Here is a 72,089-nt window from a genome sequence, read left to right as displayed (position 1 = left end):
ATCCAATTACAACTCCATGTCTGTCACTTTAATCAATTTATTAATCTACTGAGCAAGCTCCCAATACTGCATCTGTTCACCTTCCTCCTTTGCTAATGTTTGTTCCAGATCTTCAACCTGTATCGACGTTGTTTCCTCAGTCATCGCGCCTTTCCTTTGTTCTTCTTCCTGCTTCTACTTCTCTTCTCATTCTATCCTCCTCAACTCTCATTCTTCATTCAACTTCTTTTTTACATCTTGCAGCTTGAATTCTTCTTCCTTCAACCTCTGCTTTTCTCTCTTCATCTTCTCTGGTCTCTTCATCCTTTTATCCCTCTTTTCTTTCGGTGCCAAAGTTTCCTTCATGATAATAGGATTTAACTTCATTTTGCAGTTTTTATCTCCCTATTGACTATGAGAAATCTTCCTTTTTCCCTTGTCTTGCACTAGATTTCTACCTTCTGTTGTTGTTTCTGTTGCTTTCAGAGCTGCTGATATCTATGGAGAAACCTTCCAAGTTCTTGCTATACTGATCGGCTGATATATTTTGGAGGCATTGTAGCAGTACCTCCAAGGATCCTCCTATGGCCAATGAAATGCCCTGTTGATCCACTAAAAGTAAACACTCATACAATGGTCCTTGCAAATACTATGGGGATCATACAGATTAAATTCCTTGGTGCTGAACTCGAATTTCACTATGTCCTTAGCCTCATCATCTACAGATTTCAAGTTATTTATCTCATATAATACAAGTTTCAAAGGAAGAGTGGGCCATGATGCTTTCTTCTTCCTATGCAGTGCTGCTAACAACCCTGTAGCGAGATGGTACGATACTTATTGCATGATCAGCTTGTTAGTGGCATACCTTGGAAAAACATGTGGAGGCTTCTCTCCACCAAACACTCTGATGAAGGTGCCACCTAGTGAGGCATACCAATCTGCAATGTCTACTATTGCCTCCATTGTGTCTCGGGACATACAAGGTGGATCTTGCTTAAATATAAGCTTGTATATTGGGATGGTAAAGTTAGCCATGCCATTAATCCTCAATAAATGCAATTGGAAAGAAACTTGCAATAGATGTTTATCATAGTCTTTGATGGTTTCCATGTCCATTTCATGTTAGGGAACTGATGTTGTTCATAGATTGCATCTAGTAAGTATGTGGACATATAGAACCTTGCTTAATAATTCTTGGGCGGATTTCGAGCCTTAGCTACATGGGACTTCAATTGTTGAGCCAACAAATCCAACCAGTTGAATGACCTCCCATCATTCACCAACTGGTCTAGTAATATTGTCCACCCTTCAGGAAAGGTTTTTGTGCTCTGTTGACCATATATTTTGCAATCGAAGATGATCAAGAATTGGTAAGCCTTCCTGAGGGACTTTGTCTTGTAAACATGGGTGGGTGTATGCTGAAACTTTGATGGCTCTTTCACCCAGTGCTTGAAAATGTCTCTTACATTCACATAGTTATGGGTGGCATAGAAGAGTGAGTCCATGCGCTTCACTGGCTCAGGAAAATGATAAATCTGTTGAAAGTATTTTGCCCTGAAGGTGGCAAGCTTCTACCCACTCGAACTTATCAACGTCATAGTCTTTTCATCTATATGTGACACAATCTAGCTGATTATGTCCGCACATGGGAAGGCGGAATACCTCCAGGCAACCTTGTATAACCCTCACTACCAGATACTAAGATAGACTTGCTGGTCCTCCAAATATGCCTCAAATTATTTTGCAAAAGTGTCTTTGATTTGTTTCCATGTCAGTGTTATTCCCTTCTCAATAAACAGTTGAGTATCTGCATGCACTGGTAAATAAACTAATGTCTGCTTAACTACTTCCCTAGTACTTCTCTTGACAGTTTCCTTTAATGTAGCTCTCTTAGATTCCATGTTAATTGTGACTGTTGGAGAGATGCTTAACAACTATTGCACCTGTGGGATAGAGAGGACACTCATGGAAAGAAAATGCCAGTTTAAAAGTGAAACAACTTCAAGGAGAGTTCAAGTAGTAAGCTAGGCACTAGATGTGAGGGATTCCACAATTTTTCTTGAAGGGGGTGACTGAATGACTATGGGAACTTTGCAATGCGTAGTCTCAGCAGCTAAGGAAGCTTGATGACTGGAATTGCACATTTCGTAGTTTAGCTTAGGAAAAGGCCTGGGAGAGACTGCACATTGCGCAGTATCAGTGGCCAAGCTGGGAGGCTAGCTCCTTGAGCTACACAATGAATAGTTGGAGCCAAATTAGGCTATGCTCTTCGCAATTCAAAAGGTCAAGCTTGTGGCTTGAGCCTCCAAATTGCACAGTGTAAGCTGTGCAAAGTGATATCTAGCTAAGGCAAGCCTAGATTTGCCTAAGGGAAGTGTGAAAACAAGCAGATCTAAGAGCTAGTGTGAAGCTAAGTGTAGCTCTGAATAAGTGTAGATGCATGCAAGTGAATCAAGTGCAACAAAATATTAAATAGAAGGAAAACGAAGCATGTGAGGAGAGTCATTGCAACAGAAACCATTGGTGCAAAAATAGGAAAAATCATTTGACACTTGGGAAAGATAATATATAACTTGAAAAAACACTTATACAAGTTAAAGCAAGTTAAAATTCCAGAAACCATTGAGAGAAACAAGTGAAACAACACTCACACAAGACAAACAACAAAAAGCGATAGAGAGAGCATCAAAAGACAACAGAAGCAAAACTCACTCGAAAAAGTGACAACGATCACACCGAAGGCTCCTTTATCTCCTTGGGAATGATAGAGCTCTAAGATTAAATGTGGAAATTAGCGCTCGAAATGTCGATTAAATATATTATGACAAATAATGGTTTATGATGCACATGCCTAAAATCAAGGAAAAAGTGACACTTGGCGGAATTTTCTAAAAATAACACAAACACCTCCTTTGGGATACTAAAAATAGATCCCTTTTTTTAGGTTTGATTTTTTCTTTTTCTGGGGAAACTTTTCATGCACACTGCTGAGAAAGGAAACACAATTTTAGGAATTGGGCAACTTTCTGGCTTAGTGCAGTATGTAGTTTCTGAGCTAAGTGTGGGTTATGAAATTTATGGGCTCAGTGTTGGGGTGCCCCCTCATGACTGCGTATTTTCTGATCTCAAAGTTCACTGGCATTCAAGACTGCACAATTCCCAGCAACAAGGTTAGTTGCCCTTAAGAATTACATAGTTTATGGGGGCAAGCCCATAATTTCTATGGGACCAAGCAGGAGATCAAATTTTAAGTCTGAAAATAAACTAAGCAAGCGAACACAAGCCAAAATGAAATGATAATTATTAGTCGAAGCACAAACACCTGGATCAGTGCGCGATGAGCTGTTGTGGTTAAGAAAGAAGGCTCCAAAATTGAAGCATACACAAAATTTTGGAGGGTGGTTGTAGCCGCTACAACATGACCAAATTTATGACTAAATATATTACTAGACGATAAAATTGAGACAACCAATTAATGATTAAGATAAATACGACTAAAATTTGGTATTTTTATAAGATAATGTAAATTAGCCACTATTGGCCACCGACAAAAAAATGGTCATTTATATGCAAATTTTAGTCCTTTTTTTTAGTAATTAATTATCCATTTTGTACTAGTGTATAGTATTGGTTTTCTATATCTATATATAGATCGACCACAGTGTGAATTTTCATTGGTTAAATTGTATTTCTGAATAATTTATTATTAATAATATTTTATATTAAAAATTGAATGAGTTACACATCTTCGTCTTATTAAGAACTAATTAAACTATTTTACCTTTAATTATTTTTCCTTATGAAGATTGAAATATTTTAATAATTAAGTTAGAATGAATATGAATGAACTATCTAAGCAATAGAAAAATAATAGAGTTTAACCTATAATTTTTAACTATTTATTAATAAACTATTATCACTAATTTAAATGATTTATTGTTCTCCTATATAACTTACCTCCTTTTTTATTATTAAAAATGTTTTGATCCCGGTCCATTAGTCAATATTAACGGTTGGTCAAACTAGCCGTTGGAGGCTCTTCTCTGTCTATATAACATGCTAAGCTGGATCTGTTTCTTCATCTTGTCCTGACGATGAACCACACTGGTTGGTTCGAAACGCGTCGAAAAATGAGATTCCATGTGATTTTTGCCGAAATCTTTCTCTAACTCAATAGAAAAATATTTATTGTAAGTTTACAATCATAGTTTCAACCATACTAAACTTTGTAATTTATAAAATTATCTTTGCATTTTTTTTAAAGTAAGTCATTTTTCATGCAATTTCATATATAATTTTTTTATATAAGTTCACCAATACATAATCGATAATAAATATTATTTCATAAAAACAAACATCATGATTATAACCATCTAACAAACATAAACATCATCTAAGATACACATTAAAATTTACTAACATCATCTAATTATATACACATCTAAGACATATAAAGGTCATTAGCTAGCACACAAATCTAATAATCTAACAGGGCATTATCATTGTGATCATATATAACAAAACACAAACATTGTAATCTAACATCATCACAACACACATCCAAAAATTAATATATATCCCATGTCAAATAACTTCTATCACATACACATCTATCTTCACAGACATTAAATGAACATATATAACATGACCTACCAATATACACATCAACACCAACATATCAAATAAGTGCATAAACATGAACAAAAAAACCATTGTTTTTGAAAAAAAAAAAATCTTGCGTGGTGCACTCGATAGCTTTGGCTTGCACCGATAATGGTGCACCCTGTAAACATGTGCATAAGATATCCAAAAGAACCTCTTTTATTTTAAATTAAATAACCTATAGCGGTTATTTTTTTAATATGCCCCTTGGCATTCTAATACATTTATTGCACAATGCTTTGTTTGACTATAGCACTACATTTTTTTCTAGATTAAAAACCACCTAATTGTTCTCTTTAGAAGATGCACTGGGGTGTTTTAATACATGAACCACACCAGTGCTTCGTTGGAATATAACACTACATATTTTTGAAAATTAAAAACTATATTGGTGCTCCTTCTAAGTATGCACCGGGGCATTTTACTACAAGAAGGACATTGATGCTGTAAGTGTATTTAGCACCAATAATTTTTAAAAGTTAACCTTTTTTCTGGTTCTATCGATTATTCAAGCACCAATGTGCTTTGTTATTTAGCACACCATTTTTTTAGTTTATAAAAATAAATTTGAGATGGTGCATCATGTTATATTCAACACTGGTGCTTGTATGGATATCAAAGCACCGATGCATTTGTATATTGTAGATGCACCATCAAAAAAACATATGCTAAAACATTCGCTCGCCCACCTCCACTGCAAATGGATTTTTGGGCTATTTTTATAGGGGCTTCCACATAAACATCGCTAGAAGGTCTTTTCCTTGTAGTGTCAATGATAAAAATGAGAACAAAGATTAGTTTCAAAATGTTGGGTGCTTGCTACGACTTACAAACCTCCAGTTATTGTCTCTTGCTGATACACCACCCATGTAGTGAACAAATTGGGTGTTTGTTGGGAATGATAAACAACTGGTGCTTATTTTCACTAAAAACCACCCGTGATTATCTCTGGTTGACAATAAACCTATATAATGAGTCATTAGTGCTTGTGGTTGGATGAGAAACCATTGGTGCTTGTTGTTCTCAGCTCAAGTGGTGTATTTCCCCACTTAATGGTTGTTGTTGAAGACTTCATGAAGCAATATATGTGCCATTGAGTGCTTGCTTTAACTGAGAAACCACTCAGTGAGTTGAAATTGAAGAAGGAGCTAACTCAAAACTATGCCGAACTATGAAGTATACACATATTCAGTGCTTGCTTTGTTAAAAATAGAAATAAGAAATTCTAATTTACTTTGTCCTTGAATTAAATTGTGAATTAAATCAAAATTCTATTCTCATAGGAACTTGTAATAGTTAACTAAGTTAAATTAACTTAGTTGGCTTAATAAATTCAAGTTGGATATATATCTAGAGTCATGTAGAGTGATCCATAAATTTTAGGGGCCTAGGTTGAGATATTTTGAGTTGTAATTAATTAACTTAGTCTAACTGAGTTATAGTCAGTTAAATTAGTTCTAGTTGTTGGAGGAACTAGTAGGAGGTCTAGTAGTGGGGACAGGAACCAGTGCATCCTCAATGCCGCACCAGTTAACTGAAGATTCACTCATAAATAACTCATGCATGTTAGCTTAGAGGAAGACCCAATTGAGTTCAGAGTTCAAGGATAGTGTACTATCAATTTTATAATTCTGGGTTGTACAGATGGTGCATGCAATTAGTTGAGGGCCTATGGATGGATTACACAGTCATGGGTGGAGAATTTCCTAATTAAATATGGGCTAATTATCTCAGGAATTACGCAAGGAAGTAGGGTCTTGGAAGGCAACAAATTTGGCTAAGTTTTGGATTGAGTTGCCTTGTGAGGTAGAGAGATAGATTGTACTAGTGCAGGATTTGTTTGGGTTGAACAATAATTGTATTTTCTTCTTAGATCTTATGGTTAATGCAATATAGATATTCAGAGTTTTTAGCAGTTTCTTTCCCTAGAGAAATATTGTGTTATGTGTGATTGATATTCTTCCTCTTCTACTTATTGTTTTCATTGATCAATTTTGGTTTCCGCTGAAGATTAGAGTAGATTCTTGTCTTGTGTTTTAGGATATTACATAAGATGTTGAATCTATAGTAAAAATATACATGCTATCGGAGCTGAAGACGGTATAGAAGAGGAGAATTTTAGTTTGTTGTGTGGGTGAAATCGAATTCGCAAGTTCATACTTTAGAGTTAGCGATATGTCATTCTACGGTTTGAGACTTGAGTATGCCCTCGTGAGTAACTCAAATCACATAGCTTGGAAGGGCAGGATGGAGGCAATGTTGGAAGACAATGGCCTCTAGGAATTCAGAGATCATGATATTCTGAAGCCTCCAACATCTGATGTTAAAGATCTAGATGAATGGAGAAAGTTTGTGGCAAAATCGAGAAGGATTATCCTGGAAGGAGTTCAAGATCACATTGTCTCGAATTGACATGGTAAGAACACACCATTTGCAATGTGGAAGGCATTGACGAACCTGTTTCAAGATAGAATTGATCGTAGGAAGTTGGCACTAAAGGAAAAACTCAGAAAGATCAAGACGGAGAAGGGCGACTCAATTCCAAAGTACTTGACCAAGTTCACCCAATGTGAGGATGAGCTTGGAAGTGTCGAGATTATGGTTACTGAAGATGATCTGGTGAGCCTAGCACTTCTAAGACTTCCCAAGAGCTATCACAGTTACTAAGAATCTGTTAATGGGAGGGAGAATCTACTAGAGTGGGAGCAGTTGTGGTCCAACTTGGAATAGGAAGAGATTCTGTGGAACACTAGAGATGGATCCTCATCAAGCATGATGATGAGGAGAATTGTGCCTTAGCGAGTAAGGCAAAGAAAGGGAAGGGGAAGTAATCCCATTCCAAATTAGATTCTTGTCAGGCAAACAAGAAGAAGGACATGTCAAAAGTCAAGTGCTTTCACTATCATGAGATGGGACATTTTCCCACAAAGTGTCTCATGAAGAAGGTTGATAAGAGACCCTCAGGAGGAGTGGTAGGTGAAGCTCTTGCTTCACAATTCGAACTAGACTTTACCGTCATCACTTGTATGGTATCATCGATGATGGGTAGTGTGTAGCACATGCACAGTGGAGCTTCTTTCCACATTACTAGTAACAAAGAGATATTTAGTAACTCAAAGGAGAAGGATATCCAGATGCATATCAATATGAGTGATGACGGGAGGTATAACGCTACTTGGATTGGTACAATTACCTTTCAAAGGGAGTTAGTTTCTCTCCTCACTTTGCGAGATGTTATGTATGTTCCCGGTTTGAAGAAGAACTTGGTATCTATTTCCATATTGGAGGATAGAGGTTATGATGTGATATTTGGTAAGGGAAAGGCATTCCTTCATCACATAGCCACATGACAGGTGAAGAGGATAGGGGTTCAGTGAAGAATCTCTACAAGTTTGAGGTAGAAGATTGTGTTGCCTTGAGCACAAAAGAAGAGAAGCTACAAAGCCAAGGCATCGGTGATTTGTGGAATAAGAGATTGGGTCACTTGCACCATGACACTTTGAAGATCATGTGGCCAATTTATACTGGTCTTCCCAAGGGTACATTAGAGCAGGTAGACACATGCAAAGGGTATAGATTGGGAAAATACACCAAATATTCCTTTCATGACAAAGATAGTTGAGCACAGGTGATCCTCAATTGAGTTCAATCAGATGTGTGTGGACCATTCTCGACAACACCCACAACCAAGAACATGTATTTTGTTATATTTGTTGATGATTTTTCTCGTAAGCGTTGGATCTTATTCATGCAGAAGAAAGATCAAACTTTTGCAAAGTTTTGTGAATTTAAAACATTGGTCGAGAAAGATACTGGCAGGAAAGTTAAATCTCTCAGGAGTGATAATGGTAGAGAGTATGTGTCAAAATATATCCAAAATTTTTGTGCATTAGAAGGAGTTCGATGGGAGTTGATGGCACCTCATAACCCACAATAGAATTGGGTGGTTGAAAGGAAGAACAAGAGTATATTAGAAGCGACACGGGCGATGTTGCATGGTCATGGCCTACCATTACACTTGTGGGTTGAACCATGCAACACAACTGTTTATTTGTAAAACATAGGGCCTCATTGAATTCTTGGGATGAGTACACCGAAAGAGGCCTTTTCAGGGAAGAAACTAGATGTGGGACACTTCAATATTTTTGGTTCATCAGTCTACTACCATGTAACCAAAGATGCATAGAAAAAGTTTCAGCCAATATCTGAGTTGGGGATATTTGTGGGGTACACTAATACACCTCACAAGTATCGGGTGTACCTTCTGACCAACAGGATGACAGTGGTTCGTAGAGATGTAAAATTCAATGAAGAGAAGGACATGAGATGTTCCCTTGAGAGAGAGCTTCAAATACATGAAGTTGAGGAGCTTCTAGCTCTAAAGAAGGAACCTTAGGATGATGTGGAGCAACCACATGTAGAGGATCAGGGAGTGGAGACATCCACTCATGCAGAGTCTTCCAGAGATGGGAGAAAGCACACCAAAGAGGCTGAAAGGTTATTGCATGATTCTAGAGAAAATGTGGGAGCACACACATCACAATGTAGGTAGAGAAGGTCACCAAAGAGGTACACTAGCTACATGTCTCTGATGAGCGGATGTGTAGAGATTGATCCATCCTATTTTGAGGAAGCAATGCAACAACCAGTTTGGGTTGATGCCACAGTTGAGGAGTATGACTCCATTTTCAGGAACAATGTTTGGGATGTGGTCCCAAGACTAGAAGAGAAGTCAGTGTTGAGTTCCAGATGGATTTACAAGGTAAAGCAAGTAGCAGATGGTAGTGTGGAGAAGCACAAAGCCAGGCTTGTAGCTAGAGTTTTTCTCAGGTGGAGGGGATTGATGACGATAAGACTTTTGCTCATGTTGCAAGGTACTCATCAATCAAATCCATTCTAGCACTATCAAAACATTTTGGATGGAAGATACATCAGATGGATTTAAATACAAGATTCCTCAATGAAATTATTGAGGAAGAGGTGTGTATTGAGCATCTTGAAGGATTTGAGACCTTCAACTGGAGTCTCATGTGTGCCGACTCAAGTGAGCATTGTATGGATTGAAACAAGCACCTCATGCTTGGTACACCAGGATCGATAGCTGTTTCACCGGGTTGGGATTCACCAAAAGTGAGGAAGATGCAAAGATTTACCATATTGTGGTTGAAGGTAAATTGTTGATTACTATTTCATATGTTGATGATTTGATTTTGACAGGTGATGATAAGCTGATCAAGTCTTGCAAAGAGGATATTGCAAGAGAGTTAGAAATGAAGGACTTGGGGCTCATGCACTACTTTCTGGGTATGGAAGTATGACAAGGTGATGAGGAACTTTTTGTCTCTCAGGGTAAGTATGCCAAAAAGATACTCAAAAGGTTCCACGTGGAGAGAAATAAACCCATGGAGACTCCTTTAGCAGGTAACTAGGGGAAGGAGGATGCTATTTCCAGTGAAGTAGTGGAGGCTACTATTTACAGGAAGCTTGTGTGTTCACTCATGTATTTGGTGAAAACACGACTGGGCATGTGTTATGCAGTTAACCAGCTTAGTCAAGCAATGGTTAAGCCATCCAAGCTGTATTGGAAGGTAGCCAAACATGTGTTGAGATACCTTAGAGGCAATACTCAATATGGTCTTTGGTACAAACGGACAGAGGGATTGAAGCTTCAAGGCTTCACTGATGCAGATTGGGCAGGGAGTCCATCCAATAGGAAGAGAACATTAGGTGGGATCTTCAGTATCGGGTCATCAACTATTTCTTGGTACAATAGGAAACAAAGATTAGTTGCACTCAATTCAACAGAAGCAGAGTACATTGTTGTTAGTCAAGTAGCTTGTGAGGCTATCTAGATGAGGAAGATTCTCGTTGGTTTGTTTGGTCAGCAGATGGATCAGATTGTGATTTACTATGACAATCAAAGTTGTATCAAACTTTATGAGTATCCAAATTTTCATGATCGATCCAAGCATATTGATATTCGGTATCATCATCTTCGATATTGTGTGCAGAGGAGAATTATGTTGTTGGAGTACATTCCCATAGAGGAGTAGGATGTAGATATTGTGACAAAGGCCTTGTCAAGATGAAAATTCAAGTTTCACAGAGGTAGGATCAAGGTAGAAGATAATCCCTTTATTGTTGAGAGGGAGTGTAAAAAATATCAACAAGAAATTCCAATTATATTTGTCCTCGAATTAAATTGTGAATTGTTGAAATTCTATTCTCATAGCAACTTGTAATAGTTAACTAAGTAAATTGACTTAGTTTGCTTAGGAAATTGAGTTGGAAGTCTACATAGAGTCATGTAGAGTGATCCCTAAATTTTAGGGGCCTAGGTTGAGTTATTTTGAGTTGTAATTAACTAATGCAGTCTAATTGAGTTATAGTCAGTTAAACTAGTCCTAATTATTGGAGGAACCATTTGGAGGTCTAGTAGTGGGGAAGGGCACAAGTGCATCCTCAGTGCCACACCAGTTAACTGAACATTCACTCATAAATAACTCATGCATGTTAGTCCAGAGGAAGACCCCATTGAGATTAGAGTTCAGGGACAATGTACTATTAGTTGTATAATTTTTCGAGTTGTACAGATGGTGCATGCAATCAGTTGAGGGCCTATGGATGGATTGTGTAGTCATGGTTAGATAATTTCCCAATTAAATATGGTCTAATTCTCTCAATAATTTCACAAGGAAGTAGGGGCTTGGCAGGCAGTAGAATTGGCTAAGTGTTGGCTTGAGTTGGTTTGTGAGGAAGAAAGATAGATTGTACTAGTGAAGGATTTGTTCACGTTGAACATGCATTGTATTTTCTTCTCAAATCTTTTGGTTAATTTAATATAGATAGTTGGGGTTTTTAGCAGTTTCTTTCCCCAGAGAAATATTGTGTTATGTGTGATTGATATTCTTCCTTTTTTCCTTATTGTTTTCATTGATCAATTTTGGTTTCCACTAAAAAGTAGAGTAGATTCATGTCTTGTGTTTTAGCATATCACATAAGTTGTTGAAGCTGTAGTAAAAATATACATGATTGAATTGTTAAACCACTTAGTGCTTGTGGAACTAGAGGAAGTAGATAGTAAACATACAAATAAGTATCAATTATCAGTGTAAAGAATTTCTATGTTGGAATTGTAATTAAATTGAATTAATTTTTTTATGATTAATCTCATAAGAATCATGTGCGTATGATGTAGGTGAACCACTAAACTATCCAACACTGACATATAAAGCTGATTACAAGCAATATCAGGGTGCACAATGGAAGCATATTAGAGCTAAATACTTTTGGATCAAAACTATTGCAGTGAAACTAGAGCCTTATGACATGCATTGATCGCCATGAAATGCAACAGAAAATATGTTGTGTCATTAAAGCAAGCCAAAGGGATGCCTTGGTTGTAAGGACTCTTCTTGAGCAAGAAAGCCTTGCCAAGGAATGGATTGCTCGAGGAACTAATAAAGAAAAGAAGGAGATGTATGAACTTGGAGGGCGTGTGACTACAAGAAAAAGGAATCCAAAGTAAAATGGATTTTCAAAAAAATCACGTGCATATTCAGTGAGATTTGGCATACATTTGGTATGTTCTAGGAAGTAGTAAGAAGAACCAATCCTTGTGAATATAGTGAACAACATGGTTCAATTGAGAGATTCAAGACATGGAAGATGTCACTAATGCAAGGTGCCATGACCATATGGATGAGTTATCTATGCTCACTGTTATAGAACATTGAGGATGGTGTTCTTTAAGGGGGTGGGATTTGTAACACCCCCTTAATTTTACCCTTACTATTTTAAAATAGTGGTGACAACCACACCATCATGGAAACAAACATGACTATCCAAAACCTCAAATTAATGATTGATATTAATTAATTAAAAATTTATTAATTAATGCAACTAAAGGTTGGAATGCCTTAAGGATCCTTAGTTTGAGGGAAAATTACAGAGAATTTCTTGTTGACCAGAAAAACTGTAATGTTAGCCTATTGAATTTAATTCTAAAACAACTCACAATTGAGAAAATTTATTTATCCTATCAAAGTTTTAATAAAGTATGGATGATTGATTTTAGAGTCAGTAGTTTGGCTGGCTAACTTTGTGTTGAAAATAGCAACAAGAAATTCTAAATATAGAAATGCTAAAAATAGCATTGCTATAAATAGAATTTTAGGATACATTCCAATTTTAGTTAGTCCCTGAACTAAAATTGAGAATTAAAATTCGAATTTGATCTTAGCAGCTGTTTGAAAAATAATTAATTAATTCATCTTGAGTTAATTAGTTGGAGAAAATCAAACATGAAGTCTATGTGAAGACATGCAACAATTATCCCTTTGATTCAAGAAGTTATCCCTTAATTAAGGAGATCAGGATGAGTTGTACTTTGAGTTGTAATTAATTAGCTCAGTTAACTGAGTTAAGTCCAGTTAGATTAGTTCCAATAGTTTGTGGAACTGATTGTGAGTTCAGTTAGTTAATGCATGCATGCATGTAACTAGTGTACTTCAGATAACTGAATATTCTCTCATAAATAACTCATGCATGTCAGTTCAGTTAGAGACCCAGTTGAGATCAGAGGAAGGGACAATGTACTATCAGTTGTGGGAATATTCCCATGAGGATATCTCTTGCATGCAGAAGGAATTCATTCCTTGAGGATTGCATAGTTTAGTTTGAGGACAGTGTTGTGTGCAAGAGGAGAATTCACACAGGTGGAAGCCAGAGGACCGAGGAGAAACTGTGCAAGGAAATAGGAGGCTTGTAGGACTGAAGGAAGGTAGATGTGTTTTCTATTCTATCTATGAGAAGCATTTAGGGATTGTATTGAGTTCTGGATAGCTTGTGAGCTAAAGCTTTGTGTAATCTTGAGATATTTCCATTTGCATGATAATATAGACAGAGGGGTTTTTAGCTGAGGCTTTCCCCACAATATTCTTCTGTGTTCATGTGTGATTGTTTCTTCTTCATTTGTTATATGTGTTCTGTTTGATCTTGCTCAAAATTGATTAAGCTTCCACAAGTTTTTTTGTTGAAGTAGATCAAGTATTTTGCTTTAGTATATTGCATTATCAGGTGATCTACAGTGATAATTTCTACATGGTATCAGAGCAAAGGTGATCAAAGTGGAGAACAATGTACAAAGAAGGGAGAAGTTTTAAGGTTGAAGTTCTTGATTATAGAAATCGAATTCTTATCACATCTCAAATTTCACCAATGGCGTTCAATGGTTTGAGACTCGAGTATGCCCTGGATGGCAGCTCGAATTATATAGCCTGGAAGGATTGCATGGAAGCGGTATTAGAGGAAAATGATTTGAAGGACTTCATTGATCAAGAAGTCCCCAAGCCAGTAGCTGCTAATGCCCAAGAATTGGCGGAATGGAAGAAATGTGTGGCTAGAGCAAGGAGGATTCTTCTAGAGGGAGTTCGAGACCACATTGTCTCGAGTCTCCATGGGAAGGAGACACCGTTTTCAATGTGGAAAACATTGAAGGATCTATATCAGAACAACAGCGATCAGAGGAAGCTGGCGCTGAAAGACAAGCTTTGGAAAATCAAGTGTGAAAAGGGCAACACGATCTCTACATATCTGAACAAGCTCACCACCTGCAAGAATGAGCTTGGAAGTGTAGGAATCACGATAGCCGATGATGACATGGTGAGTCTTTCTCTCCTCGGTCTTCCTAAGAGTTGGAATAGCTACTAAGACTTAGTAAATGGAGGAGATAAACTACCAGATTGGGAACAACTGTGGTTAGATCTGATGCCGGAGGAGATCAGGAGAAGCACTAGAGATGGTTCTTCATCAAAGCATGATGATGAAGAAAATCTAGCCTTAGCGAGTAAGGTGAGGAAAGGGAAAGGGAAGGCTTCCCATTCCAAATTGAGTTCTTCCCATGGTGGGAAGAAGATTGACAAATCTAAAGTGTGATGCTTTAATTGTCATGAGGTGGGCCATTTTGCAACAAATTGTCCATAGAAGGAATCTGAGAAGGGATCCTTGAAAGGATAAGATGGTGAGGCACTGACCTCACAGTTCGAATTGGATTTCACCCTCATCACCTGCATGGTTTCATTGATGGTGGGTTGTGTTTGGTACTTGGACAGTGTAGCCTCATTCCACATGACTGGCGACAAGAGTTTATTTAGTAACTTGGAGGAGAAGGACCTCTAGATGCGCATAGAGATGGGCGATGATGGAAATTACCGTGTTTAAGGTGAACACACAGTTGTGTTTCAGAGGGAGCATGGAGCTCCTCTCACCCTGACTGATGTAAAGTATGTGCCTGAACTGAAGAAGAACCTACTATCCGTCGCAATGTTGGAAGACAAAGGCTATGATGTAGTCTTTAGTAAAGGAAAGGCATTCCTGAGACACATCGACACTGGACAAACCAAGAGGATTGGGATTCAAGTAAATAATATCTACAAGCTAGAGGTAGATGACTGTGTTGCATTGAGTTCCAAAGCAGAGTTGGTGCAAAGCCAAGATATTAGTGAGCTATGGCATAGAAGATTGGGCCACTTGCACCATGGGGCCTTGAAGATCATGCAACAGATTTCTACCGGACTTCCCAAGGGTAAACTGGAGCAAGTGGATACATGCAAAGGTTGTACCTTGGGTAAGTATGCAAAATCTTCCTTTCAGGATCAAGACAGTTGATCTGGAGCAATCCTAGAGTGAGTTCATCTAGATGTGTGTGGACCATTCTCAAAAGCCTCCACTGCTAAACAAAGGTACTATGTTATTTTCATTGATGATTTTTCTCGTAGATGCTGGATCTATTTCATGCAAAAGAAGGATCAAACCTTCTCAAGGTGTTGTGAGTTCAAAGCCTTGGTTGAGAAAAAATCAGGAAAGAAGATAAGGGCCTTGCGAAGCGACAATGGTGGAGAGTATGTCTCTCGACAGTTTAAGGACTTATGTGCAACAGAAGGAATTAAATGGGAGTTTACGGCACCCCATAATCCATAGCAGAATGGGGTGGCCGAAAGGAAGAACAGGATGATTATGGGAGCAGCTCGGGCGATGCTGCATGACCAAGGCCTTCCACTTCATTTGTGGGCTGAGGCATGCAATACAACGGTATACTTGCAGAATAGAAACTCGCATTGTACACTGGGGATGAAGACACCAAAGGAGGCTTTCTCCAGGAAGAGACCAGATGTGAGTCACTTCAGGATCTTTGGTTCATCGATATTTTGCCATGTGACCAAAGATGCTCAAAAGAAGCTAGAGCCAACAACTGAGCTCGAGATACTTGTGGGGTACAATGATACACCCCACAACTATGGGGTGTTCTTGCCTACCAGTCAGAGGACAATGGTACATAGAGATCTAAAGTTCGATGAGTAGAAGGCCATGTGAGTTTCCCTTGAGAGGGAGCTCAAGTTGCATGCAGAGGAGGAACTTTTGGTTCCTAAGGAGGAGGAGCCTCAGACTGATGCAGAGTATCTGGATGCAGAGGATCCAGGAGTAGAGACATCCACTCATGCAAAGTCTTCCAGAGATGTGCGGAAACGCTTAAGGGAAGCTTACAGATTTTTGATGGATGAGAGAGAATGTGGGACAAACATCTTCTCAGCGCAGACATAGGAGGTCACCTAAGCAGTACACTGGTTACATGGCCCTGGTTGGGGAATGTATAGAGACCAAACATCTTCCTTTGAGGAAGTAGTACAACAGCCAGTCTAGTTTGATGCTATGGTGGAGGAGTATGACTCCATAGTTTGGAACAGTGTTTGGGATGTTGTTCCAAGACTAGAGAACAAGTCAGTGGTGAGTTCCTGATGGATTTACAAGGTAAAGAAAGCTACTGATGGTAGTGTGGAGAAACATAAGGCAAGGTTTGTTGCCCGTGGTTTCTCACAGGTCAAGGGGATCAACTATGATGAGACTTTTTCTCCTGTAGCAAGGTACTCATCTATCGATCGATGTTGGCACTATCAACAAAGATGGGTTGGAAGATCCATTAGATGGATGTGAAGACTGCATTCCTCAATGGAAAGATTGAGTAAGAGGTGTACATAGAGAAGCCTAAAGGATTTGAAACATTTGATCGTGAGTCGCATGTGTGCTGACTCAAGAGAGCTTTATATGGGTTGAAGCAAGCACCTCATGCTTGGTACACCAGGATCGACAGTTATTTCACTGGGTTGGGATTCACAAAGAGTGAAGCAGATGTGAACCTATAGCACATCATGGTAGAAGGTAAGCCATTGATCATTGTTCTTTATGTTGATGATCTGATATTGACAGGTGATGATCAATTGATAAAGTCTTGCAAGGAGGACCTTGCAAGAGAGTTCGAGATGAAAGACATGGGTCTCATGCACTACTTTCTAGGCATGGAAGTGTGGCAGAAGGATGGGGAAGTATTTGTGTCTCAAGGCAAGTATGCCAGTGAGATACTCAGGAGATTCCACATGGAGAAGTGCAAGCCCATGCAGACTCCTCTAACAGGTGACTGGAGGAAGGAGGATGCTAATTTAGGTGAGGTAGTAGCTGCTACTGTGTATCAGCAACTTGTGGGTTCATTGATGTATTTAGTGAACACACAGCGAGATTTGTGCTTGGCGATGAACCAACTGAGTCAAGCTATGGTTAAACCTACCAAGTTGTTTTGGAAGGCAGTGAAACATGTGCTGAGGTACCTCAGAGGCACATCTCAATATGGATTATGGTACAAATGGACAGAGGGAGTGAAGCTTCAGGGCTCCACAGATGCAGATTGGGCAGGGAGTCCATTAGATTGGAAGAGCACTTCAAGAAGAATTTTCAACCTTGGTTCAGCTGCAGTTTCTTGGTACAACAGGAAACAGAGGTCAGTTGCACTTAGCTCAGCAGAGGCTGAATACATGGCTGCCAGTCAAGCAAAATGTGAGGCCATTTGGATGCGTAAAATTCTAGTTGGATTGTTTGATCAGAGGATAGATCCAACTGTGATCTATTGCGATAGACAAAGTTGTATTAAACTCTCTGAGAATCCAGTATTTCATGACAGGTCCAAGCACATCGATATCCGGTATCATCATCTTCGAGACTGTGTGGTGAAGAGGATCATGTTGTTGCAGTATGTTTCGACTGAGGAGCAGGATGTAGATATTTTGACTAAGGCATTGTCAAAATGCAAATTCAAGTTCCATAGAGACAGGATCAGCGTGACAGACAATCCCTTTCTTGTTAAGAGGGAGTGTTGAAAATAGCAACAAGAAATGCTAAATATAGAAATGTTAAAAATAGCATTGCTATAAATAGCATTTTGGGATACATTCCAATTTTAGTTAGTCCCTGAACTAAAATTGAGAATTAAAATTCGAATTTGATCTTAGCAGCTGTTTGAAAAATAATTAATTAATTCATCTTGAGTTAATTAGTTGGAGAAAATCAAACATGAAGTCTATGTGAACCATGCAACAGTTATCCCTTTGACTCAGGAAGGTATCCCTTAATTAAGGAGATCAGGATGAGTTGTACTTTGAGTTGTGATAGGTAGCTCAGTTAATTGAGTTAAGTCCAGTTAGATTAATTCCAACAGTTTGTGGAACTGATTGTGAGTTCAGTTAGTTAATGCATGCATGCATGTAACTAGTGTACTTCAGATAACTGAATATTCTCTCATAAATAACTCATGCATGTCAGTTCAGTCAGAGACCCAGTTGAGATCAGAGGAAGGGACCGTGCATTATCAGTTGCAGGAATATTCCCATGAGGATATCTCTTGCATGAAGAAGGAATTCATTCCTTGAGGATTGCAGTTTAGTTTGAGGACAATGTTGTGTGTGAGAGGAGAATTCACACAGGTGGCAGTGAGAGGACCCAAGAGAAGCTGCGCAAGGAAATAGGAGGCTTGGAGGACTGAAGGAAGGCAGATGTGTTTTCTATTCTGTCTATGAGCAGCATTGAGGGATTGTACTAAGATTTGGATAGCTTTTGAGCTAAAGCTTTGTGTAATCCTGAGATATTTCCACTTGTATGATAATACAGATAGTAGGGTTTTTAGCTGAGGCTTTCCCCAGAGTATTCTTCTGTGTTCATGTGCGATTGTTTCTTCTTCATCTATTATATGTGTTCTATTTGATCTTGCTCAAAATCGATTAAGCTTCCGCAAGTTTGTTTGTAGAAGTAGATCAAGTATTTTGCTTTAGTATATTGCATTATCAGGGGATCTACAGTGAGAATTTCTACACTTTGATGTAAAGAGATAAAATAAAGTTGGTCGGACAGATGATTATTTGTGCCGAGAAGAGGCAAGGTGGCTAGGTGATGTGGTTAGAAGAGGCACACCATGGGTTTAAAGGCACCTAGGGTGGTGCCCTCGTGGTCATTCCAATCATGTAGAGTGTAGACTATAAATACAAAGAATATATATGGATCACATGAGGCACCGTTCCTCCAAAACTATCTTCTGTTCTCTCTAGAAATGTTGGCTCATTTGTATCATGTCGTTCTGAGGAGATTGTGCCACCTTTGGTTAATGTTGAGAAACCATGTCATTCCCTCCTTCACATCAGTGCTAAACGCAACATCCCCTAATAGAAACTCTCATACCATTTCATAATTTTATATTGGATGCCCCATCCCTTTGAGTGATATATATTTATCAATTTGGATCACAAAGAAATATTGAACTGGGCATTTTTCAGTTTGCTGTCAATCTAACCGTGATTTCCTTAGACCTTGGATTTGGCTCAGGGGTAGTCAATATAAGACAGTTAATAGTAAAATTGGCCTATGGTTGGGAGGAGAGTGGAATTCCTTCCTTTAATTTCCCATTGAATAATCCAGATAAGTAACAGGATCTACATCTTCTATTTTGTGAAATTTGTGTTCTACAATGATCAGTTTATCTTCAGTTTACAATGATTAGTTATGTCACTTTGCAAATTAAAATTGAATTCTATTTATATATATAATTATGGACGTTATCATTTTGAGATGTTTATGATCGCTTAGTTGTCTAGTCTTTTTAATCTACTGGTATTTTAAAAGTTACAATTAACTTTATAAGTTGGAAAATGCCAACATTGTACCATGCTCCATGTGTTCCTGTAATATTGAAATTGGTATTGTAAACATGAAATATAGGGCATCTTAGACCTCACTGGTTGTTTACCTAAATTTTCTACAACTTATGATTTACATTTTGTAGTAGCACTAGAAACTAGTAATGAATAATATGAGATCATAGATATTAAATTGTTTACAAATGCTGCATGCTTACAGTTAAAGTTATTACTTAGTTAATTTCCAAGGAATTTCTTGGGGATGCACCCCTCTCATGACCCAATCCTTGCGGTATGGATGGTTGTAGCCACTCCAATGTTTCCATGCTATTGAGTTTGGCATATTATGGACCACTGATATGCATGTATATATGTGTTGTGAGAAAATTAGATTGGGGTTGCGCCCTCTTCAGGTCTTAGTAACATTTCTTGAGTGATTAGCATACCATGCATTCACATACTATCTCATTTGGTGTCTTATGAAATGTGTATACACATATATAATTGTAAAATTCAGTTGGGTTGCATCCTCTCCTGGCATCCACACTGCTATGGGGGCGATTTCACATGCACAATTAAAGTTGATGTCCATGATAATGGGATTATATGTGTGTGTGTGTAACTTCCATGGGATATTAATCTTGGAGGAAATATTATTGAGTACAAATTCTATTTCCCTCCAATGGTAATAAATTTCCAAGTACTTTAGTTGGTCAAGGTATGTGTTGGTATCTAGTTAATTAGTGGGTAGTGGACTACTAGGAGTGATTTTGTGTAGTAAATTGGGATTAGCATTTAGTTGGTTATATATATATATATATATATATATATATATATATATATATATATATATATATATATATATATATATATAGTTGTGAATTGTTGTTGGAATATGCCTTTTTATGGTCTCAATAATTTTATTGAGCAGTTTTTATTTATTTATTTAGTGAGACGCTGCTATGTTGATGTCCTCAAACAATTGAATATACGTATAACTTTGTTGAATGGGTGATGAAGTCACACAGATATTTCTAGTCGAACGAGTTATATATATATATATATATATATATTGTGGTTCACGTATATCAACTCATTAATAGAGCCTAAATCCAAGAGTGCCAAGGAGAATTGACCCAGTGACCTCCCATTAACGAGATGCTTTTAATAATAAGAACTCAACCAATCAAGTTAACCCTCAAAGCTATATATATAATTCGACCCTTCAACCTACATTAAACAAAAATGTTTATGAGCCATTATATGCATAGACATATTGTATGCATATATCACATCATTAGTGCCCACCCTTGTGCAATTTATGCACATTCCAATGCACACATTTAATTGCACTATTGCCATGGTTGTGTCATTCCACTCGTGAAAATCTATGAGGGAGCGATAATATATATAAGTTGAATAATTTTCATAGTTATAAAACACAAGGATGGACCAACCATCGCCCTCTGGGGAGGGGTGTAAGGACCTGCAGTCCTTGCGCGTGCTCTGGCATGAAGTGCGATGACAAATGGACAAAGTGCGAGCTCGGACCATCAACGCAGAGGTGATATGTTATAATGCAATGCGTAGGAAGGGAGAGAGAAGCTTATATATATGCGTGGGAGTGTGGAGGAGCACCCACGAGCCAACCAACAAATGTAGTAGGCCGACCAATGGTTGAGGGCGTGTGCAAGAAGGCTGACGAGATGTTTAAGTGTATTTGCGATGAAGTTTGAGGGCGTGGGTAGCACGACCTTGCCTTGTTGCTCATATATATTGGTGGTGCATGAGCTCATTTGGCACCATTGCTCAACACAAGGAACTCGCTCAACATGTGATGAAGGGGCAAAACTAAGGTGTGGACGTAACAAAGAAGGAAGGCACAGTTTTGGTGATGCGCCTGTTCTTGGGCAAGGCTGCACAAAGGTGAACGCACTTCTTGGTTTGGGTGTAGGGTGTACACGGGTGTGGCACCCTTCTCCAACTAGCGGGCGACCTCTACCCGCGCCATTCACCCAAACCAAGATGTACGAAGGAGTGCCCGACGGTTGGACAATGGCATGGGCGCTTGGTTTGTACGACGACTTGGCACGAGTTCTTGGGTGACTCGGGTGAGCGACCTCCCATTGTGCAAGTGTGCACGGTGTGACTTTTGGTGAAGTGTTGAGATTGTGAATGGAGGTGCGACTCGTGCAGAGGCGCCCGTGTGTGGCGACTTGGTTACGATGAGATGTGCCCAAGTTGGGAAAACAACACGATCGTGCGACGAGGTGAATGAAGGGTTGGTGGGTCATGCGGCGATCGTGCAGAGGCACCGACGAGCTAGGTAATCGAGTTTTCCGAAGATTGTAATTTTGGCTAAGTATGAAACTTGGTGTTTCCCAAGTATACTTGTAAAGCTTGTAACATTGAAGATTGTATAATATATTATTCGAGCAGACTCATTGTTTAGGGAGTTGCCCCTCCCTTTATACTATGCAATTGTGTTCTCGTTTATAATTGCTGATGTTAATGAATGTGTATGGGTGTTCATTGGTATAAATGAAACATTAACAATACTTGGTTGCGAAACACAAACTAAGTAGGATAAGTGGTTAGGCGTAGTCTACGAACATAAGTATTGGTGAAAAGAAAGTGTTGGGTGGTGCCGCACCTCACCTAGAGCGGTTGAAAGACTACCACCGGCTTGGGGGTGTGACAGGTGGTATCAGAGCTCGGTTGGAGCTAGTGAGCAGGGTTTCTCGTGACGAAGTGTAGGTGTGGATACACTTGGAAGTTGGTGACATTGAAGCAGGTACTTGCAGGTGAAGGAAGTTGTTTCACATACAAGTGGAACAAGAGCTGGTTTAGGTTGCAGGCATCTTGGTGAAGTTGTTGGATGGTCGAAACTAGATCACAAAGAAGAAGGAAGCTGTTAGCAATGGCAGCTGAATCTCAGGTTGGGTCTAGTCACGGTGCGAAGGATGCTACTATGGCATTCATTGAAAAAGTGTTGGAGAAGATGGAGGACTTAGAAGCTTTCTAGATTAAGAAGATGGACTTGATCGAGAGAGATCAAGAGGCCAATTCAAAGATGAGGAAGAACTCGATGAACTCCAGACTCAACACGAGTACACTGATCTTATGTGTACACAACTTGAAGTAAGGGTCAAGGAGGTTGAAGAGGCAAGAGATTGAGGTCTTGCAGAGATCGTGGACTTGCAGAAATCCCTTGATGAAGCCAAAGATGAGATTGCGGTGTTGAAGAAGGCCATGAGGCATAACTCAGGTGGAGGAGTGCCTCATGTGAAAGTCAAGGAACCAGAATCTTACGATGGTACAAGGAGTGCAAAGAATCTTGGAAAATTTCTATGGGACATGGAGCAATACTTGGAACGCTTGGATCTATTTGATGATGAGACGAAGGTGAAGGTAGCTTCTCAGTTCTTGACAAAGGATGCTAAGATGTGGTGGCGAAGGAGGATGGATCAGATTGCCAATGGCAGTGCTGGTGACATTACTTCGTGGGATGAGATGAAGAAAGCTTTGCAGACCCATTTCAGTCCTCAGGATGAAATGTGGGAAGAAAGGATGAAGATAAAGTTCATAAAGTAGACCGAGAACCTTCAAACATATCAGCGGGAGTTTGCAAGTGCGGTTCTGGAACTTCCTGACATGGTGGAGAGGGACAAGGTGTTCAACTTCATTATTGGGTTGAAGCCTTGGGCACGCAATGAAGTGAAGAGGCAGAGGATTAGAGCACTTGAAGAAGCTTTTGCTGCTGTTGACAGGTTGGTGGAGCATTATGATGAGACTTCTGATGATAGGAAGAAGAAGTCTGATAAGCCGAAAGAAAAGAAGAAGGATGATGCTTCGAAATCAGATGATATGTCGAAGATGAAGAAAGCCTTGAAGTGTTGGATATGTGTTAAACCACATACGGTGAAGAACTGTCCTTCTAGACCGAAAGTGGCTATGATTGCATAGTCTAGTATGAAGAATGAAGAAGATTTTGTGGGGATGATGCAGGTACTTGGTGCTGCTGCTGCTACAGAGGTGATCTCTCGAAGGGATCTTGAGAAGAACAGTTTGGAGTATGTTCGGATGAAGGTTGGAGGTGCTGATATACTCACAATGGTGGATAGTGGGGCCTCTCACAACTTCATGGGTGAAGATACTACGAGGAGAATTGGGCTGAAATTTGTACCGGTGAAGGTACAGATGAAGACAGTCAATTCTCCTCCGGATAGTATTCTTGGTGTAGCTGAAAAAGTGGACACAACACTAGGTGAATGGACAGGGAAGGTCGACTTCACTATAGTGCGGATAGATGATTACGAAGCTGTGCTTGGAATGGAATTCTTGAAACAATTCGATGCTATGATTATTCCACATTTGAAGAGGCTGTACATTTACGATGGAAGGGAGGATGTACCCATTGGTGTTCCAACCATTGGAGTGACAAGACCTGATTGTAAGTTGGCAGTGATGCAACTGGAGGATGAGAAGCAGATGGAAGAGATGAGTAAGTGGTTGTCTATGGTTGAGACAAAGCTTACCGAGCAGTCATTGGTCATCAGGACACTTTCAGATAGTATCTTGGATTTGTCAAGAAGGCTAGAAGTGGTTGAGGATGATGATGATGATGAGGCTTATGTGAGGTCAAATGTCCGAGGGGAGGATCGGGTCACTTATCTACAGAGGATGGAGATAGAAGATCCTGATAGATGGATTGAGATGATTAGTGAGGGTAAGCCTTCAGGCTCTACTCCCTCCACATCTTCTTAGATGGGAAAGAAGATGGGGCTCATTGTTAGCTGCTCATAGAAGTGAGTCCTTAAAACAGGTTGAGCAGGTATGGAAAATGGTGCAGGGATGGCTTGGCATCAAGCATCATGACATGTTGCAGATGGGATGGAGTTTCCATGGACCTGAGCATGGGAGAGATTCTTGGTGAGTCCAGGATGTGGTAGAATTCGAGATAGACTGGTGAAGGAATAAGGATGGATTTGAGCGTGACAGTTGGACTGATCACCCGACTAGTTTGAGTCATAAGGGCTAGCAGTGTAGTAGAGAGATGTTGACATCAGAAAAGTAGGAAGGATGACAGTTCACAGGATGGGATGACACATGATGGAGATGGAAGTTCTACATATGTTGCAGGGATGTTTGCAGTATGTGGAGGAGTTGACATCATGGACTGAGGACGAGACAGATATTGATGATGAGCTTGGTGGATGGCTACCAGGATGGTATGTTGTCGAGGATGACAACGAATTCAGGTGGAGGAGGATGTAAGGACCTGCAGTCCTTGCGCGCACTCCGGCATGAAGTGCGACAACAAATGGACAAAGTGCGAGCTCGGACCATCAACACAGAGGTGATATGTTATAATGTGATGCATAGGAAGGGAGAGCGAAGGTTATATATATGCGTGGGAGCGTGGAGGAGCACCCATGGGCCGACCAACAAATGTAGCAGGCCAATTGATGGTTGAGGGCGTTTGCAAGAAGGCTGACGAGATGTTTAAGTGTATTGGAGATGAAGTTTGAGTGCGTGGGCAGGTCGGCTGGGTAGCCACGACCTTGCCTTGCCGCTCATATATATTGGTGGTGCGTGAGATCATTTGGCACCATCGCTCAACACAAGGAACTCACTCAACATGTGAAGAAGGCGCAGAACTAAGGTGTCGATGCAGCAAAGAAGGAAGGCACAACTTTGGTGATGTGCCTGTTCTTGGGCAAGGCCGCACGGAGGTGAATGCACTTCTTGGTTTGGGTGTAGGTCATGCACGGGTGTGGCACCCATGTTGTGCGAAGGAGCGCCTGATGGTTGGACAAGGGCGTGGGCGCCCGGTTTGTGCGATGACTTGGCACAGGTTCTTGGGTGACTTGGGTGAGCGAACGCCCGTCGTGCAAATATGCATGGTGTGACTTTTGGTGAAGTGTTGAGATTGTGAATGGAGGTGGGACTTGTGCAGAGGCGCCCGTGTGTGGCAACTTGGTTACGACGAGGTGCGCCCAAGTTGGGCAAACAACACGATCGTGTGACGAGGTGAACGAAGGGTTGGTGAGTCGTGTGGCAACCGTGCGGAGTGTAGGTTTTAACCCTGTACAGAAATTACCTGCATACGAATTCTTAAACAAAGAAAATAAACAATGCGAGAGCATAACCCATAAAACACATATGCACAGAGATTTTTCCCTGGATCCCAAAACCGGGACCACCAGCTTGATTTTTCATTATGTTCCTTTCAATGTTACAATACATATTTATACATGCCGAAGCATCCAATACCATGGACCGAAAACCATCGCGTCCAATACCATGGACCGAAAACCATCGCGTCCAAAAAACATGTGCGAAAATCATGCACAAAACCATAGGTGGGTCCGCCCAACCTAACATATGGTCCAAAACCAAAATTTTCCGGGGCGCTGCCCCGGGCCCCATAAAGTGGGGTTACGGGTGCCCTTCAAACCCCCTATTAACTACGTGGAAAGAATATAACACAACCAAACAATCTCCCACTTGTTGTTTTCTTTCCACAGGGGGGCACAGGAGAGCTTAGTCATTTTTTCAGCCCTGAGATTTCCATTGCTTCTCTACACCAAGAGAACTTCTCAGAGCTCACAGATTTTGTCAATGCATCTGCAGTATTCTTCAAAGTGTCCACCTTTACCAGCAACACCTTTCTGTCTTCTATCATATCCCTCACAAAGTGATACTGAACATCAATGTGCTTTTTCTTTGAATGATAAGCAGGGTTCTTTGCCAAGAAAATTGCACTTTGGCTGTCACAGTCTATTCTTATAGATCCCTGTACTAACCCCATACTTGAACACAATCTTTGCAACCAAACTGTTTCCTTGCTTGCATGAGTGGCTGCCATGTATTCTGCCTCTGTAGTTGATAGTGCCACTACAGATTGTTTCTTACTCATCCAACTGACTGCACCTCCAAATAGGTTAAATACATACCCACTTGTAGATCTTCTCTGATCCAGATCTCCAGCCTAGTCTGCATACACAAAGCCATGAATATCCAACACTCTGTCCAATCTTGGTCTTCCTTGGTAGCACAAACCATAATCACTAGTGCCACGCAAATACCTGAAAACCCTCTTCACTGCTGTCCAGTGCTCCTTCCCAGGTTTTGACATAAACCTGCTCAATACTCCCACTGCATGTGCAATGTCTGGTCTAGTATAGACCATTGCATACATCAGGCTACCCACTGCACTTGCATATGGAACACGGGACACGTCCTATTCCTCTTCTTGTGTCTTGGGACACTGTTCAGCAGATAACCTCACACCTACAGGAATAGGAACCTTCACCGGTTTACTATCCTGCATATTAAACCTCTGGAGTATTGTCTCGACATACTTCCTCTGGTTTAACTAGAGCTTCCTCTTTGACCGATCTCTTTTAATTTCCATGCCCAAAATATAGTTTGCAGCACCAAGATCTTTCATGTCGAATTTGGAGGACAATTGGGTCTTCAAATCCTGGATAATTTCTTTGTCATTTCCAACCAGCAACATATCATCCACATACAAGACCAGATAAATAACACGGTCACCAATTAATTTAAAATACACACAATGATTTGCTTTGCTTCTGGTGAAGCCAAGTCCCGGTATAAATGTATCAAATTTCTGATACCACATCCTTGGTGACTGTTTTAACCCATACAGAGACTTCTTTAACTTGCATACCAGTTCTTTCTTACCCTTCACCGCAAAGCCTTCAGGTTGCTTCATGTAGATTTCCTCTTCCAAATCCCCGTGAAGAAATGCTGTCTTTACATCATCTGTTCTACCTCAAAATCAAAAGCAGCAACAATAGAAAAAAGTAATCTAATAGAAGTTACCTTGGCAACAGGAGAAAAAATATCACCAAAATCAATTCCCGGCACCTAGGAATAACCTTTTGCTACCAACCGAGCTTTTTATTTCTCCACCTTTCCTTCTGCATTTGTCTTCTTCTTGAACACCCATTTGTTGCCAATGGGTTTCCTTCCAGCCGAAAACTCCACCAGATCCCAAGCCTCATTTTTGTGCAAAGATGCCATTTCATCAACCATGGCCTCTTTCCAGAGTTTTCCATCCTCTGAATCCACTGCTTCCTTCACAATTCTGGGATCATTATCAGTAACAGACAAAGCAAAATTTGAACTGAAAGCAGATGGACTATACCTTTCTGGCTGCCTTCTTTCTCGAACTGATCTTCTCATAGCCGGAGTTTGTGGCTCTTCATCTTCTGATTCCTCCTCTGCTGCAGAGTTTGATTCTTCCTCCTTTGGCTCAAACTCTATCTTCTCAGGTTCCTTTGGTTGGACTTCATGTTGAATAACATCTTTTATCTCTCTGAACAACACATTTCGGCTATACACAACCTTCCGTGTGACTGGGTTCCAAATCTTATAACCCTTTAAACCATCCTTATACCCAATAAAGATGCACTTTTCAGATTTACTATCCAACTTGGTTCGTTTCTCCTTTGGAACATGTACATATGCATCACATCCAAATACCCTTAGATGTGAAAGAGAGGGTTTCTTACCAGTCCATACTTCTTGTGGAGTCTTATCCTCCAACGCTGATGAAGGTGATCTGTTGATCAGGTAACATGCAGTATCCACCGCCTCTGCCCAGAATTCCTGTCCTAACCCGACACCACTGAGCATGCTTCTTGCCCTTTCCATCAACGTCTTGTTCATTCTTTCTGCGACTCCATTTTGCTGAGGTGTATATGGAGTAGTCTTCTGTCATGCTATACCACACTTCTTACAAAATTCTTCAAATTCCTTGCTGCAAAATTCTCCACCATTATCTGTCCTCAGCACCTTTATCTTCTTCTCTGTTTGATTTTCCACCAGAGCCTTAAATTCTTTAAACCTGTCAAAGACTTCAGATTTCTTCTTAAGAAAATATATCCATGTATTCCTTGAGAAGTCATCTATGAATGATACATAGTACACAGACTTACCCAGTGATGGAACCTTCACAGGTCCAAACACATCACTGTGCACAAGCTCTAATATCTGTTTCATCCTCTTACCACCAGAGGGGAAACTCACCCGATTCTGCTTCCCATATACACAATTTTCACAGAAATCAAAATCCAGAGAGCTATTATTCATACTTTCTACCATACCTTTACCATGAAGTATTCGAAGGCACTTCTCTCCAATATGTCCAAGCCTTTGATGCCACAACATGGTCTTCTCTCCAGAGACCACTAGATTCTCTACTCCATTTTCAGGAACCATAGAACTATTGCACCCATCAACAACAATGCTACCTTGTAGCTTGTACAGAGTTCCAATCCAAACTCCCCACATTAATATCAGTGCTCCTCGAACCATCTTGTAGGTATCTTTCTCGAACACCGTATTTACACCTGCATCATCCAACTTGCTTACAAAAATCAGATTTCTGGCCGATGCAGGAATATGTAGAACACCCGGAAGTGTTCTAACCCTTCCACCTTGCAACTTCAACTTTACTTTTCCCCGACCAATGATTCTAGCCTTCCTATCATCTCCTAAGAAGACATCACCACCATCGTATTTCTCATACTCGCAGAACCACTCTCTATGGGGAGTGAAGTGAAAGGATGCACCTGAGTCAATCAACCATGCCTCATGATCTGCATGTGTACTTGAAGAAGCCAAGTACACATCCCCACCTTCATCTGAGGTGGTTTTCGCCTTTGCAGAAGGAGCATCATCAGATCCCTTTCCTTTATCAGGAGCTTTAGATTTACAATCCCTTCTGAAGTGCCCTTCCTTTCCACATTTCTAGCACACCACCTTTGTAGGTTTTCCTGGAGATTTAGATCTCCCACTCGATGACTTATTTTTGTTTCTGTTCTGGGACCGTCCTCGTATAGAAAAGGCATCACCATTCTGGTTGTCCATATTTTTCCGTCTCATCTGCTCCGTCAGCAAGGCTGAGACTATTTCATCAAACTGCAAAGCAGTTGCATTGCTACCTATTGCAATAACCAGACTATCCCACGAATCTGGTAGAGAACACAACAGACTGATGCACTTATCTTCATCTGAAATTTTAATATCAATAGATAATAACTGACTTACCACAGTATTAAACGCATTCAGATGCTCTGTCACCGAGTCTCCATATTTCATCCTCAGGTTATACAGCTTTTTCCGCAGGAACAGTTTATTCACCAGAGACTTAGATTGGTACAAAGTCCCTAACTTGACCCACAATGCCTTTGCCGTAGCTTCCCCTGATACATTCAGCACTATTGAATCCGAGACACACAATCGTATTGTGCTCTTTGCCTTCCGATCCAACTTCTTCCATTCTTCATCGGTCACTCCCGATGGTTTAGTACCCAGATCTACCGCGATCCACTGATCTTTATCCACCAACAAATCCTCCATCTTGAGTTTTCACAACTCAAAATTCTGACCATTGAACTTCTCAATCTCTATCTTTCCACTGCTCGCCATCTTCTTTCACCACCAGAATCTATCTCGCAGATCTCCCACTGAACAGGGTCTACCACAGGCCTGAGCGAAACCCCTCAGCAACAAAGGCATCCCATTGAAGCCAAAACAGCTCTGATACCAAATGTAGGTTTTAACCCTGTACAGAAATTACCTGCATACAAATTCTTAAACAAAGAAAATAAACAATGCGAGAGAATAACCCATAAAACACATATGCACATAGATTTTTCCTTGGATCCCAAAACCGGGACTACCAGCTTGATTTTTCATTATGTTCCTTTCAATGTTACAATACATATTTATACATGCCGAAGCATCCAATACCATGGACCGAAAACCATCGCGTCCAAAAAACATGTGCGAAAATCATGCACAAAACCATAGGTGGGTCTGCCCAACCTATTAACTACGTGGAAAGAATATAACACAACCCAACACGGAGGCGCTGACGAGCTAGGCAACCGAGTTTGCCGAAGATTGTAAATTTGGCTAAGTAGGAAACTTGGTGTTTCCCAAGTATACTTGTAAAGCTTGTAACATTGAAGATTGTATAATATATTATTCGGGCAGACTCATTGTTTAGGATGTTGCCCCTCCCTTTATACTGTGCAATTGTGTTTTCATTGATAATTTCTGATGTTAATGAATGTGTATGGGTGTTTATTGGTATAAAAGAAAGATTAATAAAACTTGGTTGCGAAACACAAACTAAGTAGGATAAGTGGTTAGGCGTAGTCTACGAACATAAGTATTGGTGAAAAGAAAGTGTTGGGTGGTGCCGCACCTCACCTAGAACGGTTGTGTTATCACTCAGGTTGTCCTTAAGCTTCGGAAAAGGATACGGCTGAGGTAACCACGGACCAACTTTGGACTGCAGGTTCTAGCCCACCTGCAATCAGAGAGGGCTCTCTCTTTCAGATTTAGCTTTATTGAAAAGGATCTTAGGCTAGTTATTGAGTTTAGGGGTTTTGTTATGATTTTGGTGGGAAAATTGATGTTCTCAGGTAGAGAGGCGGAGCATAGTCTGAAATTTCAAACCATTGGGCGTGGAGTCGAAAAGGAGAACTGCTGGTGCGTTTTCTGGGTCCCAAGAGAGAAAATGGAGCAAGGTAGCTGCAAGTGAAACAATGTTTCAGGTTTAAAGGATGGGATGAATGCTAAGTAATGAGGGGCAGTTAAGAATCCCTCAATCAGCTTAACAGGGGAAGATAATAGAGCTCTACCTAGCGGCAGTAAAGAATCCCTAGATAATTGGCTCACACAGGTGAATTGGGGTAAATATGAGCCAGAAGGAATTCATATTCATTACCAATTCATTCAGAGGAAAACATAAAGAAATAGCAGAAATTGAGCATAGAGTGTATTTAAACGAATTCTAAGCTAATCTTTCTTTCTGCTATTTAGATAATGGTAAACAGTAAACAGAGGTAAGAAGCACTTATTGTATTAGGTTGCAGCGCAAGAATTCCATCTTCAGTCTCCAGAAAAGCATTAACAACACATCAAACAGTCTCTTCTTAGAACTTTCGGCAATATTTGATTACAGAAACAACTATAGGAATACAGTGCGAGTCTCTAGTGAAAAATACCAATTTACCCACCCTTGAAACAATGCTGAGGGCGATATATATAGGGAAAACTCTCTACAATTTGTTTATTACATCTTGACCTAAATAGGTCCTAAAGAATAATTAATTTGACCTAATCCTATCTGAAATAAATGCATGAAAATATCTTTGGCTGCGCTGAGGGCAGCCGTATCAAAATGAAGTGAATGTGCTTGTCCTCGGTGGCTTGGTGCAGTTGCCTCTGCAATAACTGTGCATGGGTCTCTGCTCCATTGTAGTTTGGTGGCCTTAAATGCTTCAACTGTGATTTGAGAGCTGGGATGGGCTTTCACCACCTCATTTGACTTTGTTGGTGGCCATTCAATGTTAACCTGCTTTGGGAACTGAAGGTTTCCATTAAACAATTTAATTGGTACACTTTGCTACTTCTCTTTCCTCTGATACTCTCTGACAAATGAATTGGGTTGCTTTTCTCCTTTGCTGTGGGTCTAATCACAAGTTAATGGTCGTTGTTCGGCCTCTGTTTCCTCTAGAACTATCTTCTGCTCCTTTCTGCATGCTTCGCGAAGAAAAACGGGTCATTCGGCGCCTTTCGGGCTTGCTGGGGGCTGCGCGATGAGAAGATTCCCCATTTTGGCTCATTTTATCCAGCGATGCGTGATTTGCGCTAGGCGCAAATCGCGCATCAAAAACTGCCTCAGAAACTGATTCCGGGGCTCCAGAGTGCGATTTTCGCCCTTCGCGCCAAAATTGCTGATGACGTCAGCATGACGGACCTCGTACGGCAGGTGATGTCAGCGATGATGTCAGCATGATGACATGGCGGGATGACGTCAGCATGATGACGTCAGCACGTATGGGGGTGACGTGGCAGTACGGTAAAGGGACACGGTGGCAGGGTGACTCGGCGGTACAGTGGCAGGAGGCCACGCAGGCAGGTGACGTGGCAAATGACGTGGGGCTTACGTCACAGGGGGAGGGCGGTAAGTGGTTTCTGGGCGCACCGCCTTTGGGCATGAGTGGTTTTGTCAGAGGGGGCTCCGCCATAGCCCAGAAGGCGACGCGTGGCGGGAGTACGGCGGGAATACCGCCCATCTCCCGGATGCTAACCTTCGGGTGGCTTGGGAGAGGGGAAAGCCCGCCCATCGTTGATCTGTGGGGCGGGTGATCGGACGGTCGGCGGCGAAGGTTAGGTGGCGGAGGGATAAGGGGCGGGAATATACACGAAATATTCCAAATTTAATAAAGCGCGGTGGGGGGGGGGGGGTCAAAACTATGGTTTACGTGGGTTATGGGGGTTATAAACGGGCGGGGGTTCATATATTTACACTTGGGACTTAGGGATAGGGGCGCAATATAGGTTTTTTGAAGGTGTTAGGGCTAGGGGAGAGGTTGTTAGCATGATCAGGTGTCATCTAACTCCTGCTATGACACGGATGGGCTAAAAACAGCCCCAGATAGACTGCTTTTTCCCTGACTTATAAGAAATATGGCTATATTGCCAGGGAGGGGATATTTACATAGGGGAGTTTTATATACATAGTTTCAATAGGGGAAGGGGAAAACTGATAGGGATTTATATAGTAGAGTTAGCAGTTAATATGGAGATGATAAGAAGGTGCTAAGGTGGGGGACCTTAGGCTAATTTTTGAGGGAAAAATGACTCATAGATGAGAAATAAAGAATCCTTGAGTGAAGCAGATCTTCACCAGGACAAATGACATGGAAAATGATGTAACTAAGAGGAATCAAGCAGATCTTGACCTCTTTGGGGAAATTAGTAAGTGACTTCAGGAATTAGAAGAAGGGGGAGTTAGTGCTGTCCAACTTGAGCTCCTCCAGATGAAAACTGCCTGATTACTTTGATCTGAAAAGATAAAACACTTCGTAACACAAAATTGATCGTAAATCATCATTCTGCAACCTCACAGCTACCTACCCAGCCTACCTTCCTAACAATTTTTCTTATTTTTGGGTGGGTGCACTTAGACTTGCAGACCCTGATTTACAATTTTTCTTTTGAATGCTTTCCTATCTAAATCTACACTTATTTCTGCCAAGGGCCCAGATTAAGCAGTTGGGTCCCTTTGATTCTCTACCTATCTACAAATCTGCCAAGATTAAACTGTTTCAACAGATACATTCTCTATATTCTAAACAGGAAATTGAAACCTAGGGAGACCAAGATTAGACTGTTTGGACCTCCCTTAAATGAAAACTCTTCAAAACTGGAACAACTCATCAAAATTGGAATACAGCAGTGCCATTTCGACTAGCACAGTTCATGGCATCTTATGGAAATATGGAAAACTGCAGCTTGCAAAGTATGACATATTTGGCATGTAAAATTGTCAATCATGAAAAATGAAACCCTGTTGCAACAGGAGGCTAACAGTGGCTCCACTTGGGGATGACTTTTCCTTGTGAAAAGCCAAGAACAGCAGGTCAGACTGCCTTGATTTTTCTATTTGTTGTTGTAGACTGGAAAGACTTCTTTGTTCTGGTTGCTAAAAATGTGAAACTTTGAAATCTGAAACATTCTCTCCTCAACTGAGTTACTGTGAACTGTATAGCATCGCCTGCTTTCTTCTGCGTGCTTGATATCTATGTACAATGCTGCTGGAACATGCCTTCGACTACAAATAGTTCTTTTCTACCATGAATTGCTTGTAATGTGACAATTTTCCTCTTGCTGTTTTGTTGAAGTTACTGCGGAGATAGAGCCTTGGGAACTAGAATATTTGCATTGGCTGTGTCTTCATAAAATTTACTGCTGTTCCTTAAATAATCGGCCTGCTTACAAAAAATAAAAACAGAATGCTAATATATACAAATATTACTGCACAAAGATATATACAAGGCTTGCATTGTGTCCCTTAAAAGGGATCATGGTAATGTTTCAGCATACGGCCATTAACAGGGCCTTCTTCAATAGTGCTGTCCTCTATAGACTTGAGAAAATAAGTGTTATTTACCTGAACAGCAGAGACAACAAAGGGCCCTTTCCATAAAAAATCAAACTTAGCATGTTTGCCCTTGTCTTCTCTTCTTGAATCCCACCTTAGAACTTTGTCACCAATACTGAAATCCTCAGCCTTAACTCTCTTATCAAACATCTTTTTGAGCTTTTCTTGCAAAATTTTAGCTCTGTCGTAAACTTGTTCTCTGGTTTGCTGAAGATGAATGGTCTGATTGATTCTTCTTTGAATGTCATTTTGTTCAGCCTGAATCTCTTGTAACAGCTTGATTGTAGGAATGCCCAAGGATGAAGGAAATCTGGCCTCCATGCCGTATGCCAGCTCATAAGGGTTCATCCCAATTGATTTTTTGCTTGAAAGTCTGTCTACCCATAGGGCATTTATCAGTTTTTTGTGCCAGTTCTTCTTGTTTTCTTCTAGCACCTTCTTTATGATGTTGATGAGACTTTTGTTAGAAGATTCTGCCAGGCCATTACCTTGAGGGTAATAGGCTGTAGAGTGGCCCAGTGTGATATGAAACTTATGGCAGAAACTGATCATATTTTTGGACTTAAAGGCAGCGGCATTATCAGTGATGATTTTCTCAGGGCAGCCAAATCTAGAAAGGATATTGCATTCAAGGAATTGGATAATGATAGTGTCATTGGCTTGTCTACAGGGAATGGCTTCAACCCACTTAGTGAAATAGTCGGTGGCTGTTATGATCCATTTGTGTTGGCCTGAGGAAGAGGGATGGATTTCTCCAATGAAGTCAAGACCCCATTGTTGAAAAGGTTGTTCAGTTGAGATGGGTTTAAGGGGCAGGGGTAACAGCTTTCTCTTGCCCTCAAAAATTTGGCATTTGTGACATGACATGGCAAACTTCTTTACATCTGCAAAAAGAGTGGGCCAATAGAAACCAGCCCTTAAGATTTTATCAGCAGTGGACTTCCAATATAGATGTCCTCCACAATCACCTGCATGGAATTCTTTCATGACATTATTAGTTTCATTCATGGTTAAACAATTAAGCAATATACCTTCATGATTTCTCCAAAATAATGCACCATCGATAACACAAAACTTTAAAGCCTTCATTTTCAAAAATCTTTTCTTGGTCTTGGACAATCCTGGGGGAGCACACAGGTTTAACAATACAAAGCATATATCAGTGTACCAGGGGCATTGTAGAAATATTTCACTGATCTGTGGAGTCGCCAGCTCCTGTTCATTGTCCAGCTGGTTAATGTCTAAGACTTGAAAGTTTGTTTCGGACATTAGTTTAGCTAAACCTTGTCCCTTTATCAGCTTGGTTGGTTTTATTTCTATGTCATACTCAAGGATGCTTGCAATCCACTTGCCTCTTTTGCCTTCTAATCCTTCTTGTGTCAATATGTCTTTTACAACAGCGTGTGGAACATAGGCAATCACGTGTGAATACAGTATGTACACTCTAAAATCCTTGATGGCCTTAACAAGTGCGTAGGCCTGCTTTTCCATTATTGGGTACTTCAAAGGGGCGTCTCTTAAGGCTCGGCTGAAAAAGGCGATTGGCTTTTCAGCTCCCTATTCATCCTTTTGCAAAAGGACAACGGCTATTGTGTGATCAGATGCAAAGGAAAATATGATAAAATCTCTGTCAAACTGTGGGCTAGTGAGGACAGGGGTTTGGGTTAATGCAGTTTTGATACTTTCAAATGCTTGCTTGGTTTCCAGGGACCATCTTACCTTGGCATCCTTCTTTAACATGTTGCTTAACAGTCGTATTAGTTCAGCTAGATTTGGAATAAATCTTCTTAGGAAGTTGATTTTCCCAAGGAATGCTTGTAGCTCTTTAATGTTTCTTGGAAATGGAATCTGGAGGATGGCTTGGATTCTTTCAGGATCAATTCTAATCCCATCTTTTGATATAATGTGGCCAAGTAACTTGCCTTCTTCAAGGCCAAACAGAGATTTCTTTGGATTCAAGGAAATGCCATATCTCCTACATGTCATGAAAATTTGCCTAAGATGCTTGAGGTGTTCTTCATCAGATTTGGAAAATGGGGTTAAGTCATCAAGGTAGACAACTAGGAAATCATGTATTTCTTTGGCGAATGCAATATCCATTGCTCGTTGAAAGGTAGCACCAGCGTTTTTAAGACCGAATGGCATCTTTACATACTTAAATGTTCCCCACGGTGTGGTAAAGGCCATCTTGTCTTGGTCGTCCGGGTGAACAAGTATTTGGTTGAAACTTGAAAAGCCATCTAGCAAAGAGATTCTAGATGACCCCACTACTCTTTGTAGGATGTGATCCATTTTGGGCAACAGATAGTGGTCTTTTAAGGAGACTTGATTTAAATTTCTGAGATCTACACAAAGTCTGATTTCACTTGTCTTTTTTCTTGTAGGAACAAGATTGGACACCCACTCAGAAAATCTGATGGGTGCTATTATGCTTGCTTCAAACATCCTCTTTACTTCCTTCTCAATGGGGGGAAGAAGCATAGGGTTAATTCTTCTAAGTTTCTTCTTGAAGGGTTTCTGGTTTGGTTTTAAAGGAATGGTGTGTTGGATCACTGAGGTATCATAGGATTTCAAGTCCTCATAGCTCCAAGCGAATACATCTTGGAACTCTTTGAATAAATCAATGTACTTGGGCTTTTGATCAAGAGGCAAATTTTTGGACAGTTTGATCATTTTTGGATTTTCTGCTGTCCCAATGTTGTGTTCTTCTATATCAGTGTTTATTGGCTGCAATTTTGGCTTTCTGGGAACATCATTAGCGTCAAACATGTCTTCTAGTGGGGTCAGGCCAGCAGGTAAAAAGTTATCTTTTAGCTCAATGATTTCTGCCTCTGTTTTGTCTATTTCTTCCAAGTGCATTTGTTTCAGCTGTTCAATGTTTTCTTTGTCAAAAACCGTGGGTTTCAGGATTTGTTTGGCTGTTGCAGAAGTTACAGCCTGCTGGTTTTTAGTTGCTTGTCATTCTGAATCTGTCATAGCATCCATATCTATGTTAATATTTGAAAATTCATGTTCAAGGGTGAGAAAATTATTAATTTGGGCATCGTTTTCGAACACTTGCCAATCTCTGATGTTATTTGGGACAGTGGGCCTATGTTTTATTTCGGCTGTGAAGTGGTGGTTTGGGTCAAAGGGAAGCTTACATGTACTTGCAAAAGTGGCTAGGCTGTGAGCGTGAATGTTGTGATTTCTTGAAATCTTGTCAAGCTTGAATTCAGTGAATGCATTGAGTATATTAGTGGCAACAGTCCTATAGGCTCTCATTCTATTATCATTGGTAACAAAATTACCTTTCATCTGTTGTATGATTAAATCAGAGTCACCTAGGATAGACACTTTTTTAGCTCCTAGAGCTTTGAGCAGTTTAAGGCCTAACAACAGAGCCTCATACTCTGCCATGTTGTTGGTGCATTTGAAATTCAGTCTGTAGGCATGGCCTTGTGCATGGTTGTTATATGTATTGTGAATCCAAACACCTACCCCTACCCCTAACTTGTTGACAGAGCTGTCAAACTCTAAGTACCATGTGATTTCTTGCTTGTGGTTAGTGCTAAGAGTTTCAGCCATTCTTGCAGCAAGCAGATTTGAAATTTCTGTTTGAGGAGGTTCTTCTTGTATGCTGGTTGCATTATCTGTTGTGACAGTCTCATGGGTGTGTGTAATCGATTCTTCATTAATGTGTGTTTGTTGTTCTAGAGCCAAAGGCTCATCCTCAGTTGGAGAATTTGTGTCATCATTAAACAAAATAAAGGAATCCATGTCAAAATGTATTGAGTAAATGGGAAAATTTTCAGGCTTGCTCTCACTACTCACCACATATTTCATTAGCGTTTCTCTGTACAGTCTCTTTGGTTGCCCAAAGACTGAAATGGTGGCATAGGAGAGGTCCAGTTGAAGGGATCCTTGCAGCTTTTCTCCCCATGATCTTGATAGGAGCATACCGTACTTTGGTGGGATGTCAGCCACCACCACATCCATGAGGATGGTCTTGTTGGGATATTGGACTAAGGAGACACACAAGTCTTTGATGAGGCCTAAACATTTCACTTGACTTGAGTCAAATGAGTATAAATCTTTGTAAGGTCTTGTGATATCGAGGTTTAGTTTATCCATGATTGCCTTGGGCATAAGGTTGTGTGAGGCTCCTGAGTCAAACATAGTGTTGTGAAAAACTTTGTCATGTATATGCAAACTGACATAAAAGGGTGGAATAGGTCCATGTGTTGATTTTCCATTGACTTCTGGACCGAATAGCAGTTCAGGAGAATCATCCAAAACATTTACATCGTCTTTGTTTTCTGGAATCTGAAGCGACCTTTGAATTTGTTGCCTATATACATCGTGTTTGGCAAGTTCTGAAAGAGGAACAGGTATTTTCAATTTACCTATTTCTGCCTCTAAATTAAATGGTTTTTCCAATGGAGTCTTGGTGTTGATAATGGCAGTTTTTTCTGTTTCATTTGAATTATCAGTGATTCGCTCTTGTTTATCAGCGTTATGGGGATTGACTACTTGCGGTTTTACAATTTCAAGAGGGCTTTTTGGAACGCTGTTCGAATTTTCTTTTGAGGAAGGAGGTGATAGAGGCTGCTCAACAGAAGGCTACATGTCTGTTATGTCTTCTACAGTCACTTGTTGCGGGTTTGGGACAGTTGTATCAGTTGGTTCTGTCATGACAACTTTGTTTTTAATCTTGTTGGGCTGTTTGCCTTCCTTTGTTTTACCAGGTTCAGAGATGTCAATGGTCCTAGTTCTCAGCTTATATTGTTTGTGTACTTCATACACAGCAGTATCATATCCTTATTTAAAATCAAAAGACTCACCAGACTTAGTCTGAAACTAATTGTAATCAAGTTCATTTTGGTCTTCTTGGCTCAGGAAAGTCTGATGCTCACCCTTTAGATCCATCAAATTCATGTGAGTGTCTTCTGTGGGTTGACTAGAAGTGGATCCTTCAACATAGTTATCTTGAAAAGGAGGTCTTATGTCATGGTCTTGGCTAGACCTACCAGCATTTGTGTTCTGCGTTTTCCTGAAATTTGGGTTCCTCATGGTATTGGACTGCTGTCCTTCCCATGATGCTTTTATTTCAACGTTTTCTACTCTTTCTCCCAATCTTTGCAGGCCATTGATAATAGCATCAAGCTTCTGGTCAAAGGCTGAGGGTTCTTCCTTAAAGGTGGTTCTTCTTTCCATCCTAGCTCTGTTTCTTTTGGCAATTAAGTTGGCCTCAACGCTGACAGCAACATTTTGCATGTCTGCAAGGGTCTGAGGAGCTCTTTCTTTTAACTGGTATGCCATATCCAGGTCAAAACCATCCGAAAATTTGTACAAGGCAAGGTCAGGGGGAGGCCTCAGATTCTGTGGTATTGCATTGTAAACATTATTGAATCTTGCACAGTACTCCAAAACAGTTTCTTGAGGACCTCTTTTAATTGTATCGTATTCAGCTAGTATGTGCAAGGGGTCTTTCTTTTTCTCCCATTTGTTGGTAAAAGATTGGTACAGCTCATCTGGAGTGGTTATGGAATTTGCAGCGAGTGATCTGAACCAAGTTCTTACATCACCTGTTAAACTTTGAACAAAAATTCTCATTCTCACACTATCATCATCTATTTCATAGTTTTCAAAATAATCTTGCATCTTTTTGGTATGTTGAATGGCTGTGAAAGGACTAGTGGAATCAAAATATGTGATTTTCGATTGGTAATCTTGAGGTAAAGCCCCAGCATTAGCAGGTAATTGCAGGGGTGCATATCTATTAGCCATATTGGCAGGGATAAGTGGAACAACGGGGATAAATGGAACAACTGGGGTAACGGGGATCACAGGAGTAACTGGAACGCTGGAAACAACAGTAGTGGTAATGGGAATATGTGCAGCGAATGGAGGTGTGGAAGGAGTGCTATGAGATGTGGATGATGAACTAAGGGAAACAGGGGTTGAATGAAATAAAACTTTGACAGGAGTTGGAACACAGCTTGGGTGAGCTGTTTCAGGACTCAAATCAGCAAAATTTTCCTGTCTTTCTTGCTTCCTAAGAATCTTTGGGATTAGGTTCGGGTTCTCAAAAGCAGCTGGGGGATTCGTATCTGGGTTTGACCTTGTATGTCGAGTTTTTCTTTTGGGAGCCAGCTTCCGAATTTGTTTTTGGTATTTTTCTGGGAATGTTTTTAGAAATAGCAAAGAACTAATCAAAATTTGGGACAGCTATTTGTAACTTAAAACTAGCATGAAGATTGACTGAAGCAGCATTTATTTACCCCTGTTAATGCAAAGAAAAGAACAGTTTCAAAGGCTTCCTGGCTGACATTCAGGCTTCATCTGTAGTTTTAAGAGGTAAACAACAATTGAAAAGATTGATTTATGGTCTCAGCGGAGCTTTCTTACCTTCTTTGTGAAACTTTGTGAATTTATCTGAGGAAAGTCCCCAGTGGAGTCGCCATTATGTTATCACTCAGGTTGTCCTTAAGCTCTGGAAAAGGATATGGCCGAGGTAACCACAGACCAACTTTGGACTGCAGGTTCTAGCCCACCTACAATCAGAGAGGGCTCTCTCTTTCAGATTTAGCTTTGTTGAAAAGGATCTTAGGCTAGTTATTGAGTTCAGGGGTTTTGTTCTGATTTTGGTGGGAAAATTGATGTTCTCAGGTAGAGAGGCAGAGCATAGTCTGAAATTTCAAACCATTGGGCGTGGAGTCGAAAAGGAGAACTGCTGGTGCGTTTTCTTGGTCCCAAGAGAGAAAATGGAGCAAGGTAGCTGCAAGTGAAACAATGTTTCAGGTTTAAAGGATGGGATGAATGCTAAGTAATGAGGGGCAGTTAAGAATCCCTCAATCAGCTTAACAGGGGAAGATAACAGAGCTCTACCTAGGGGCAGTAAAGAATCCCTAGATAATCGGCACACACAGGTGAATCGGGGTAAATATGAGCCAGAAGGAATTCATATTCATTACCAATTCATTCAGAGGAAAACATAAAGAAACAACAGAAATTGAGCATAGAGTGTATTTAAACAAATTCTAAGCTAATCTTTCTTTCTGCTATTTAGATAATGGTAAACAGTAAACAGAGGTAAGAAGCACTTATTGTATCAGGTTGCAGCGCAAGAATTCCATCTTCAGTCTCCAGAAAAACATTAACAACACATCAAACAGTCTCTTCTTAGAACTTTCGGCAATCTTTGATTACAGAAACAACTACAGGAATACAGTGCGAGTCTCTAGTGAAAAATACCAATTTACCAACCCTTGAAACAATGCTGAGGGCGGTATATATAGGGAAAACTCTCTACAATTTGTTTATTACATCTTGACCTAAACAGGTCCTAAAGAATAATTAATTTGACCTAATCCTATCTGAAATAAATGCATGAAAATATCTTTGGCTGCGCTGAGGGCAGCCGTATCAAAATGAAGTGAATGTGCTTGTCCTTGGTGGCTTGGTGCAGTTGCCTCTGCAATAACTGTGCATGGGTCTCTGCTCCATTGTAGTTTGGTGGCCTTAAATGCTTCAACTGTGATTTGAGAGCTGGGATGGGCTTTCACCGCCTGATTTGACTTTGTTGGCGGCCATTCAATGTTAACCTACTTTGGGAACTAAAGGTTTCAATTAAATAATTTAACTGGTACATTTTTCTGCTTCTCTTTCCTCTGATACTCTCTGAAAAATGAATTGGGTTTCTTTTCTCCTTTGTTGTGGGTCTAATCACAAGTTAATGGTCGTTGTTCAGCCTCTGTTTCCTCTAGAACTGTCTTCTGCTCCTTTCTGCATGCTTCGCGAAGAAAAACGGGTCATTTGGTGCCTTTCGGGCTTGCTGGGGGCTGCGCAATGAGAAGATTGCCCATTTTGGCTCATTTTATCCAGCGATGCGCGATTTGCGCTAATCGCGCATCAAAAACTGACTCAGAAACTGATTCCGGGGCTCCAGAGTGCGATTTTCGCCCTTCACGCCAAAATTGTTGATGACATCAGCATGACGTCAGCATGACGGACCTCGTACGGCGGGTGACGTCAGCGATGACGTCAGCATGATGACGTGGCGGGATGATGTCAGCATGATGACGTCAGCATGTACAGGGGTGACGTGGCAGTATGTTAAAGGGACACGGTGGCAGGGTGACTCGGCGGTATAGTGGCAGGAGGCCACGCAGGCAGGTGACGTGGCAAATGACGTGGGGCTTATGTCACAAGGGGAGGGCGATAAGTGGTTTCTGGGCGCACCGCCTTTGGGCATGAGTGGTTTCGTCAGATGGGGCTTCGCCACAGTCCAGAAGGTGACGCGTGGTGGGAGTACGGCGGGAATACTGCCCATCTCCCGGACGCTAACCTTCGGGCGGCTTGGGAGAGGGGAAAGCCTGCCCACCGTTGATCTGTGGGGCAGGTGATCGGATGGTCGGTGACGAAGGTTAGGCGGTGAAGGGATAAGGGGCGGGAATATACACAGAATATTCCAAATTTAATAAAGCGCGGCGGGGGGGGTCAAAACTATGGTTTACGTGGGTTATGGGGGTTATAAACGGGCGGGGGTTCATATATTTACACTTGGGACTTAGGGATAGGGGCGCAATATGGGTTTTTTGAAGGTTTTAGGGCTAGGGGAGAGGTTGTTAGCATGAACAGGTGTCATCTAACTCCTGCTATGACACAGATGGGCTAAAAACAGCCCCAGATAGACTGCTTTTTCCCTGACTTATACGAAATATGGCTATATTTCCAGGCAGGGGATATTTACATAGGGGAGTTTTATATACATAGTTTCAGTAGGGGAAGGGGAAAACTGATAGGGAGTTATATAGTAGAGTTAGTAGTTAATATGGAGATGATAAGCAGGCGCTAAGGTGGGGGACCTTAGGCTAATTTTCGAGGGAAAAGTGACTCATAGATGAGAAATAAAGAATCCTTGAGTGAAGCAGATCTTCACCAGGACAAATGACATGGAAAATGATGAAACTAAGAGGAATCAAGCAGATCTTGACCTCTTTGGGGAAATTAGTAAGTGACTTGGGGAATTAGAAGAAGGGGGAGTTAGTGATGTCCAGCTTGAGCTCCTCCAGATGAAAACTGCCTGATAACTGTGATCTGAAAAGATAAAACACTTTGTAACACAAAAATTGATCATAAATCATCATTCTGCAACCTCACAGCTACCTACCCAGCCTACCTTCCTAACATTTTTTCTTCTTTTTGGGTGGGTGCACTTAGACTTGCAGACCCTGATTTACAATTTTTCTTTTGAATGCTTTCCTATCTAAATCTACACTTATTTCTGCCAAGGGCCCAGATTAAGCAGTTGGGTCCCTTTGATTCTCTACCTATCTACAAATCTGCCAAGATTAAACTGTTTGGACAGATACATTCTCTATATTCTAAATAGGAAATTGAAACCTAGGGAGACCAAGATTAGACTGTTTGGACCTCCCTTAAATGAAAACTCTTCAAAACTGGAACAACTCATCAAAATTGGAATACAGTAGTGCCATTTGGACTAACACAGTTCATGGCATCTTGTGGAAATATGGAACACTGCAACTTGCAAAGTATGACATATTTGGCATGTAAATTTGTCAATCATGAAAGATGAAACCCTGTTGCAATAGGAGGCTAACAGGTTGAAAGACTGCCACTGGCTTGGGGGCGTGACAAGAGGGGTCGAGGGTCTAAGCCCTACTTAACCCTTTACAATCTCAGCTGACACATATATTGCATCACCCTTTTGATACTGTGACTGTAATATCATTCTAATCACTTCTAAAATTGTTTTCTTGTTAATTTAGGTGCTCACACGATTATTAAAGTGTGTTGCGTGATCTTCAGAGATCGCATATACAATCATAGATACAACATTTGCCCAGTCTTTAGCCCACTTCCCCAAAAGTGGAGGCAACAAAAAATTGTCACCTCTTGATTACAAAACGCCAACAAAGTTTGAAAACAATTACTACAAAAATTTCGTAGCAGAGAAAGGAATTTCCTGTCTTTCACGTGTAGCACTCCTGTAAATCATTGGAAATCAATAGAAATTATATCTTGAAGCAACTCCTGGTAAGGTTGGCTTTATTGTCAATACAAATTAAATATTTTATTTAAAACTCAACAAAGTTTTCTTAAACAAAAATGCAATATTTTGTATATGTTGCAGTAGATAATAGAGTGCAGACATAATTATATTCTTTAACAAAAATGCCATATTTTGTATATATTGCAGTAGATAATAGAGTGCAGACATAATTATATTCTTTAAGCTTTCCAAGTTGATCACGAACTCCATCTGTGATGAAACCTTCTCTTATAGCATAAGAGTAATCACTTAGATTGGTAGATTAGATAATTCAACGGTTTCCCTAATGTTTTTCCATTAAGGCAGCTCCACAAAGTCCTCTTTTAAGCAAAAATTATTTATCTTGTGATGTCTCCTTCCAAGATAGGATGAAGAACTTAAGTTGATGATTAAAAGAGTGACTAGAAATTTAGATTTAGATTTAGTTTATATATATATATATATATATTATACTAATGGAGCAACTCAAAAATTTATTTTGAATTGTACTTTTTCATAAATGAAAGCTCAGTAATAAGCGTGATGAATATGGATATAAATACTTCTCGTCAGTTTCTGATATGTCGAGGTGCCCACATTCAGATTTCAAATCCAAGAGTTACATGCCAAATCTAGTGGCTTTGGATCTTGGGAAACCCTATTTTGTTGGAGACTGGAAAACTCAATTCTAAATAGAATGTTAATATTTAATTTTAATTAATTATGATAATTTATTAGGAAAAAAATTCAAACTATAACAAAATAACTTAAAAACATCTTTGTAAATGTCAAAACACTTGGCTCTTCTCAAATTTTGACTATTTTTCAAAATCTTGTATATAATAAAACTAAATAACATTTACAATTATATATTTGTATTAACAATTTCAAATTGAAGATGAATGGTTAAATTTTTCATGATATTATAGGAAGTTATTGTATGTAACTTAAGTATGTAGTTTAATTCCTGATTTTTATGCAGTTTTTTGAAAATATCATATTCTCACATGTTTCAAGAGATTTGAATTATGTTGTTGATGGTCTCTCTAAGAAGGGTCTCTTGGATGCTCTGGGTAGTATACATTTCAGACATGTGTCTGATGGATTTCTGGTGGAGGAGGGCAGTCTGCCCTTAATCTAGTACTGTTATGTTTTTAGATATTTTAATTCTTGTTGGGTTTTTCTATGGAGACTAAGGCTCTGTTAGTTTTGTTTGTTTTTTGGCTTTACTTTCTTGGACATATCTTGATGTATATTGGGGATACCTTTTATTTCTTGGTTTATTTTTTGCTTTTTGGTTTAGATGCAGAAATTTTGTTAAAGGGAGAGAAGTGATACTTACATTTTAGCTTCATGTCAAGGATTATGATATATGCATTGGTTTTTATATAATACAAATACTAAACATTTATTTCTTGGTTTATTTTTTGTTTTTGGTTTAGATGTAGAAATTTTGTTAAAAGGAGAGAAATGATACATACATTTTAGCTTCATGTCAAGGATTATGATATATGCACTGGTTTTTATATAATACAAATACTAAACATTTATTTCTTGGTTTATTTTTTGTTTTTGGTTTAGATGTAGAAATTTTGTGAAAAGGAGAGAAATGACACTTACATTTTAACTTCATGTCAAAGATTATGATATATGCACTAGATTATGATATATGCACTTTGATTATCTGGAAGTGAAATTATGTATAAACGCAAATTTATAGGCATCTATGAACACAAGAAATAAATTAGAAAAATGATCTAGTCATTCTTTAAATTACGCCGATAACCAACCTAAAAATAATAGAGCTTCACATAATTTTTAATAATATTTAATTGTTGGTGCTTTTACAAGACAACCCATACAAATATTTTTCTGTACTAAACATGTTCACAATGAATCGACTAGACAATATATAAGAAAATACGTTTTAGTTTCAAGCCACATACACTCTACTTATCAATAAACCAACATCTATTTCTGGTTGTTCTTTTTCATAGGAAGTTTGTTGTGGATGGTATATGGTGTTGTTAGCTAAGACATTCTCATCATGGTAATGTAATGATAATAAATGCTCTTAATGTTTCATGTGTGAATATTCATGTCAAGATCGTGTGTGACCCAACCATCAACGAATCCAGTCAAATCAAGCTACGGATGAATTTCATATTTTATTGTCATGTTCTTCATTTCGCCCAGGCACCAAACATTGTTGGAGTGCCACTAGGTTGGGTCAGATGGTTTTATATTGTATTTATTGCCCAAAAAAAACCCACGTATTGAAGCTGCTGAGATGGACATAGGCCAGGCATTGGACTCAAACAAAAAGAGCATAAAGGAGAACCTAAACTATATATATTATAAATTTTAATATAATATTTCATTTTATATATAAACCAGAAAATGATGATGAACCAAAAAATGGAGCAGGGCCTTCTCAAACACCACCTATTAGCCGGACGAACAGGGGTTTTTTGAACTGGTTTCCCGCGCGGTTTTCCTTGGCAGCCATGGCTGAGTTTTGGGAGCAGGTTGCTGTGGGTCCGAAGCCGCTGGAGTCTTTAGATGTTTGTTATCATTTAGGTGTGAATGGAGTTCGGTCTTTGTGAAGAGCAGGAATGGCATCAAGGAAGGGAGTCGTTGGATATAGAACCGACGCCTGAAGATCTTCTTGCCTGTTGGGGACACGATGAGTCCGAGGAGAACCTGCAATATTATTTTCCAAAGCAGGTAGGAAAGTCAGGTAGCTTGGAAAAGGTAGTGGGAGCCGAAGTAAGGAAAAAAGACGCCCTTGAACGGATATCTGGGAAAAATCTGATGCTGAAAGGAATGTTCCCCAGTTTAGCAAGGCCCACGTCCATAGAAGAGGCTGGAGGGGAGTTGAATGGATTCGCAGAAGAGGGACAAAAACAAAGCCAGGTCTCAGTATCGGCTGGTGGGGTTACTAGGATGGTCGTGGAGCGAAATGAAGGTAACATTCTTCCATCTGAAAGGCGTTCTGAGCTGTTTGAGGCAGCAGAGGGAGAAGCCAAGACGGAGGTAGTGGGTGGAAAGAGGAAGAAGTGCAAAATCTTTAGGAAAAAGGAGGAGAGACCTAGCTGTGTTTTTGGAGTGGATATCCATATAGACTGGGCACTGGAAGCTTCAGAAACCCTTTTAGTTGGCAGAGTCCGTGGAAGGAAGTTCTCGGTGGCCTTCATCAAGGAATGGGCTCAGGCTGAATGGAAAGAAGCTCCGGGTCAGCCAGAAGAGATCAAGATGCTTGACAGAGGCTGGTTCTGTATTCGGTTTGGACAAAAGGAGCATGTCGAGTGGGTGTTGAAAAAGCACTGGAGCCTAGGGAAGAGGCCTATCTTATTCAGGAAATGGTCGCCTCTTTTCGATGCCCAGAAAGAAAAAACAGAGGAGTTTCCAGTCTGGGTCAGATTAACAGGTCTTCCTATTCATTTTTGGACTGACTCGGCTTTCTCTTCAATCGGGAATACTCTGGGTAAGTTTCTAGATTCAGACAAAACTTATTTACACACTCATGACTGGAGCGTTGCCCGCCTTATGGTAAGTTTAAATCCCAAAGAAGGCTTGGCAGATGCCATGCTCCTGAAGTATCATGGTCTAGAGTTTATCCAGACCCAAGACTACAAAAACCTCCCTTTTAGATGTCATAGATGTCATGTTTATGGACATCTGGCCCAGGAATGCCCTCTTGGTCATCGTCGACGTCGAAGGCAGAGGAAAAATGGGAAGAATCTAGAGGAAAAGGAAAAAAAGAAGGTAATCTCTCAGAAGGAAGAGGATCAATTCAAAGAGGCCGAAGCTCTGGCAAGTGTTCAGGAGTTGGGTCTGGAGCATGTGGGGGAAATTGGAAATGATCAGCCTGAGGTGACAGCTAGTGTTTTCGTAATTGATGGATCGATTCAGGATTGTTCCCTCCTTTCACAATCCCCTCCCCTTCGCTCTTCAAACGCTATGCATGTTTCTTGTTGTGATGGGGTGGGTCTGGTCAGCCAACTCTTAAACGAAATGCCAGATCTGAAGATGGGACTAGCCCCATCAGATAGTGTTATAACGACAATCCCATCTTCTCCCCCTCTCATCTCTACTCTTCCTTCTGGAGTTGGAGGCCTTGAACCTCACTACAACCTAAGACCTTTAGCCATCAGGAAAGGGAAAGGCCTGGTTGTAGGCGGATTGGAGATGGATGAGGGGTCAATAGGTACGAGAAAGCTAAGAGGGAGGAAATCAAATTTGTCGAAGGCAAAGTTGAAGGCTATCATTGATATTGCTGGAGGGAAACAGATGTCTCTGCCAGGGGTGCTTAGAGCAAAGCAGTCACCCCCTGAGAGTTCCAGATGATCATTTTATCCTACAACTGCAGGGGTCTAGCTAGTATGCCCAAAAAACTAGCTCTGAAGGATCTGGTCAGGTCCAATAAACCTGATATTCTTCTTCTTCAAGAAACTCTTGGGAAAGGGGAAGAAATTACAGGTTGTCTTTATAAGCTTCTGCCTGGTTGGAGTTTTCATGCAATCGATGCGAATGGACACTCAGGAGGTGTGGTTCTGGGTTTTAACGTGAAGGTGATGCGTGAGATCTCCTCCTGGGGATCAGAAAATGTTTTGGCTGTGGAACTTTTCTCCAACGAACTTTGCATTCCCTTTCTTTTCCTCAATATCTATGGTCCTATCTCAGAGCGGGAGAAGTTCTGGAACTCTTTCTTCACTAAGGCTTTCTTGGCGCATCCAAATCTTATTATTGGAGGAGACTTCAATTTTTCTCTGGGACTGACTGAATCTTGGGGGGTCAATGCCAGAGCTGATCCCCTTTCTGAGTTCTTCCAACAGAAATTGGCCTCGTCGCCCCTTGTGGATGTTGCCCCTTCAAAGCTGCGACCCACTTGGAGGAACCACAGAATAGGAGATGACTGGATCGGGAAGAAACTAGACCGATTCTTGATAAGTGATTCGCTGGCTGAGAAACTACAGGTGTTCAGGCATTGGGTTGGGGATGGTGGTCTTTCAGATCACTTACCTGTTTTCCTGGAAGTGAAGGGAGATCTTACCAAACCAGGTATTCCTTTTAAATTTAATTCTTCTTGGCTTACGGATGCATCTTACACTAGTCTCTTCCATAACACTTGGAGGAAAGATGTTTTCAATGAAAATGAGAATCGAAGTCAGCTTTTTATGGACAATTTAGTAAGGATGAAGGCCACCTCCAAACTTTGGGCTCTCCAAAAGAAGATGAAGGATGAAGAATCTATGCATGTTGTTAACTCAGAACTCGGCCTCCTTGAAGATCCAGAAAGAAATGGTTATGGTACAGGGGAGTCTCGGAAGAGAATTCATGAGTTGGAGATGGAAAGAAGGCGAATTCTTCAGATCAGGGAGCAAAGCTGGCATTTAAAAAGCAGAGCGATCTGGTTGCAGGCAGGGGATGAAAATTCCAAGTTTTTTCAGAATTATGCCAAAGGGAGAAAAAACTCAAATACAATATGGGAAATGAAGAAAGCCAACGGTGAATTAGCACTCTCTTTCGAAGAGTTGGCCTCTGAGGGGGTCAATTATTTCAAGAATCTTTTTAAAGCTCCAGATGAAGCTTCTATTGCAGAAGTTATTAGGGTTGCCCAGATTTTCCCAAGATTCATAGAGGAGGAAGATAATGATTCCCTCATGGCACCTATTTCTAAAGAGGAGGTTGAAAGCGTCCTTAAATCGATGCAAAGGGACAAAAGCCCCGGTCCGGATGGCTGGACGGTCGAATTCTTTCAGCATTTCTTTGAATTCATTGGAGATGAGTTAGTGGCTATCGTGGAAGATTCCAGGCATTCAGGTTCTATTTATCAACCATTTAACACCACATTTCTTGCACTCATTCCCAAATCTGATCTTCCAGTTTCTTTTGGCGATTTTAGGCCTATTTCTTTGTGTACCTGTGTTTACAAAATTATTGCTAAAATCATTGCTGTCAGGCTAAAACCTTTCCTTTCTAAAAACATTTCTCCGGAGCAGTTTGGCTTTTTAGATGGCAGGCAAATACATGAAGTTGTGGGAGTTACACAAGAAATGCTCCACAGTCTTAAAGCTGGGAAGAAAAAAGGAGTCGTTGTGAAAATAGATTTATCGAAGGCTTATGACAGAATTAGCTGGCTGTATCTTAGACTTTTGTTAACTCATCTGGGGTTCAGATACGAATTTGTAAGATGGATTATGAGCTGTGTTTCGTCTTCGTCCATAGCTGTCCTGATAAACGGTGCAGCCTCTAGTTTTTTTAGCCCTGAGCGTGGCCTGCGCCAAGGCTGCCCGCTCTCTCCCCTCTTGTTTTTGCTGGCAGCAGACGGCATCAGTCGCTTGATCCATGAAGCAAAAAGACTAGGAACTCTCAAAGGAATCGAAGTTGCTCAAAATTTCTGGGTCACTCACCTCCTCTTCGTGGATGATATAATCCTCTTCAGCAATGGTAGCCTCGAAGACTGTAGGACGCTCAAGAGGATCTTGGACCTCTTTCTGAAGTCTACTGGCTTATGCATAAATGAGAGGAAATCTACAATTACTTGCTCAGGTCTGGCTAGAGAGTAGGTGCGTAGAGTGGAATTGGTTCTGAACTTTGAAGTCAAATCGCTGGAGGATTCCTTCAAATATTTGGGGTTCTTTCTAAAGCCCGACAATTACAGGATAAAAGATTGGCATTGGATCCTTGCAAAACTGGAATCTAATCTGAAACATTGGAGTTACAAGTGGCTGTCTCGGGCTGGCAGGCTTGTTTTAATTAAATCTGTTTTGATGGCAATCCCAGTCTACTGGGCTAGCCTGACATGGGTTCCCAAAGGAATCTTAAACTCAATTGAGAAAGTTTGCAGCAGATTTCTGTGGGCGGGGTCCAAGGCTGAGAGAGTTACCCCGTGGATCGCGTGGGACAAAATAGCTCGTCCTAAAGAGTGGGGAGGATGGGGTATAAAAAACCTCGCTTGTTTTTCCCAATCTCTTGCAGCAAAGTTATCTTGGAGGCTCATTACTACGGAAAATCTGTGGACTGCTGTGTCTAAAAGGAAATACATTGATCCATTAACAACGCTAGATTGGATCAGACTGCCACAAAAGTCCTCCAAAAACTCCTCGGTGGTCTGGAAAGCAGTGGTTGCATCTGTAAACATCATAGAGAAGGGTTTGGCCTGGAGTGTGGGAGATGGGACCCAGATCCGGTTGGGCCGAGATCCCTGGATAGGCTGTTCAGAGGGATTCACTCTATCTCCGGGATTGGTTGCGGCTTTAAAAGATAGGGGTCTATACACTTTAAATCAGGTGGCTGATCCTCGGGCTTCTACCATCTGGAGTCAAGGGTGGTTTCAGGGAAGAGATTTAAATTTGATCGATGATAGGTTGGAGGAATGGGACAGGTATACAAGGGACCTCCTCAACTCCTCAGTCAGGCTTTCTGACTCCCCAGATGAGCTAAAATGGGTTTTTGCTCAGAATGGCTGTTATTCTCCAAAGGCGGGATACAAATGGATGATGTCTCAAAAAGGTTGGGAGAATCCGGACTGGTGGGCTAAATCGTTATGGAAGTTAAAAGGGCCAGCTAAATCAAAATTGTTCTTCTGGTGTGCCCTTCTCCAGAAAGTTCCTACATGGGATTTCCTTCAAAGAAGAGGTAGGATTGGTCCTGGCAGGTGTCCCCTGTGTAAAGACAGCGCCGAATCAGTTCAGCATCTGTTTCTCCTTTGCCCATTTAATTCCAGCCTATGGGCTGAAATGTTAAGATTGATAAATGTCCCTTATAGGTGGGAAGGGCAGGGGCTCTTAGATGCCTGGCAGAGATGGTGGAACGATTCCTCAAACGAAAGAGAAAGAACCATTCCGTTACTCATCACCTGGGGGACTTGGCTTGCTAGAAATCAAGTTATTTTCAAGGATTCTGTCTTCCCTATTGGAAGACTCGCCGCAGAGGGAGCTGCCATTTATGAAAGTATTCCTGTTCCTCAAGCTCTTTCTACTTCCAGAGCTGTTTGTCAAGAACTCATCAGATACTCTATGTCGTGGGCTTACTTTGATGGGGCATCAGATATTAATGGCCGTTGCGGGGCAGGCTTGATCATCCACTTTTCAAAGGAGAAGGTAATTAAAGCTTCAATAGGTCTGGGACAGGGTTCTAATAATTTTGCAGAATTGAAAGCTTTACATCTCCTTCTCAGCTGGCTTATTCTTAAAAATGTGAGAGAAGCTCAGATCTTCGGGGACTCCATGAATGTTGTGAAGTGGTTTAATGGGGCTCAACACTGCAGCAATCTTACTCTTATTACCCTGTTTAAAGAAGTTTCTCGCCTCAGGAGTCGTTTCATGGAGATCTCCCTTAGTCACATCTTTCGGGAAAGGAACTTCGACGCGGACCGTCTCTCCAAAGTAGGTGTTGAGCTTGAGATGGGGTCGTGGTCTGTCTCGGAGGTTGAAAATGGGGTGGTTCGATTCGTCGAACAACCCATCTTTGTTTAATTTTTACTTCTCAGCTCTTCGGTCCTTGTAAATATTTTGTCTGGATCGTTTTTGTTCCTTGTTTTTCCTTCTGTATTTTTCCTTCCGGTTTCTTGGGCTGTATCGTGGAGGCCCAGGAAGCTGTTCTTTTTTCTTTTCTTCTCTGCAGCACGTGAATCCTTCAAGTGTCAACTGTGGATTCCCGAGGTCATTGTCTTTATTCTGATCTCTATGCGGTTGTTTCCTACGTGAATATTTTCCCGGGAAGCGTGTGGTTCTGGAGGAGTAGTCCTTCTTGCAGTGGCTTGCTTATTTTCTTCTTAGCGAGCTGGTTTGGCAGTCGGCTGAGACTTTCCCCGTTGGCAGGTGGATTTATGTCTCTGCGTTTTGCTTGCATTTTATATGTAACCCTTTTATTTTTTTAATAAGAGGTTGGTCTTTTTTCTGTGGAAAAAAAAAACATAAAATTATACAAATTAAATATCAAAGTTTCAATTAATAAAACTATATCAATGTTTCAATTAATAAAACTAAATTATAATTTTTTATTTAATTTAAATTTTTTTATTTTTTCGATAAAAATATTATTTTATTCAATACTCATATTAAATATCAAATTTGAAGTGCCTAATATATATATTTACCAACTAAAATTCAACTAATATAATTAAAAAACTATGTCCATAATATTACTACATTTAATATTCTTAATTATTTCACATACACACACACACACACACATATAGATATATATATATATATATATATATGTAATCATATTTTACTATATTTAGTATTTACAATTATTAATAACATTAAAAATTTAGAGGATTGATAGTAAAGATTCTTAAGATTAATATTATAAACTCAAAAGATTAATATTTAAAATTTAATATACTATTTTTTTGCTAATGCAAGAGTCAGACCTTCTATTTCATTAATAAAATACAAAATTTACATCAATCCACAAGGAGTTGTGGACCATGGAAGAGACCCACGAACCAAACAAAGAACAGGCCCGAGGAAGAAGCCCCTGCCTCTAAAAACCCAACTTCTAAACTCTTAAAATCAAAACAAAGTTGAAGCCTGCATCGGAACTAAAGCAGCGGTAAAAATAGATAACATAATCGAGAGACCCACCAACCCGCAAAAGTGTAGAGTGAACCAAAAAAAAAGCAACCCGTCTGAAACAATATTCCTCCCGCCAAGAAAAAGGAGTAATAACACATCCCGCCACTTCCAGACATGCCACTTTAATCTTCACCATTGAGCTAGTTGACCCAATCCAATGGCAGAGGACTAATTCACCATATTAAGAAGTGCGATGTTTACCCACCTAGACAACCAACCTGCTCGATCAATCCCAGCCGTCGATCCGCTTCGCTTGAGCCAACGGCTAAGGATCATATCGCACCGACCAATATCACCAAACCTTAGTGTGTGATGAGGGCGGTAAACAAGGCGACCCCACTGCCATGTGTAGCCTTCTATATGGAATCACTCCAAAATCGGAAATACCATTTCCCGCTTGCGAGGCCCGTGATTGCCGGAAAACTGCCCCCAACCTAGTGTATTGTAAACAGGCAGAAAACCAATGGTAACGAGGCCATCGAGAGTGCTCGGGTTTTGACCTTTCGTTGTGTCTTCTTCTCTAGGGCTAAGGAAAGAAGAAACTTCCACTAACCTGCCTATGTTCAAAGAACCAGAGCCACCTGATTGACTACCACCTGGAATCGCATAATTAACCAGACTTCGTCTCCATGGCCCTAGTTCGAAACACGAACCTATCTTCATCTGCCTGGTCATGACAAATCACTTTTAACCTACTCTAAGGCAGCTCTTTCCAGCTCATCGCAATCCTGTTCTCTGTGCTAATCACACCTTGATTGGCCAGAAGATCCGCCAATTTATTGGCCGATCTTCGAACATGTTTGAAGCTAACTGTACGAAGGCTCTGGAGGTGGTGCTGAATCCATTGAAAGCCCTAGATCAGCCTCCAGTTCCTTGAGACTTTTTCGGACTTTGTTCCCCAGCTGATCCTCTTAACTGATTTGATGATTAACTCAGAATCGGCTTCCACTATCACATTTTGTTGGTTATCCTGTTCCAGGAAATCTAAACATTGTTCCATAGCCATAAATTCCACCATGTTATTGGTAGCTTTCCCTAAATGACAGTAGAATATGAAAAGGACACTTCCATTCTCATCCCTTAACACACCTCCATAACCAGCAGCACTCGAGTTGCCTTTAGAAGCCCCATCAATGTTGAATTTCAAAAAGCCCTTGGGGGAGGATGCCAGAAATCTTGCTCAAAATCCAGGGAGAATACTGTCCTATCCAGTCCCTAAGGAATAAGTCCCTGCAAACCCAACTCACTGAGAATTCTCAAATCAACAACTGAAGGTGGGTTCTTAGGGAGATTTTGCACAATAGTGCCGACCGTTTCCTTGAGTTGTTTTAAGATTTGCTCAAAAAGGCATTGGGATGGCCTCTTTTCATTCTTGAAGATTCTATTGTTCCTTTCTTTCCAGACATTCCATATAATGAAGCTTGGAATGATGGCCCATGCTGAGCCAAGAATTTCATTATCTGAAAAGTTTCTTCTCCATTTGTTTAGGGTATTTATGATACTTCCTTTGTCCCTATCAGTCTGTTGGAAAATGGAGGCAAAAGAATCCCACAAACTGGAGGTGAAAATGCAGTTGTTGAGAAGGTGCTCCATAGTTTCCTCTTGAGCTTCACAGAGTTGACATCTGGAAGGCCCCAGGATACCCCTCTTCCTAATATTATCCCAGGTCAGAATTTTCCTATGCTGAACTAGCCACATGAAGAGTTTAATTTTCATCCAACCTTGATTTCTCCATAAGTCTTTCCAAATCTTATCCGGAGCTTGTGAGTTAAGGTCAAGGAGAATGAGCTTTGCTTCCTTGAGATTAAAGGCACCCTCATTATTGTTGCCCCATCTTAGCTGGTCTTGCCCCTCTGACCTCAAAATCTTCCTTTGTTCTACCATTTTTTTAGTCTCTGCTTTAGCCTTCAGGGGGCTGTCATCCCTAAAATCAAAGTTCCTCCAGGTTCTCCATCTTCCCATACTGTTGGTTTGATCCCAAAAGTCCTTTACTTTAGATAACCCTTTGGTATTTGTCTCTTCCTTGAGATCCCTCAAATCTTCTTTTAACAAGATAAGTTCTTGTTGCCATCTATCCTCCCAGAATAGGGCTAGGTTTCCTTCTCTGATTTCCCAGAAGCTGTTTCCTTGGACTAAGCCCCAGTTATCCTATCAGGCCAGGTTAACACAGAAATTAATGAGCGCAAGAAACAACTGGTGATTTTACTCATTAGACAACTATTATTTATACATACACAAAACGGATCAGTTCATCTTCTAGATGACTGTCCAGCTTCACCTCATCTGTTTCGGATTAGGTGTCAACATTCCCCCCCTTAATCTGAAGGATGTTGGTGAGTCCAAGCATTGTTCTGAATCTTTCAAGCTTTTCTCTTCCAAGCGCTTTGGTGAAGATGTATGCAATTTGCTCGTTTGTGGAACAATGACGGAGATGGATTGTTTTGTCCTCAACATGATGTCGGATCAGATGATATTTAGTATTGATATGATTAGTACGATCATGGAACTTTGGATTCTTGGCCAACTTTATTGCAGATGTGTTATCAATCATGAGTGGAGTGGATTGTATTTGTTTTACCTGCAAATCTTCAAGAATTTTCCTGAGCCACACAATTTCTTTCATTGCTTCAGCTGCTGCCACATATTCTGCTTCTGTTGTGGAATCTGCTGGTACTGATTGTTTGCGTGATCTCCAGGAGACAGCTCCTGATCCAAGACTCATAGCATATCCTGAAGTAGATACCCCAGTTTCTTTGTCTCCATCGAAGTCTGAATCAGAGTATCCAATCAAGTTGAAGTCGTCCACCTGTGTATACTTGATTCCAAGGTCTTGAGTTCCCTTCAAGTACCTTAGAACTCTTTTTGCAGCAGACCAATGTCCCTCACAAGGCTTTTGCATAAACCTGGAGAGGATTCCAACAGCAAATGAAATGTCTGGTCTGGTAGTAGTGAGGTAGATGAGACTTCCTACAAGCTGTCTATACTTTGTTGCATCCTCAAATTCCTTTCCTTCAATAGATGTGAGTTTCAAGTTTTGTTCCATTGGAGTAGAAAGGGGATTGCACTCTGTCATGCCAAATCTGTTTAACAAATCTCCAATGTATTTCTTTTGAGAAAGAAATATGGACTTTGGATGTTGGGTTACTTCAATGCCAAGATAGTAATGAACATAACCCAAATCAGTCATTTCAAAAAATTTTCCTAATTCTTTCTTTATGGATGCAATATAGCTTTCATTGTTCCCTGTCATTAAAAGATCATCTACATATACCACAAGATATACAACTGTTTTGCCAACTTTCTTGACAAATAAAGTTGCATCATCAAGATCAAAATGTTTGAAGTTGAGTTTCAGAAGATGCTCAGTTAGTTTTTCATACCAGGCTCGTGGTGCTTGTTTGAGGCCATACAAGGACTTCACAATTTTGCATACTTTGTGTTCATGTCCTTTCACAGCAAATCCTTCAGGCTGGGACATAAAAACATTCTCTTTTAGATCTCCATTCAAGAATGCAGTTTTTACATCCATTTGATGGACTTTCCAACCGTTCTGAGCAGCTAGTGCAAAGAGTGTCCGGATGGTGGCCCATTTTGCTGTGGGAGCAAAATTTTCCTCATAATCGACCCCTTCCTTCTGTGCAAAACCTTTTGCCACAAGCCTAGCTTTGTGCTTGTCAAGTGAGCCATCAGCTTTGTACTTGTTCTTGTAGACCCACTTGCAGCCAATTTGTTTGGTTCCAAATGGAGGATCAACCAGCTTCCAAGTGCCATTCTTTATGAGGGCATCATACTCCTTCTGCATCGCTTCTTTCCATTCATCATGAGAAGCAGCTTCTTTGAAGGAAGTTGGTTCAAAATCTGTAGACAAGTTCAATTCACAATCATAAGTAACATCCATATCAACAGGTGAATTAGAGTTATCTACATCACCTCCATCTTGTCGATTTGTATTTCTGGTTCCTGTTTTTCCAATTTCATCAGGATGAACACTTTCAAGTGTCTTTGTCAGCCACTTTGGGGGACCTTTCTGAGATGGTCCAGGCTGTTCTGTTGATTGAGTTGGGTCTGAATCAAGATTGAGTCTCCCAATTCTATCAATTACATCACTTAAAGCATCATTCGTTGTTGGAGTGTCATGCAGGGGAGATTGTTCTTCAGAAGAAGATTCCACATGTTGATCTAGTATAGGAATCCCCCCTTCAAGATGTGGAATCTGATTATCAAACTCTTGAAATGATTTCGGTTTTGTGAATCTATCCAAGCGATCAAGTTGCCGCTCAAAAACACTGTCAGATTTGGATGATTCAAGAAAAATGACATCTCTAGATAAAACAAACTTTTTATTTACTTCATCATAAAGGCGGTATGCTTTAGATGTGTTTGAATACCCCAGGAAGATACACTTACGACTTCTAGCACCAAGTTTGTTTCTATGTACCTTTGGTATGAAAGCATAACAGGTGGAACCAAATATCCTGAGATGTTTTACCGAAGGAACATGTCCATACCACAATTCATAAGGAGTCTTGTTTCTTATAGCACTAGATGGACATCTATTGTTTATATATGCAGCACATAGAACAGCATCAGCCCAAAACATTGTCTTTACATTTTTGAAGAAAAGCATGGATCGTACCATATTCAAAATTGTTCTGTTCATTCTTTCAGCTACACCATTCTGTTGAGGATTATAAGGCACAGTTGTTTGATGTTTAATCCCATGTTGGCGAAGATAGTGTTCAAATTCATTTGATGTATATTCTTTTCCATTATCAGTGCGAATAGACCCAATATGAGATTGTGCATCATTTTCAATCCATTTATGAAAATTCTTGAATGTTTGAAAAGCATCAGATTTGTTCTTCAATAAGTAAACCCAACACATTCTGGTGTAATCATCAATAAATTTCATGATATACTTATTTCCATTTGCAGAAGGAACATGCATTGGACCACATAAATCTGAATGAATAAGTTCAAGCTTCCTATGTGCTCTTGAATGTGAATCATGAAAAGACTGTTTGCTATGCTTTCCTAGAATGCAAGCATCACATTGTTTATGTTTTCTAGGAATTGTAGGCAAACCAGCAACACCATTTTTCTTCAACAAGCGGAGACTATCATAGTTTAAATGTCCAAATCTAGCATGCCATAATAAACTTGATGGAAGTGTACCTTCATCATGATGAGAAATATATGAAAAATGCTGTGCATGAGCAGAGGTTCCTTGCAGTTTAAGAAGTCTTTCTTCTTCTATACCCCTCATGACAAGTGAATGGTCAGATGCCTCTCTTACCTCAAGCTTTCCATCAAACATATGAATGGAGTGACCTTGCTGGCGGATGTGGACCAGGGACAACAAGTTTCTCTTGAGCTGTGGGAGATATAGAACATGATCCAGAAGAAAGTCTGGAAGACCAGGCAGTTTAAGCCTGACTGTGCCAAGCCCTGATGGCTTGATTTTTGACTGATCTGCAAAGTATACTGCTCCATCAACATTATCAGTGAAATTTTCAAAAAAATCTTTCCTATGAGTCATATGACAGGTTGCTCCTGAATCAAGCAACCAGTCATTTTTTGAAGAAGTGAAGCATTAAACAGATCTTCATTTACTCCAATGTTACATTGTGCCTCAATATAGTGAGCGGATTCAGGTGCTTTACCTTTGTCTGTGTCATCAATTTTACCTTTCTGCTGATTTCTTCTCTGCTCAATCTTTTCCCATGGTAGCTTGCATGTAGAAGCATCATGTGATCCATTTCGTTTGCAGCGAATGCAATGTAAGTATGCCTTTTTTGCTTGAGAATGTCTGCCCCCCCTGCCTCTGAAATATCTTTCTCTTTCTTTTGAATGCATACTGTAACAAAAATTATTTTTGCTGATAGAAAAATAATTTTGCTGATAAAAAGAACTTCTACTGATGTACAGTGAAACTATACTCAAAAGGGCAACAGATTCTTTATGCACTAAGTTTTCTTCAAATGTCTCCAAAATTTTATAAAATATCCTCCACAAAATATTCAAACAGTGTCCCAAAAAAAAAACCATTCAAAACTTATTTAAATGGCGTCCATAACTCAAACCCTGGTCAATGTAACTACAGCGTTAGTGCACATATACATATTCAGCGTTAGTGCTCTGATGCCACCGCCCAGCGTATATGAAATCAATTCTCCATCTTGTCCCTAAATATCATAATGCTGACTTATGAAAAAATCGAACTTCATTTACATTTGCTGTTGCAATAATATCACTTTGTGCTTTAAGACAGTATTATAAAAAACTGTGCAACTGCTTACAGCATTATAAAACTGTGCAAAATACGCTGCCTATTTAAATAATCTGATTCATTCCCCTTGTTCACAACAGAACTCGTGAAAAATTCAGGGAAATTCGTGCTCTTTTTTTTTTGTGTTTTAGCAATGACCAGCGTTCCATATCATTTCCAGAGTGTATGTAAATCAGCAAGGCAAATACAAAGATAGGTACACTATAAAAATGAACCTGATAGCACAACGTATAGGAGAATGACAGCGTTTGAAGATGGACTGCGTTTTTCTGAAGATGACAGCGTTTTTCTTGAAGTCAAAGTGAATATTATTGGCTCAACTCAAACCGCAACTCCATCCCATACCTCACTGCTGGAACTCGTGGACTCATAGCCATGGCATTGCCGCAGCATTTATGGATTCAGAAAATGAAGCAGATAGGCTCGATTCAGCAATCAAGGGCGATTGAAAGAAGCTATTCGAATTCTGGATTCCATGGGCCGCCCGGACTATTCTACTTGTTGCAGAGCTGTGTGGACAAGTCGTATATTCAAACGTGAAATTAATGAGCTTGATACAAAACGCTCAGGCAGCATACACCAATACACACAGTAAAACGTGAATGAATGGAGCGTGAGCTTGATACAAAACGCTCAGATCAGAGGCAGCGCAGAGAGGGGCAGCGAATTCAGGCAAATGCGTTGGCATATGCACAGATATGTCAGATCAGAGGCAGCGCAGAGAAAACGGATGCGCAGTCTCTCAGGACAGAGGTTTCATGAGGCAACAGAAACCTGGCAGAGGCAGGAGTTATTTCTGGGACCTGTGCTCTGATACCATGTCAGGCCAGGTTAACACAGAAATTAATGAGCGCAAGAAACAACTGGTGATTTTACTCATTAGACAACTATTATTTATACATACACAAAATGGATCAGTTCATCTTCTAGATGACTGTCCAGCTTCACCTCATCCGTTTCAGATTAGGTGTCAACATATCCCATGCCTTGTTCCAAATGTGTGATCCCTTTCTATATCTTGACATTGTTATTAGATCATTATTTTTCCAAGTGCTAGCATATTTTTCTTTCCAAATCATTTCCCACTGAGCCTCATGGTATTTTACCCATTGCCACCATAATTTAGCTCCTAAAACCTTGCTTAGAATCTCAGGGTCATCCAATCCAAGCCCTCCGTAGTTTTTAGGTTTGCAGATTTTTTCCCATGCTACCAAGGCCCATTTCTTTTTTTCTTCCCCCTTGCCCCAAAGAAAGTCTCTTTGTATGGTTCTGAATTGGTGCAGGACTCCTTTTGGTGTTGGGAGAGCTGATAGCATGAAGACTGGGATTGATTGTAGGACAGCCTTGGTTAGCACCAACCTGCCAGCCAAATTTAATGATCTAATAGTCTATTTCTTGATTTTATCTTGCAATTTGTTAATCACTGGTTCCCAGAATCTCTTGTGTGAAGGTTTGGCCGTTAGAGGAACTCCCAAATATTTTGAAGGGAGGATTTCCCTTTGAAAGCCCAAAATTCTGGAAATATTTCTCTGAATAGCAATGTGAGTGTTAAAGAAAAAAATCTTAGATTTGGAGAGATTAACTTCCATACCTGAAGCCATGGTAAAGTCTCTCAGGATTTGCTTATAATCTAGAGCTTCTTTGACCGTGGGGATACCCTGCAACATGGTGTCATCAAGAAATTGTTGATGTGTTAAGGCTTGGCCATGTTTAGAAAGTTGGATACCTTTGACTTTCCCAACTGCTTTAGCATGCTTGATAGATCAAGCCAGCCCTTCCATCATGAGTATGAAGAGAAAGGGAGATAGTAGATCTCCCTGCCTGAGGCCTTTTGAAGGAAGACAAGTCTCCGAGGGAGATCCATTAACCAGAATTGAAAAACTGGGAGAAGTTACTAGGGCCATTACCCATCTGATCCAATTATGATCAAACCCAAATGCAATGAGAACTTTTCTGATATAGGTCCAGTTCAGCTTATCATATGATTTGGCTATATCCAATTGCATGTTCATTCTAACTTTCCTATTGATTTTCAGTGAGTGCACCACATCATGAGCTTGAATGATGTTGTCAAGGATTTTCCTTCCTTCCACATAACCAGATTGTTCAACCGACACCAGGTTAGGAAGAAGAGGTTTGAGTCTATTGGCCACAACTTTGGATATTATCTTGTAGACAACATTGCACAAGGAAATGGGTCTAAACCTATCAGGAGTTTGAGCCAATCCTATTTAGGGATCAGGGAGATGAAGGTAGTATTAAGCACCTTCAAAATGGTTTTGTCCCTCCTAGAGTCTTCCACAACGTTCAGAATGTCTTGTTTTACTATATTCCAAAAAGCTTTGAAGAAATCTACATTGAATCCATCTGGGCCTAGAGCCTTACCATTTTGCATTTCTTTTAGGACCTCACTAACCTCCTCTTCTGACACTGGTCTATTAAGGTTGAAATTGTCCTCTTTGGAAACCAGCCTAGGTATATGTCTTGATATACCCCTGATGGATTGTTCTCTATCTGAACAGGATTCCTGTGCAATACCATGAAAGTGCTGAACCAATACTGCTTCTATTTCTTCATGAGAATTGAGAAGGTTCCTCCTTCGTCCTTGATTGAAGAAATCCTATTGTGAGCTCTGTTCGCCATAGTGGATCTGTGGAAAAATCTAGTGTTACACTCTCCTTCTTTTAGCCACTGCACTCTGGATTTTTGCCTCCAAAAAATCTCCTCTTGTTTACATAATTTCTCCCATTCTTGATGATATTTGGTTGCCTGATCACTTCTATCTTTATCAAAACCTTCCATGATAAGGGCTTGGTTAAGTTCCTGCATTTTTCCTTCAACAGATTTTTTTGCTTCAAAAATATTGCCATATTCCTTCTTGTTCCATTCCTTGAGCCTGAGTTTGATATGTTTGAGCCTTTTTTGAAGAAGGAACATTCTTGTGCCCTGAATATTCAAATCTTCTGCCCACCAGATGGCTATTTTGTTGCTAAAATCTGGGTGGGAGAGCCAGATGTTTTCAAACCTGAAAGGTCTATTCCTGGGGGTACCAATGCCCTAAAGTTCTAGTTGTATTGGCCAGTTATTAGAGCCTCTAAAGGGGAGAACTCTTGCAACTATGTCCTTGTCCCTAAGAATAAGATCCTCTGAGATTATGAATCTATCTAATTTGGAGGCCACCTGAGATTCTCCTCCTCTTTTATTGTTCCAAGTAAAGGTTCCATTATTCATATCAATATCCACTAGCTTCATACTGTCTATGAAGGTTTGAAATGCACCAGAGTCTTTATTTAGAATTCTGGTACCCCATTTTTTATCTGACAACGATTTGATCATATTGAAATCACCCCCCAAGATCCAAGGGATTCTTGCATGTCTTTCCCTGAGATCCTGCAGGGAATCTAGAAGCTTGAGTTTACCATCCATTCTTTGGGGGCCATATACATTTGTGACTAGGTAAATTTCCTTATCTCCCACTGGTTGAATGACCACTGAAAGTTAATCCCTAGATGCCTCTGCATCTATAATATCAATTTTTGGGGGTTCCAAAGCATGAGAATGCCTCCTGCTGTATTCTCTGCTTTGACTTCCAGAAACTCAAATCTATTGAGCCATTTGCTGTGAATCTCTTTTATTTTTTGAATGGAACATTTAGTTTCCTGGATGAAGATCACATCCAGTGCTGCTTGTTTCATCCTATTACTAAGTAATCTTTGTTTTCTTTTACTGCCTAGACCCCTAATATTCCAAGAAGTGAACTTCATTATTAAAGATTTGTAAAGGAGTAACTGGATAGGTCTTTCATCTTACCTGAGTCTATCATTAGCTTTCCACATTCCATCAAAAGCTCGTTCTGCTTTTTCCTGCCTCTTTTCTTTCCTGGGTTTCTGGGTGCTAATCCTGGTGTGGTTTTCATAGCTTTCACGCCTTCACTACCCTGTCTTTCATTTTCCCCCTACTTTTCTAGCCCTATGGTCTGAGTTTTCCATATGAACAGCTGTTGAACTCTGTTGAACTCCTCTGGAGGTAACGAATCCACTCCCTCCCTGGTTCCTTGTTTCAAGAATCCTTCTAGATCTAGATTCTCATTCTCAAGAATCTCCTAAAGTTCGTGGTCTTCCATTTCCATCTCACTTTGGGTCATTTCCTGGTCCATCTCTAGTTCTGTGTCACTCATCATTTCTTCTTTCTGTATATTGATGTTTGTGTTTGCTCACCATTATATCCGTTCTCCTCCTCCACTGGACTGCCCCCCTTGTCCTGATATGCTTTCATTATCACCTCTTCCTCTTCTAGTGCTTGAAACCTGTTTTGACTAGCCAGTTGCTTTTCTTTTTGAAGTGGCTTCGATCCCCTTTTTCTCCCTTTTCCTTTTTGGACCACTTTATGAAATGTTTTAGTATCTTTCATGGTGTTAGTTTTACTTTTGTTTTCTATTTTACTGAGAGGGAAATCTCTGAATATGTGCCAATGCTCATGGCATTTGTGACATCTGAATGGAATGTGTTCATAATCCACTGTTTGCACCCATTCTTCATCAATCACTTCCAAGATTACCTCATCCGGCATAGCTCTAGAAAGATCCATCTCCACACATATTCTTGCAAAGGATGTGTATTTTCCCCTTCTGGTGGCTTCAGAAGCTTTGACAAAACGCCCTAGCTTATTTCCTATGGAAGATAAGGATTCTAGTTGCTAATAATCCAAAGGTAGAGAGTAGATTCTAACCCAAACCAGGATTGAGGTAAAAGTTTCTCGTTTTGGTACAAAATTCATAACCCATGGTCACATATATAGGCCTGCAGCTGCGTAAAAGTAGGGGCCTCCTTCAAACACTCTGTCCTTATCTTCAATATTTGTAAAGACTACAGCAAAGAATCCCTTTGATCCAATATGTAGTTCTATGCTTCCTTTTGGTTTCCAGTGGTATTTAATCCATGTTTGTAAAGCTTTTTCGGTGGGCCATAAGCCCATGAATTTACAAATGATTGCATATGTCTGCATGTGGTCCCTATGCGCCTGCAGAGCAGGATCATTCAAAACTACTCTGGGCATGATTGTGGTTTTGGGCTTGCATGGTCCCTTTTGTGCTTTGTCTTTTGTTCCCTGTTTCTTGTCTGCTTCCTCGCTTTCTTTAGTGTTGTTATTCTCCCTAGATTTAGATCCCTCCTGCTCCTCTTCTTTGTTTCTTTGCCCTCCATCTAAAGGACCTCTATCTTCTTCTATTGGTTTTTTACCTCTGCTGGCCACTGCCTGCTTGTAGGAGGGAGTGGAGCTCCCTCCTTTACGTCCTTCCATGGAGAACAAACTCTGCAAGCCTGTAACCCTAGCTCAAAAATCGCCGCTCCTCAATCTCATCTATGCATAAAAAAAATAAAAAAATAAAAATTAATATATTATTATTATTAATGGTGGATGGAGTATTTATTTGCAAAGAGATTATGCTTGTATCTTTGGGTTTATATATTATTCCTAATAAACTCAAGAGATTAAAAAACTCAAGGGATTATTAATCCTATAAACCGAAGGGATTAATGTTACACACCCAACAGATAAATGTGGTTGACTATGTTAGGGTTTATAATATTTATACATTAACATATGTTAACTATGGTTGACTATTTTTGATATGGTCAACTATAGTCAACATGGTCATCATAGTCAACAATAATCAACATGACTACCATGGTGAACCATACTTACCTCGGGAATCATGGTTTATAATCCCTTGGGCTTATAATATTAATCCCATGGTTTAATATTATTACCTTGGGTTTATAATATTGCAAAATTAGGGTTTAAAATCAAGGCTTTTAGTATTGTGTTTCATATTAGGTCTATGAAACCCAATATGAAATCCCTTGGGTTGCATTGTCTCATTAGAAAATTAGGGTTTAATATTAAGGTTTATAATGTTGGGTTAAATATTAGGGTTTATAATATCAGGTTTAATATTATGATTATAATATTGGGTTTAATGCTAGAGTTTATAATATTGGTTTTATATTGTTAGGGCTTATAATATCTGGTTAACATTAGGGTTTGATATTGTGACGTTCGAATGGTGCAGAAATCTATCCAACATTGTGTTGTGACAATCATTGTTCAAACCTTACATTACATTGCAATTTTTTCAACGTCACAATGTGACACTACAATAGGGCTTCGTATTATGACGTTTACATGGTACAAAAAACACTCCAAGGTCACATTGTGACAAACATTATCACAAGATGACAATTAATCCGATACTCATTGTCGCAATGTTACATTACATTGCAAATTATTTAATATCACCTCTCAACATTGCAAAATTAGGGTTTATTAATCCATTGAGTTTATAATATTAATCGTTTTGGTTTATTAATCCTGTGGCTTAAAGTGTTAATCCCTTGGGTTTATAATCCCTAAAGTTTCTAATATTAATCCCTTGGTTTTTTAATATTAATCCCTAGTGTTTATAATATTAATCCTTTGGGTTTACTAAACCCTTGGAATTATAATATTATTTCATTGGGTATATTAATCCCTTAGGTTTACAATTTTAATAATTTTTTAAGTTTATTAATCGCTTGGTTTTATAATATTAATCTCTTATGTCTTTAATCCCTATGGTTTATTTATTTTAATAATATATTAATGTCATAACTAAATACTAATGATATATTAAAGATTAAATATTTATATAATGTTTGTGTACTAAGTAAGTAAAGTATTAATAAACCAATTAATGTTTTAATAGATTAAAATATTAATTATAACATTTATGTAATGATTATCAATAATAAAATTGAAATTTTAAAACCTTATTTCTAATAACTAAATTAAATTAACAACTATGAATAAATTAATTCTTAGATAAAAATAATAATTAATAAAATGTTTAATAAAATTAGTAATGTAAGTATTAATTTAATTTAATTTAATTTTTTTATTATTAATTTTCAAAGGCATAGTCTAATTTATAGACGTAATGGTTTTTTTCCAGGACTTTTTTTCTTGTTAATTTTAACCAAAATTCAACAGAGGTTTTTAAAAACTTGAGTTGAAGTTCTTTAATTGGATTCGAATGCCCCAAGAGTATTTCAAGGTGTTGAATCTATTTATGCATTCAAAATGCATTTTAAACAACAAAAAATCACATTATTTCTAGAATTTGTTATGCTGGATTTCGATGAAAAAGTCTATTTCATCTATATGTTAGACTATGCCATTTCCAACTTTCCAGTTTTGAAACTTTATTATTAAAAATTAAATTAAGTTAATATTTTTTAATAAAACAATCTTTAAGCAAAATTAATAATTAACAATAAACAAAATTTTAAATAATTATAGATTCCTTAGGTTTTTAATATTAATCACTTGAGTAAAATGTAATGGTAATCATGACTGGCACTTCATGGTTGCTTAGGGTTTCTGGCAAACTCTGCAGCGACAGATTCACTCTGCGCAACACCAGACTGCAACAACTCAGCCCCTCTGGCGACAACATTACTCAGCAAATAGGCCCGTTGCTATGGATTCCCTTCCGGGGGGGGACTCAGAGCCTCCCCCCAATGGCAGCAGTGAGATTCGGACTCCCAATGTGACTGTAAGGGCTTTTGATATGGCTCAGACTAACATCACTACAAAGAAAACTAACCCAGTAGATCAAGAAAACAAAAATCACCACAGGATACGGAGGCAACACCTCAAACTCAGCAACAAGATTCTACACTGAATAAAGAGATCCCCAAAGTGACCTCTGCCACTTGCAAACCTATTGTAGCAGAGTGACCTAAGATAGAATTACCTGGTCATGGGATCAATACCCAAATCTAGTTTATGAAGGACCACGCTCTCATAGGGAAATTTATCGGTTTCTGGTCAACGGAGAAAGCCCTGCAGGGATGGATTGTGGCTAAATGGAGACCTAAAGGACATGTCACCCTGCAGCTTAGACCAAAAGGTTTCTTTATGGCTATATTCAATTGCATAGAAGACTGTAATAGAGTCCTAGACGATGACCCCTACTTCTTCAATTCCGTGGGCAGAGACTGGATCGAAAGATTCAACCCGGACAAAGAGGATTTAAGTTGGGTGCCAGTCTAGATCTGAATGTATTCCCTTCTAGTGGAGTACTGGGATGAAGAATCACTAAAAGACATAGGAAATGGTCTGGGAGACTTCATAAATATAGCCGAAGAAACGAAACTTAGATGGTACACCTCTTATGCTCGCATCTGTGTCTACATGCACCTAGACAAAGCACTCCCGGACTCGGTAAGTCTATATCATGATGATTTTGAATGGATTCAGCCTATAGATTATGAACATGTTCCATTTAGATGCAGAAAATGTCATGCCCATGGTCATCTTTTCCGTGATTGCCCCCTAAATGAAACCCCTAAAACTAATGCCACCTCAGAAAAACCTGATTCGGAAGGATTTACCAAAGTCAATAACCGGAAAAAACACCACAAAAATCCTGCCTTGGGCTTTAGAAATCCCACAGCCAACTCCTCCATACCCTCTACCAGAAATAGCTTTGATATCTTGGCACAACGAGCATTGAATGACTATGAGCCCCCTAACCAAACTGCTGATACACCCAAGCTATCTTCGGTAATCCAACCCTCAGACATAAGGAATGCACTGAAGCCACCTCAAGCCACTATAAGCCAAACATCCAATCCCAATAAGGAATCTAAATGGAGGTCTAATGGAATGGAAATTGATATCTTTCTCCAAGAACCAATCCATTCAAATGACTTAGTAGCGGGAAGCAGTGAGCCCAAACATATGGAAGAGGAGCCTGAAAGTATTGACATTGGGGATCTGGACATATTCAGCCTTGAGCAAGCATGTAGGAAGAAAGATTTTGATAAAATCCTGGATAGACAGTTAGAAAGTTTGGAGGTAATCCTTTCTAGAGCACATCAGCAGCGAACTTTAGGGATCCAACCGGGTAGTCAATGGGATGGGAAAAACCTTCCCAAAGATACCAAGAAATGAGGGAGAAAGACAGATCTGCAAAGAACCATCATCATTGGGGAAATGTTGGTGGAGTCAGGAAGATATTCCAAGTTAATGAAGTATTACAGGCCGCTACCCAATATTGAACCATGAAGCTCACATCATGGAATTTAAGAGGGTTAAACAACCCTGTGAAGTACAGAATGATAAAAAACATGATACAACAAGAGAAACCTCAAATATTCTTCATGTAAGAAACAAAATGTAACAGTAATACACTTGGCACCATTCTCTCAAAAGCCTGGCCAGGAAGCCATTCAGTAGCAGTGGACGCCTCAGGAGCTTTAGGGGGACTTACAATAGCATGGGATACACAAGCTATTTCGCTCACTAACATCCATGCAACTCATAATCTCATTCAAGCTACTTTTCATATCATAGGGACCAATGCTCATGGACATCTCACCAATGTCTACTTCCCCCAGGATTCCACGAAAAAATTGGCATTGCTGAACACGATAGCATTGCTCAACTCTACCAGAGTCCATCCTCTTTGGATTACAGGTGGCGAATTTAATATGATTAATAAACTTGAGGAAAAGAATGGAGGTCGAGTCAGATTAGACATTGAAAGTAGCCACTTCAAGGATTTTATACAAAATAACTAGCTCATTGATCTACCCTTTAATAATGGAATGTATACCTGGAACAATGGAAGATCAGGATCACAGCAAATTGGCTCTCGGTTGGATCGTTTCTTGTTATCTGACAATGCCATTCATTTACGAGGAGACTTTACTACCTCAATCTTGTCTCTATCCAGATCAGACCATTGGCCCATATCTCTTCAATGGCAAAGACTTGGAAACTCCAGATGGAGACCCTTCCGTTTTGAAGCATTTTGGCTTACATATCCAGAATTCAACAATATGGTCCTCTCAGTCTGGAAAAGCTTCATTCCCCTTGAAGGAACAAAAATGTATCAATTTCAACAGTGGCTCAAATATCTCAAAATGCACATCAAGCAGTGGAATCAAACGACCTTTGGAAATATCTTTCAAGCCCAAAAAGCTCTAGCACAAGAAATGATGGACCTTCAGTAGAAAATGATTAATGAAGGAAGGACAGAAGCACTAGTGGAAAAGAAATAGAACCTTCAAAATCAGTTGGACGAAAGAAGAAAGCAAGAGGAGATCCTCTGGAAGCAAAAATCTAGAGTAAGATGGCTAAAAGAGGGAGAGCGGAATACGAAATTCTTTCACTGCACCACCATATAGAGAAGAATGCACAACAACATTACACAAATTCAGAATTAGTAGGGAGAAAGGCTGGAAGAACACGATGATATCGAAAGAGAGCTCCTCAAGCATTTCAAAGACGTTCATCAGGAACCACAAATCAACAGACAACCAGCTATATAACGGATTCTCCAACACATCCCTAAAATCATAATGGAAGAACATAATCAATTACTCCTTTGCCTAGTTACTCTACAGGAAGTTGAATCAACAATGAATCAGCTCAAGGAGGGTAAAGCTCCTGGACCAGATGGTTTTACCTCCAACTTCTTTCATAAGTTCTGGGATCTCATCAAAGTGGACGTATGGCAGGTTGTGGAAGAATCTAGGACTTTTCACTGGTTGCTTCCATCTCTAAATGCCACCTTTATTACACTCATTCCTAAAGAAGAGAATTCTATTACTCTGGACAAATTCAGGCCAATAGCTCTCTGCAATGTTATCTACAAAGTCATCTCCAAAGTCATCGCTTCCCATCTGAAACCACTGCTTCCCTTGCTCATATCGCTAGAACAATCGGGATATGTAGAAGGACAACAAATCATTGATGGCATCATCCTCACCCATGAGATCATTCATTCACTAAAGCACAATAGAAAAGTAGGTATGCTTCTCAAAATTGATCTCTCTAAATATATTGACAAGTTAAGCTGGATCTAAATTCAAAAAATGCTTACAACCTTTAGATTCTCTCCTCCATGGGTCAGATAGGTAATGAATTTTGTCTCCTCTACTTTTTTTTGCATATTGGTAAATGGCATTCCTTCCCGTCCTTTCCACTCCTCTAGAGGCATTCGTCAAGGAGATCCCCTCTCTCCCTTTCTTTTTGTGCTAATGGCAGAAGGGTTAGGTCGTATAATCAAGAACGCTCTTCAAACTTAGCAGCTTAGAGGTATTTCAGTCCATGAATCCCCAACTATCACTCATCAACAATTTGTGGATGAAAACATGTTGTTTGGGCAGCCTTCAGTTCAAGAAATATTAATGTTTAAATCCCTACTTGATGACTATTCGGAAGCATCTGGAGCCAGCATTAACACTGCAAAATCCCAAATCTTCTTTTTTCACACTCCCTCCACTACTCAATCCTCTATAACCCGCATTCTTGGATTCTCTGTAGCTTCTCTACCCTCAAAGTATCTAGGTGCCCATTTGACTGATTCAGCACTAAAACATGCCTCATGGCAATTGCTCCTCGAAAAACTTGAAGCCCGCCTTTCCTCATGGATCTACAGAGCCCTCAATATGGCTAGTCGGCT

The sequence above is a fragment of the Pinus tabuliformis genome, chromosome J, assembly GCF_031772625.1.
Source record: "Pinus tabuliformis cultivar Carrire ecotype Pingquan chromosome J, CPIR1, whole genome shotgun sequence".
Classification (NCBI taxonomy): domain Eukaryota; kingdom Viridiplantae; phylum Streptophyta; class Pinopsida; order Pinales; family Pinaceae; genus Pinus; species Pinus tabuliformis.
Note: the sequence above shows the minus strand (reverse complement) of the source record.